Genomic DNA, 72,089 nt, shown 5'->3' on the forward strand with positions numbered 1-72,089 from the left:
AGAAGAACAAAGTTTGAAGACTTATACTACCCAACTTCAAGACTTACGGTAAAACTACAGTAATCAAGACAGCATGGTATTGTCGAGATGACAGATAAATAGATCAATGGAACAGAATAGAGAGCCCATAAATAGACCCACATAAGTACAGTGAACTGATCTTTGACAAAAGAGCAAAGGCAACACAATGGATCAAAGATAGTCTTTTCAACAAATGATGCTGGAACGACTGGACATTTACATGCAAAAAAATTAAACTGGACACAGACATTACAACCTTCACAAAAAATAACTGAAAATGGATCACAGACCTAAATGCAAAACACAAAACTATAAAACTTCTAGAAGAGAAAATAGGAAAAAATCTAGATGACCTTGGCAACAACTTTTTAGATACAACACCACAGGCATAATCCATGAAAGAAAGACTTGATAAGCTGGACTTCATTAAAATTAAAAACTTCTGCTCTGCAAAAGACACTATCAAGAGATTGAGAAGATAAGCCATAGACTAGGAGAAAATATTTGCAAAAGACAAATATGATAAAGGACTGTTATCCAAAATACACAAAGAACTCTTAAAACTCGACGTTAAGCAAGCAAACAACCCAATCAAAAAATGGATCAAAGACCTTAACAGACACCTCACCAAAGAAGATACACAGATGGAAAATAAAGATGCTCTGCATCATAGTCATCAGGGAAATGCAAATTAAAACAACAATGAGATACCACTACACACCTATTAGACTAGCCAGAATCCGGAACACTGACAACACTAAATGCTGGCGAGGGTGTGGAGCAACAGGGACTCTAATTTGCTGCTGGTGGGAATGCAAAATGGTACAGCCACTTGGACAGTTTGGTGGTTTCTTACAAAACTAAACACATCTTGCCATGTAATCCAGCAATTGCACTCCTTGGTATCTACCCAAAAGAGTTGATAACTTATGTCCACACAAAAACCTGCACATGTTCATAGCAGCTTTATTCATAATTGCCAAAACTTGGAAGCAACTAAGATGTCCTTCATGGGTGAATAGATGAACTATCTAGACAATTAAATATTATTCAGCACTAAAAAGAAATGAGCTATTAAGCCATGAAAAGACATGGAGAAATCTTAAATGCACATTACTATAAGTAAAATAAATCCATCTGAAAAGGGCACATGCCGGGAGCCGTGGCTGCATCATTTAATCGGCTGTTTGACAGGGTCCAGCCGATTAATGCCTAGGGGTGCAGGGTCGCCCCTTGGTGAAGAATAACCGGCCAGCCCGTCACATAGTCCTGAAACTTGTGCTGCTTCTAATTGCCCTTCATTCCTTTTCCTTTCTTAACCTCCAGTTTTCACTCCTTTGGGTGGCTGCTTGGGAGGCACTACCTCCCGGGAAAATTAGATATAGTAAGAGAATGTGACCACCTGCAGGTAATTTTCAAGATATTTTTCAGTTAATTATTGGAGGAGCACACAGTCCCATTTGAGACAAGCAGAAAGGAATCCTGCCCAGATAAGATGTCGAATTAGGTTTATGGCCTCTGTCTGGTTAACGTTTCCTTCTCCCTCCAGTTCTTTGTCTAAATATTTATGCATCGTCCTTCTAAGTTTGCTGGTCAATTGGATGATCAAGAAGTATCTATATATTATTCTTGACCTTCTGCTTTCTGTTAAAATGTTACAGAGGTTTTCTCCTAAAAGCAATAAATAATAAATAATTGATGAGTAGAAGGGCCGAGGGGTGCAGGGATGCCCCTCGGTGAAGAATGGCCGGCCGACACCCCTGATATTTTCTAAATTACATGCATGCTTTCTATCAAGGTTATGTCTATACTTATTTCTGTTTTTTATTCTTGAAGATATATAGTTTAGCTTAGCTTTTCAGACCTTTACTTTACTAACAAGATGATATTTTCTCCGGCAGTGTGATTAAGGGACTGTTAGCTCTACAATCTAAAAGACAAAGGAATGCTTTCACCCCCTAAAAGGCGCGAAAATGTAAAGATGTTTAACTGCCCGCTGAGAATGCAGATAGCCCTGGGGATAAGATACCCTGGAGTCGCCTTTTGTTCCCATTAACCATCTACACTAATGGCGTAAATGATTGAGGGAGGCAGGGATGGCTCCCCTAGGATGTAACCAGATGGAATGCTGTCCGGAGGCCTGGACCTTCTCTCTTTGATTTAACTTTACCACGAATTACAACAGATGTCTAGGTACCTATCTCTTTTAGCTTAGAGACAACAAACACTAGTTAGTTGCGGAGAAGACGATCGTTAACCTTATGCTATATAGAATGGAATGCTAATAAATATTCTTGTACTCGTTTTTTACTTCCTTATCTCTCTGAGAATATTTGTAGAACTATTTCTGTACTAATCCTGAAAAATATATAAACGACACTTGTGCACAGTAAAGTTGGACTTGCTAACACCAACCCAAGTCTCACGTCCTCCTTATTTTCCCCTCCCTCATTTTCACCGACGCCGTCTCTCCCGCGGGAACCTGGACTCTGCCGAGGCTGGATCCCGGCAGGCACGTACTGTACGATTCCCACTATACGACATTCTGGGAAAGGCAAAACTATGGAGACAGTAAAAAGATCATTAGTTGCCAGAGGGTGGCAGAGGGGGAAGTCATGAGTAGGTGGAGCACAGAGAATTTTTAGGACAGTAAAAATACTTTGTACAATACCATAATGATGGATACATGTCATTATACTTCTGTCCAAACCCATTGAATGTACAACACCAAGAGTGAACCATAATATGAGCCATGGACTTTGGGTGATGATGATGTATCCACGTAGGTCCATCAGTCGTAACAAGTGTGCCACTCTGGTGGAGATGTTGACAATGGGGGAGGCTATGTATGTGTAGGGAAAGGGGTTATATGGGAAATTGCTGTACCTTGTTAGCAATTTTGCTGTGAACCTTAAACTTCTTTAAAAGAAAAAGGTATTTTTTTAAAAAAACTAGTAAATTTTCATGCGTTTGAAAATTAAGAAATACCTGTTGGGGAAAAAAAATTTCTAAATTCCCCATTGGTCAAGAAGAATAATCACAGTCAAAAATGAACATATGTTGAAATTTGTGATAACGAAAATTTTATAAATCAGAATTTGTAGGATGAAAAGCTATCTTAGTTGAGGTTGCTATAGCAAATACTATAGCCTTGCTGGCTTAAAACAACTAACATTTATTTCTCACAGTTCTGGAAGCCGGGCAGTCCAAGATCAAAGTGCCAGCAGATGTGGTGTCTGGTGAGAACCCTCTTACTAATTTGCCTTCTTACTGTATCCTCATGCGGCCGGGAGAGAGAGAAAGCAAGCTCTCTGGTCTCTTCTTGTAAGGTCACTAATCCCATCATGGGAACCCCATACTCATGACCTCATCTAAACCTAAACCTCCAAAAGGCTTCGTCTCCAAACACTATCACACTGGGGTTAGGGTTTCAACATATGAATTTGGGGCAGACAAAAACTTTTAGTCCATAAAAAGAGCTAAAGAACTGCTTAGAAGAAAATGTATGGTTTTAAACATAGCTATATAAAAATAATGATCGAAAATTCATGAAGTAAGCATCCAGCTCAAGAAATTAGAAAAAAATAAAATATAAACTCACGGAAAGTAAAAAATAAAGAATAAAAATTCGTGAAATAAAAAACAGACACAATAGAAAAGATAACAAAGCCAAAAGATTCATTGGTAGACTCCTTGGAAGACTAAAGAAGAAGAGAGAGAGAAGGCAAAAAACAACAAAAGGAAACAAAAAGGCGTCTAGGAAAAGAGAGACATCACTATAGAGATTTAAAAGGTATAAATTTAAAAATTTTGATCAAATAGAAAAATTCCTAGAAAAACACAATATGCAAAAATTGACACTAAAAGAAATTTTAAAATGTGAATGGTCTTATAATTATAAAATAAATCAAATTTATAATTTAAAAACCTTTGCACAAAGAAAACTCCAGGTATAAATGCTATCAATAGTAAATTCTACCAAATATTTAAAGATATATCAATCTTACACCAACTCTGCCAGAAAAGAATAAGACATAGAACACTTTCCAATTCATTTTACATATACGGTTAGCATATTACTGATAGTAAAACTTAAGGATATAATGAGAAAGGTAAATTATAAGCCATTCTCATTCATTAACATAGATGCAACAAATCCTAAACAGGATATTAATAAGCCAAAACCAGCAATAGAAATATATATATAAAATTTTTAAAAATCATGACCAAGTTGGTTTTATTCTGGAATGTAAAGATAGTTTAACATTAGAAAATCAGTTTTACCATATTAACAGAATAAAGGAGAAAATCAAATCATCTAAAATGTAGAAAAAGTACTTTCTTTTTCTCTACAAAAAGCCTAACATCGTTTATAATTTTTTTATTCTTTGCGAAATAGGAATAGAAATGAATTTCCTTAATCTGATAATGAATATCTACAGTAAACATCATACCTAATGATGAAGTGATGAGGTTGATCCCCTTGAGATTAAGAACAAGATGAGAATATCCAGTACCATCACTGCTTCTGCACACATTGTACTGGAAAGCCTAACCAGTGCAGTAAGGTAATAAACAGAAATAAAAACATAAAGATTGGTAAGGAAAAAATAAAACTATCAATATTCTGGATATGACTATTTACATAAAAGTCTGAAAAATTATTAGAATTTGTAGTTGCTAGAAATATATAACATACAAAAACTAGTCATATTTCCATACAAGTAAAAAGTTATAATATGGAATTTTTTAAAAGATATACTTTCAAATTGAATTAAAAATGTCAAATACCTAGGAATAAATCTGACAAAAATTGTGTAAGACCTTTACACAGAAAAGAATAAGACATTACTGAGAGGACTTTAAAAAGATATAAAAAAATGGAGGGATATGTAAACGTTCATAGATCAAAAGACTTATTTTTGTGAAGATGTCACTTCTCCCAAATTAATTTTTAGTCAATGGCCTCCAAATCCCAAAACTGTGTGCATGTGCACGCATATACATGTAAGTAATTTGGCAGGCTGATTCTAAATGTATGTGGATTAGCAAGGGGCCAGGAATAGCCAACACACCCTTGAAGGAAACAAACAAGGTGAGCAGACTTACTCTACCGGATATCATGACCTAATGTAAAGCTACAGTAATTAAGACAGTGTGGGATTGGGACCAGAATAGACAAATAGACTAGTGGAATAAAACAGAAAACCCAGAAAGATGCTTAATTTATGACTATAGAAGAGTGGAGAAAGGATGGTCTTTGCAATAAATGCTGTTGAAACAAGTAGGTATGTGTTGGGGAAATAACTTGACTCCTACCACACATCATACACAAAAATTCAATATCAGACAAAATTATAAAGTTTTTAGAAGGTAACATGAGAGAATAGCTGCATTTCACTGGGGTAGGGAAATATTTCAAAAGCAGAAAATAAAAAGCGTTAACCATTGATAAATTAGACAGCGGTAATGTAAGAACTTCTGTTCATCTAAAGATGTCCTCAAGAGAGTAAAAGGCAAGTCAGAGGAGTGACAATACTTGAAATACATATAACAAAGGGCCCATATAGAGAATGTACAAAGAACTCATACAAATGATACAAAAATGAAAACCCAGTAAAAACATGGGCAAGAGACTTGAACAAATACATTGTAAAATAAGAAACACAATTTTCCAGTAAACATGAAAAAATCCTTAACTTCATCAGTCATCAGGGAAATGGAAATTAAAACCACACTCTCCAGATTAGGTACAATTTAAAAGTCTAAAAATACCAAATGCTGAAGAGGATGTGGAGCAACAAAGGTTCACTGGACTTTGTAAAAGTTGCTGAGAATAACCAAAATAAAAAGGAAAGGGCGTAGGGGCTAGCCCCGTGACCAAGAGGTTAAGTTTGCATGCTCCGATGCAGGCGGCCCAGTGTTTCGTCGGTTCGAATCCTGGGTGCGGACACGGCACTGCTCATCAAACCATGCTGAGGCAGCGTCCCACATGCCACAACTAGAAGGACCCACAACTAAAATATACAACTATGTACCAGGGGGCTTTGGGGAGAAAAAGGAAAAAATTAAAATCTTTAAAAAAAAAAAAAGGAAAGGGCATAAAGGGATCAGTCAACTAACATTCATTGGAACCCACCTTATCAAGTTCTGTGCTAGGAGTGGCACAAACACAGATGAACAAGACAGTTCCTGCCCTCAAAAATCCAAGAGTCAAGAATCTTCCACCACCCAATACAAGTTGACACAGGTTTTGATTAAATGGTAACATATTCCCGTGTGTATATCAACCTAACCACGTTTACAAACTCTCTGAGAGTAGAGACAATGTGCTCTGTTTCTTGGTGGTCTTCAACGATTCTATGCAGATGGCTGAGCTCACTATGGATGAACATCTTTTGAGGGTTCCAGAAAAAGCTATAAGGAAGTAAACACAAAAAAATCAAAAGTACTAAAGGTTTTCAGTGTCACGTTGGTGTGGGAGAGTGTGGAAGAAGGACAGGGCCATTCAACAGCATATGAGATATTATGCTGTGACTTTTACAAATGTGAATTCAAACCTTACAACTCTAGAGGCAACTTGAAAGCTTTAACAGAGAGCTAAGGCTTCAACATCATGAATATGAATAACAAAATTTTTTTTCAAACTTTATTTTGAGCTCAGGTTCACAGAGGAACATACGGTAACATGACAATTACCAGTCCTATTCATACACCTGATTTCCAAGTCAGACAGCCTTGGATCAGCCTCAATCTGTGCCTGTTTAAACATTCTCAACAACAATGCAATTGGTCACGAGGATGAAGTCACAGGCAAAATTCACAAATCAAGTTGCTAAACCCAGAGAACCATAAATGCTCAAATGGTATTCTACATTAACTTAGTTACTCACTACTTGCAAGAGTATTAGCTCTGATTTATATAACACTGAGAATTTATAAATGTTGGAATATGTGGACACAGGCTTAAAACAGATTCAGGATTTAAAACATCTTATTACATACTTGCTTACATTTCTATCATACTGAGCATGTTTATATGGATATTATCTAAGAGAACATGATGGTGTGAACAGAAACAGCAAAACAGTTTTCATTTCAGAATTATACGTAACAAATATTTCTAAGGCTCCAAGAACCAACAATTTGGGTATATTGTATGAAGAAATAGGAAATCCAGAACTATACTTCAAGGTCTCTTGGGACAGCTCAATTTCAAATCTTCAGCCCCGTGTCAGATTATATATTTCAACTTTTGGTTTGTAAAATAAAGACAATGCAGATGAAGGGGCAAATTTTCCTCTAGCAAGGACGGATGAAGCAGCTCTGAAGAGACAGCATTCTTCCCCAGAAGCTATAATTCCTTGCTTCCAGCAAGCTCTGTCTCCTGCCAGCTCACCTAGTCTAGGCTAACTAAATTCCACAAAACAACTACCCTGCTCTATCTAGTACCACTCCACACACAGGGCTGCAACTCAATATTCAGCAGCATCAGAACAAAAGTATGAAATTAATTTTAATGTAGAAAATAGGAATGAGAAAGTCATCTACCTCTAGACCAGCCAGAAAACTGGACAAAGCAACCTATTAACGTCTAAGCTGTTGTCCGTGAGATTTATGCTGCCCTGAGGGAGACACCCAGACTCAACCTGGGAACGTCACCTTTTCTTCAAGGCTGATATCCTGGTTTCCCTGCTTCCCACCAGCCTACCTTTGAAGATCTGTTCCCTACCTCACCACAAATATATTAAGAAAAATGAGGTAAAGACCTCATGGACAATGCGGTACACATAGAAATCTTTCACTAAATACTCAAAAAGGCAAACTAAAGTGTCGCAGAGTGAGAGTGAGAAATTTCAGATGGCAGTTAAAACCAAACCAAGAGTCAAATGCAAGTCTCCCGGCTCCTCTAATCAACAAGGGAACAACTTCATGTTGAAAACACCTGCTATCTTTAGAAAGAGTTGAATATTATAATTGAGGGCAGACGTTTTACATAGGTAAGACACATTAGAGAGAGAAACATTGTCCACAGAGCAATCAGGATGCCTGCCCTATAACTGGTCCATGAAAGCACTAGTCATTACAAGACCTCTTTCTCTATTGGCCACATTAACAGTTTTTCCTGAGAATGAGTTTTCTGATGGATAATAAGATTGGAACTGTTGCTGAAACACTTCTCACAAGCGGGATATTTGTAAGGTCTCTCCCCAGTAGGGTTTTCCGATGAATGATGAGAACTGAGCTCCAACTAAAGTTTTTCCCACATACTGACCACTTGTAAGGTCTTTCTCCAGTGTGGGTTCTTTGCTGCACGGAAGGAAGTGAACTGAGGCAGGAGTGTATTCCATGCTGGAAGCAATGATGTGGTTTCTCTCCTGTGTGGGTCCTCCAATGCATTGCAAGCTGGGAGCTGTGACTAAATCTCCTACCACACCCTGAGCACTGATGGGGCCTCTCGCCAGTACGCGTCCTCTGGTGTCGGAGCAAGTCAGAGCTGTAGCTGAAGCTCTCCCCACACTCCTGATACTCATCGGGTTCTCCCCAATGTGAAGACCCTGGTGGGCTCTCAGGTTAGAACTTTGGCTGAAGGTCTCCCCACATTCAAGATAAGCACTTGTAAGGCTTGTCTCCCATGTGTGTCCTCTGGTGGGTAGTGAGACTGGAGCTCCAGCTGAAACTCTTGCCACCTTCTCCACACTGGTACAACTTTTCACCAGTGTGTGTCCTCTGATGGCTGTTGAAGGCTGTGCTCTGTCTGAAGGAGCACTCACAGTCAGGGCATTTATAGGGCTTCTCTCCAGTGTGAGTCTGTTGGTGTCTAATAAAATCTGAGCTGCTACTGACACTTTTCCCACAGTCTGGGCAAAGACAGTATTTCTCTCCTGTGTGGATCAGCTATGCTTAACGAAGTGTGAGCTCTGAGTAAAACTCCTTCCACATCTAGAACACATATACTTTATACAGGACCCCTCGTGACTTGGAAATGACCTTAAACTGTCCTCTTTGGTGGGGAGGGGGGCAGATTTTCCCTGTTAATGCTCCAGGAATGCTATTTGACATTCAATTTCTAAGTCTTTTTTTGATAATACAGTACAGAAGCTAAAAATGCATCATCAAGCAGCACTTCTTCAAAAACATTCTCTTCTATATTGCTGTCTTCCTTCTCACTTCTGATGTGAAGATCTGAAACAATGAAGAGAAAATGCAGTTATCTTATTTTTCATTATCTGAGAAAGATCAGGATTAGGATTAAGGTGCCCTAATGGTTTTGAGTTTCTTTTTTTCTTTTGGCTGGGAAAGATTCGCCCTGAACTAACATCTGTTGCCAATCTTCCTCTCTTTTTTTTTTTTTCCTTCCCAAAGCCCCAGTATATAGTTGTATATTCTAGTTACAAGTCTTTCTAGTTCTTCTCTGTGAGCCACCACCACAGCATGGCTACTAACAGACTAGTGGTGTGGTTCCGCGCCCAGGAGCCAAACCCAGGCTGCCGAAGCAGAGCATGCTGAACTTTAATCACTAGGCCATCAGGGCTGGCTCTAGCCTTCTTTTTTTAATAGGATTTCTTACCTTAGGGTTCTGCTCACAGGATACCTTAAGATTTAGACATTTCTTTTAAAAAATAAAATAGTGGGTTTTTTTCTGATGATAAAAATAAAATATGCCTATTGTAAAAGATACAGACAATACCAATATAGATTCATTCTATATATGCTATTTGATAATCTACTTTTTCTCCCAACATATAATGGGAATCTTTCCATGTCTAAAATGTAGATCTACATCATTATTTCTATTTGCATCCTAGTATTCTATTACATGGATTAAAATAAAGTGGTTATCAGCATCTCCTTTGGAATCAGACTGTCATGAATTCAAATCCCAACTCTATCATCTGCTAACAGTAAGTCCTTGGGCAAATTATTTAATCTCTCAGCCTTAGTTCCTTTAGCTGTGAAAGGGAGATTATAACATCTACCATAAATGTGAGAATTACATGAAATAATGCCTAAAAAAATACTGAGAATGCCTAATGCATAATAATAGATGGCAGATATTATCTTTGGAATGATTATATTTTATTTTAAACAATCACCTATCAATAGGTACAGAGATTGTTTCTAATTTTCCTTAAACACAATGGCACAATATATTCCTTTTTATATAGAAAACTTTTCCCATTGTGTAATTTGGTTTTTAGGTTTAATCCATGAAATGAAATTCCTGGGTCAAAGGATACTGACAGCATAGTGTTTCTGACCTCCACAAAGGTTTCACAACATTAAAACTGAGGAAACTATAATGCATAGGCAGTACAAAGAGAAGGGATGAAGGATAGTGGTCATGAGATGGGGAAATCAGGAAAGGTATAGTCTATCATTGCACAGGGGAGGTAGAGGGAAGAAAGTTTAGTAGAAATGAATATTCACAGGCTCTGAAATCAGATAGCCTGGATTCAAACCCTTATCTGTATATATTAGCTGTATAACCTTGAACATATAACCTTTTTTTAAAAATCTAACAAATAGGAATAACATATATTTCTTAACTGTGAGGGACAAACTAATGTACATGAAGGGTTTTACATAGTTGCTAAGCCAAGTAAGTGCTCAATAAATGGTTATTATTATTGAAAATACCAGCTAAATTAGGGAAGTGAAAATGAGAAAAATTGGGGGAGTGAAAAAGTGAAAATGAGAGCACAGAAAAAGAAAGAACACTTCCCAATTAACGCTTCAAGAAAATTATAACCCTGATAATAAAACTGGATGTCGCAGAGTGACATCAGCATCATGGCAGACTGAGTTGTTCCCTTTGTCTCTCCCTTCTAAGTTACAACCAAATGGAACCCATTGACCACAAAAGGATTCCCTTCACAACACAACAGGATGCCTTGGAGGTCCATGCAGATGTACATCTGAAGGTGGGTAGACTGGACCCCTGGGAAGCAGTGGAACTATGGGACTTGCCCTATCCCCCTCCCCCAGTGGCAGTGATCCAGGGTGCAGATCCTCATGCAGCAGTCAGCATGACTGTGAGTTGAGGTGGGGGCAGCCCAGCCTATGTGCCAATGCCTGTAGAGTGGCAGCAGCCCCACCTGAGACAGTCAGTGGAGCAGCAGCAGTGGCCCAACCTGTACAACTACGAGTAGATGGGGCAGGAGCAGAAAAAACATCCCCTGCTCATCCACTGCTCAAGCGGTGGCAGGTGGTATCTGTGACCAGAAGCATCAGGGACCACAGCTGAACTGGTGACCCAGCCCCCAGTGGCAGCAACATTGACGCCAGCTCCACCAGTAGCAGAGGTTGCATACAAGTCCCTAGGTCCCTGTGCCCCCACCAGTGACAGTGACACCCATGAACCCAGTACCCTGGAAGCAGTACAACTAGCACCCCCAGACAACCTGAGAACAGCAGTGCAGGTGGTGCACAGGACAGCAGCATCCAAGCCCACAGAGAGCCAGTGGTGGAACACAAGACCCTGGTGACCCCAGTGGCATCACCAGAGACTGCAGCAACATCTAAGCAGCAAGGCACCAGCAATCCCAGAAGCATAAGAAGCACGAGGAGAGTGCTGACAATGCTTCTGGCAGAGGCAGTGGAGTGTGGAAAGTGCAGGCTCTCAAATACAATCAGAAGCAGCTCAAACCAAAGTAACCAAAGCTGTACCCAAGTAAGAAAAGGGGATTACTACCACAAATGTGCTGGCAGAGGATCAGCTAATCAAATACTGGGAAGAACTATAGTAACACAGCAGAACAGAAGGAAAATGACAACTCTCAGAAACCAAACATGAAATCACAGAAGATTACAATCTAACTGACATCATCACCACTACTACCACTACTGGAATGCAAGGATGGCTCAACTATAGGAAAAGAGAAAACCACAATCACTTTAATTGCTGTCAAAAAAAGCATTTTATAAAACTCAGCACTCATTTCTTTTAAAAATACTTAGCCATCTAGAAATATAAGTAAGCCTGATATGTACCCCCCAAACCACAACAAATATCATTCTTGAAGATTATCTACTATCACTGCTTTTACTCAGTATTTTTGCTGGATATCCTAGCCAATACAATAAGTCAAGAACAAGAAACAGGATGTGAAAATACTAGAAAATAAGAGGCAAAACCATCTCTTATATGCAGATAATCTGAAGAGTCAGAAAATCTGAGACAGGACAATCAACCGGGAAAACTCTTAGAATTAACAGAAAAAAATTCAGGACAAGCATTGAAACTGAATGTTTAGTGAGCTGGCCTGATACAAAAATAAAATAGAAAATCTGAGCCTCAGAATCCACATCAATAAAATAGAGACTATGACATTGTAATTATAAAATAAAACAATAAATGTAAATATAGTATTTAGCAAAATGCTTGTCATATAATATGCTCTTAATAAACCATTATGAGAATTCAGTCATTTATCTGAAAAGCTTGCTCTGGAATAACATTTATGTATAAGATGCAATAATTTTGTTTAGATTTGGTTGTCTAACAGAAGATATTATTTTTTTATCCCTTTGCTTCTCTAAATGAATGGAATATTCATGGCAATAAACAATCAGACATGTTACATAGTTCAGATGGTAAGCTCAAGGCATTTTGCTGCCATCTGGTGACAATTTATCTAAAAACTGCAGTTAAGTTTTGAAAGTTCTTCAAAATACAAACTGCAAATCTAACACCCTGAATTATAGCAGGTCTCATGGCACTTTTTGCCCAAACACTGACCTTACAATCTCAGACACTTCAGTTGCTAATTAAAGACAGAAATATGAGAGCCAAACTTACCAAGCAACTTTAGAAAATACTTAAAGGAAAACTATCTTTTGCTTCTGCTTACTCGTCACATTCCAAAACCTCAGCCAGAGGAAACATGGCTAAGAGTTCATCCAGCACAAGGAATAATTATTCTGCGATGGGAAGACAATGTGAAGAATAAGGGAGATCCCATTGAAGCGGGCTTTGTGATATAAGCACAAAAAGCATGGGCTCTGGAATTAAGACCGGGATTTGATTCCTACCATTATCATCACTTACCAACCATGTGACCCAAAGTAAGTTCCTGATGCTCAATTCATTTTCTTATCTGTAAAATGTGAATAGCACCTACTCAGCAAGGTTACTAGGGGAAAATGTAAAGTTCAGTCTGTTCTGCTCCAGAGCACCTTTCTGTAACACAAACTGTCTCTGATGTGACTAGCATACAGGGGAATGATGCCTTTATTATGCAAAAGTTGCAATAGTTCATACATAATTTTTCCAAAATGTTAATGCTTTGCATCACCAACTAACAGCATCTGAATTTAAGTCACTAATGTGACTGGATGTGGCAAACCAAGGTGTAAATGTATACGATCCATGTTGTACATGACATCCATTTGCCCCACATCCTTCCTCTTGGTCACAGCTGTGTCATGGAAATAACTGATGTGAAGTTTTCCCCAATATTTGTGCATTTTGCCCTTATCTTCATAACTCAGAACCTATGTGGTTTCTCTATATCCCTTTCATCAAGTTACCTCTGCCCTGGTAGGCTGAAGTCCTAAGTTCATTGAGAAATTTCTTTATTCGTTAGGAGGTCGGCACGTCTTTTTAACTATGATAGTTTTTTCATTAGGATCATTTTTGCATTTGTTATTGCCATTGTTACAAAGCTGCAATGGTTTTGAGAGGTCTGCCCCAACCATATTTTTCCACATAAAGTGTTATTCTCAGTGTCCGATTTTGTACAATGTGAGATTTTTCAGTATGTGGCATCACAGCAGACGCACCTATACTTAGCTAACCCCCAAAATAGGGGCTTTCTTCCCTCTCCAGAAACAGAAACAAAACGATACGATAATAATAACAGCTCATTTTTTAGTATTTACCATGTACCAGACACCCTCCTAAGTGCCCTCTATATATTGTTGTTTCATTAAATCTAAGACATCAATTTTCAGATGCATCGTTATCTTACGTACTACTAAGAAAGAAAAAACGCTGCCATTTAAACTATAACAAATGCTTTCTGATCACATTGAATTTTTATTGAATAGGCATTGAAAGAGCTTTCTTAAATTTTTAATATATATTACTCCTGTGCCTATATTAAAAGGAAATAAATTTGTGAAGTGAATATGTAAAGGTGGTCCTAAAACTCCTTCATATTCAGGGTCTGACTCTTCTGAGCTACATTTTGACTCAGAGCTGTCAATTTTCATATTTACATACAATTTACAATTTATTGCCCTCTGTACCATTACGAGCATTAGGAAACAGCATTTCTTAAAAGGTGCCTGAAGAAATAAAGCCATCTGGGGCTGGGCTTTGACTTCAGTTTTACAATTCTGTATACATAGCTTACTGAGGCTCCCTCTTCAGGAATGTTGCTAAGTACATTCTATTTACTATCTTCTCCATCCCTCCCACAACCATTTCATTCCTGGGAGTTAAACTAGTGCTCTACTATCATCTCCTAGATTTTCTTCTAACCCACTGATGCCCATTCTGTAAGTTTTGATACCTAAGATGTTGATGTTCACAAATGCACAATTAATGAATTGATCACCACTGCCGCCTGGACAACAAGGATTGTAAGCTGTCATCAACTCCAAGAAATATTCCATTTTCAAAGATATTTAAAACATGAAAAAATGTGCATTGAAAAATCAATAAAATAGGTAACATATTTAATCCTTACAACAACACTATGACATAGGTACCATTATGATCTTAACTTTTAGAAATGAACTACAGCACAGAGAAGTTAAGTAACTTGCCCAGGATCACAGAGTTAATCAGTGGTAGAGGTGGGGTTCAAATCCAGCAGCCTGACCCCAGAGCCTATACTGAGTGTACTAACCAGGGCAGCCCTCTGCTCAGGGCTCTATTCTTATTTCATCAAAGCTTTGTTCTAAAATACCCAAAGAAGCATACATTTACGTTATTCTCCTAGGGCAAGCTACATGGTGCAGCTCATAATCAGAAAACCTCAAGGCCTGCTGCCAGGGTTTAAGGAATTTGAATATTTGTACAAAAGACCACTGGAAAAGCTGCCCTAATTTACCACATTTTAAAAATCAGAAATGTTAGCTCATCCTCCTGGCTGTTTGTTCTTCAAACCCTTACCGGGGTACATTTTTCTTGAGGTCATCACCTCTCTTGAGACCCAGCATTCCCCTCCATCTTCCGGCCTGGAGAGAAGTGCAGCTCTGGAAAATGGGATTCCTGCATATGGGGAAAGATGAAGGATATGACTGACGGTATACAACTTTCCCAGAGCTCTGGTTCTAGACCCAAGGACCAAGGATAAGCTGAGACAAATGAGCATGCCAAGCAATTCAAATTTCCACTGATTAGTCTTGGATGAAACACTTCACCTTAGACAATTTGGACTTTTTTCTGCTGTAAACCTTCAAGTAATGTCTATCTTCCCCCAGAAAACTGTCAGCTCTATGAGAGCAGGAGCCATGTTGCTTTTCTCACCATTATATCCCCAGCACCAAGAACAGGATGTGGCACCTAGCTATGTAAAAACTAAAGAAAAACTGAAATTATCTTTAAAGACGTTTTCTCAGGAACATTTGCTTTCTAAATCAAGACCATAAGGAAAGGGAAATTCTCAGATACCCAAAGACTGCTAAGATTCCTTAGAGTTAAAGAAAAAGGACATTCTGCTAGAGCTTAAAAAGAACAGAAAGAATAGCCTAGATCCCTTCAAACTCTAGCCAGCTGAATACACCAAACCTTGTCAAGTTTACTTACCCCTCCAAGCAGCCCCAGAAATCTTCTGAAATCACACTGTTTTCAATTACATGTTTTTGTACTGTAACATACACAGCCACTGTCACTCAACAAACTTCCCTGACTGCCTATTATTGAAACTTCAGAAGCCAGAGATAAAATCAGCTTCTGGAGCTGACGGGGCCAGGGAGCCGGAGACACCCCTCACACAGAGCAGGCACTTCACACCCATTCATCAAGAGTCAGCCCAAGGACTCGAACACAGGCCTGGGATCCAATCTTCTTTGCCCCTGACCAAGTTTCCCTAAATAAGAATAAATAAAGTGCTAGGGAAAAAAATCATTTTGTATGTCATTCAAGCAGAAAAGTTTTTGCATATGGTACAAGGACAGCACAGCAGTCCAAAGATACAAAAAACCATCTATCTCAATTCATCACACTTTAACTATAGAAGTAGCCTAGGATCCCCAAATCACAAAATTAGTTATGTAATTATTGTTAGAGTTTGTATTTCAAGGTTTATCAGCTGAGTTAGTCTCAAGCCTTCACTCCTTGACTGGAATTACCCTGACCGACCCTCATCTGTGTGTCTTGCTTGGCATCTCCTCCTCATGGGAACTCTGGGACTCCAAGAGCCTGGCTCTTCCCCTTGTTCCCACAGGGGAGCAGCCTTAGATGTGGGGTTCTAAAGGCCTGTTGCTGTGATAGTCAATGGGGGGTAAGAAGATAAAACAAGATTGTCTGAAAAATCAAACCTCTCTCTCACTTACTCTTTCACTTTCTCTCTCTCTCTCACTATTCAGTGCTTCTCAAAGTTTTCCACTGAAATACCCCTAAAATGTACATGTTCATGTACTCCTATGAAGGGTCTGGGGAAAGAGATGAAAGCAGCCTGCTATAAACAATAAAATGCTCATAAAATCTTTTCTCTTAGAATTTTGCACAAAGTTTGAAATCTACCTTAACATGTTTTTCTTATATATAAATATATTCTGGCCAGGAAGAGGCACCATCACATGCTGCTGCGTTTCCCTACGGTTTCAACTGCCCCAAATCTGAGAAGTATGTTCCTATACTGTCTATAAGGAATGCCAGCTACAGTTCCTTCAGTACAGTAACTGGTCTATTTATCGAACAGCAGGTGTTCAAAAACTGTGTGTCGGATGGATGGATATCATTTGGAAAGGTAAACTTCAGATTGGTGAAAAAACCAAGTTGTTCTTGATCCAACCTAGGGAAGCCCAAGGGTCTTAGCAGGTTGAAATAAAAACAAAACAAAACAAAGCAAAAACAAACAAACCAAACTCATTTAAAACCACATTTTGGGAGCAATCCCAAATGCTTGCCTGTCCAGATAAAAGCAGCAAAATATATTCGTTAGTACCTCTCAAACATGCTCACAGCAATACAAAACCCGGGCCATCCAGGTGGGTGGATTCTGAGTCTAGTAAGAAGGACCAAAAAGGAAGAAGGCTCTAAGTCATTATTAACCCTGCACTGATCCTGCTTCTGTCCCATATTTTTATTCTTCTCCTTTGCTGAGTTTGAGGCAAAGAGAAAATAAGGGTTTCCTCTGGCCCATGATCTCAGGGACCAGTGGATCAGGATGAGTTCCCAAAGTCCACAGGGAACTTTTTCAAAATACACATACTTCTCTCAAATTAAAACCTCTGGAGCAGAGCTTGGAAAACCTCCAGGCATTTGATGGAAATCCTGGTTAAGAAGAATTAACACAGTGGGCAAACTTTACCCAGAAAACAGTAAAGGCAGCCAAGGGTAAGAGGCTTGGCAACGGGAAATTTCATCAATTCCCACTCATCTGAAATCCTCCTCCACACCCCCTTCATGTACAAAGCATTTCCTAATGAGGATGGAACAACTGGATTTCATCTTCCCCCTCCAAAATCTTTATCTCTTCTGCGAAATCCACCTACCAAACAAGAAAAACAAAAACAAGTAAATCAAACTAATTTTTAAATGCCCAACATAAGTTGGCACAGTATTTGGCTATCCCTATTTGCATTTCCATGAATAGAGAAGTGTGCCATCCTGCCTTAGCTCCTAGAAGATATGGTTTCAAAACAATATACAAAATGCGGTTGTTCAAATTTTAGACATTATGACAGGAAGATGAATGGAAAATTAATGATCCCATCCTTTTCCAGAGCTGAAGTCCTACCTTGAGCTTCCCAGAGAGGCTGTGAAGTTGGTGTGAAGTAAAACATAGACCAAGAGCTCTCCTCTTACCTTGTTCTACATCAAAATATCCATAAGGAATAGAAAGATCGAATACCATTTGTGGCCTAAGAGTTTCACTTCAAGTTTCAGAAACTCTAACTCGGAGCTCAAGCAAAATTTCTCCTCTGCTTTTTGATCAAAAAGTGAGGGGAGGGGCCAGCCTTGTGGCATAGTGGTTAAGTTTGCCCACTCTGCTTTGGTGGCCTGGGGTTCGCAGGTTCGGATCCCAGGCACAGACCTACAAACTACTCATCAAGCCGTGTTGTGGCAGTGTCCCACATACAAAATAGAGGAAGACTGGCAACAGATGTTGGCTCAGGGCCAATCTTCCTCACCCAAAAAATTTTTTTTAAGTGGGGCAAAATTTTGGCACCATGTAAAAGCAGAGAGAATAATCCTGGCACAGGTCAAATTCTGTGAAAGGGACAGAATTGCTTATTCATCTTTATAGCCACAGAACCAAATTCAGTGACCTAAATCTTAATAAATGCCTGAAGGATGGATGGATGGATGGACGGATGGATTGATACATGGACATATGATACATGGACAGATGGATGGATAGATGGATGGATGGATGGATGGATGGATGGACACATGGACGGATGGATGGTTGAATAAATGGCCTCTGCTGGAATTAGATGTGTACGGAATAGGAAACCCCAAAGCCTCTGAAGAAATTCAAAAAGAGGTATGAACCTAAGTTCCTCTTGAGTTCCAGTTGTTTTACCTGAGCACAGAATAAGATCTGCCTCTCAGTTATGCCCTGGTATGATCTAAATCTGGCTCTAAAAAAACAAAGGAAGACAGGAAAGAAGTGGGGAGAGGGACCACAGCCACACAAATGATAAGCAATCTATTCCTTGACCATGCTGGTGCTCAGGAGTGATACATGATAAAACCCTAAGAGAACTCTTTCAGTAGCTATTCAATAAAAGTTCAATGTAATAAGAAAGCACTGTATTATAGTTTAATTGGCATATTTTTTTCTTAGCAGTACATAAAATAATGTGCACATAAACCTGACAGTTTGTTCTTAATTGCAGTCCAATTTCATTAGGATCACCCAAAAGATCACACACAGACTCACCAACTTTGCGGCCCAGCCCAGCCCATCCACTCTTACTCTCTGGTATGGCCTTCTGATGTCAGGACTGAGCTGAAGCTCCAGGACAGAGAATTCTACCACCTGAGGCCATGGACCAAGATGAACCCTGGATAAAACCAGTCAGTGGCTCAGCACCAGCCAAGCAAAGCCTTTTCAGAAGAAGAGGACTGGTTCTCAAGTTATTTCACTATTACGAGGCCTGACACAATCAGGATGACTCAGTTAGAAAAACAAATTCTGGAGAAAGTCTCCTGTGACCTGTACATTAACCAAGACATTTCAGATCAGGGTTCTAGGAGAATAGAAGAGAACTCACTATCCACAGAGGAGAGATTAAAGAAAGCAAAGCTTATTGTTTGCACAATAAACACAAAAAGACATAGAAACTTTCCTTTTGAAAACAGGCTATTTGCAATAAATTAAAGGTGAGATCTGTGTGAATGCAAAGGCAAACAATATTTATTTATTTATTTATTTATTTATTTATTTATTTATTTATTTATTTATTTAAAGATTGGCACCTCAGCTAACATCTGCTGCCAATCTTCTTTTTTCTTTCTTTCTTTTCTTTCTCTCCAAAGCTCCCCAGTACACAGTTGTACATTCTAGTTGCAGGTCCTTCTAGTTGTGCCATGTGGGACGCCACCTCAGCATGGCTTGATGAGCGGTGCCACGTCTGTGCCCAGGATCTGAACCGGCAAAACCCCGGGCCCCCAAAGCGGAGAATGTGAACTTAACCACTCGGCCACGGGGCCGGGCCCAACATTTACTTTTTTAAAGGACTTCAGAGCAGAGGATCAGAGACTTAGATCAAATTATAGAAAATAAATAGGAAAAAGCGAAAAAGAATTAAACTAATAGAAGTAGAAAAGGTGGTGCAAGGAAAAGAGTCTTAAAACAAATTTTCAGACGGAATTAACATCCACTCTGAAATTCTCTCAACTAAATAGAGGCAACAAGGCTACTACCTTCAATTAAATCTTTTAAAGGAATCTTTAGATCTCTGACTGAGATCTCTGCACTTGCCTTCATAGCACCAGAAGGTTATAATTAAAACCATACTCGTATTTCTTTGCATTTATTCTGACACAATTTAGCTGATGGATGACAGGCAGGAAGGAATCTAGCAAATTCACCAATCAAGGTACTATCTATAATCCTCTTATAAAAGGAAACTATTTGTTAATTTAAGTAAGTGCCTCAGCCCATTTTTAAAAACCCCACTCTAATTTAAACAATATTCTAGCATTAGCCTATTCTTGTTGTGAAAAGCAAGTATGATATAAATCATCCATTCTTGGGCACAAATGACTTTAATAAAGGCAGGCAGTTCAGTGAAAGTGACGGGTCCTGATAAAAGGTGTGTAAAAATAATTTGACTATTAGATAGTTTTCTCTCTCCTATCTTAGTAAGGCCTGCAGATGAAAAGTAAATTATAAGTATAGGATACTAAAACTCTTCTGTCAGAGACAGGGTTCAGAATGTTCCCTCTTGTATCATTAAGTCTCTCAAGGACCGATATGCCCAGCCTCATGGAACACAACTTATAGGAAATCTTACAGTTCTTAATTAGAGAGGGAAATGAGTCCTTACCCAGAGAAACTATGTTCCCGTAATTCTCAGGCAGCACATCCCTACAAAGCTCCCTCTGAGCAAGATCCAGATACTTCCACTCTTCCTAGAAAAGAGAAACATACCATTAAATATCAGTGATTTGTACAATGACTCAAAGACTTAGGGTTGCAAAAGGCAAATCAAGTAATAACATCATCAAAATAATAACCATAACAATACCATCTTACATTTATATAGAGTTTAGAGCTTTAGAAAATAAAGTCATACACATCAACTCCTCTACTCTTTACAAAAAAATTCTATGAAGTAAGCAGGGTAGTCACACATAAGCCTAACTGATGAGGAAACTGAGATTAAGTGAAGAAGGTCACTCAGCCCTGTCACGGCAAAGCCGGGATTCCAACCTATGTCTTTCTGACTCTCTGTGTAATGTGCTCTCCAACGTGAGCAGAACTCAGCAGAGATGCAACGTAACGAAGCATCTGCTATCCATGCACATGGTCGGTGTTTCAGGAATAGGGGAAATAAAGATAGTGGAAATGGCAGTAAGAACAATTTAAAAACCCAGGGGGCTCCATCAGCCTGGGTAGGAACCACCTGGGAAAAGCAGAAAAGAAGGGAAGGCCCAAGTCACAAATAGAAAAGATGTTAGAGGGGCAAGAGGATTCTAGCTCACCTGTGTCCTGACCATAACAAATATGGCTGCCCTCCATATTTTCCTCTTGTAGGGAGGTTGAGACCTGAGGACCTGGCTGAGCCATGAGAGGAGAGAGAGACTGTCAGACTTCAGCCCTGTGCCAGCATTGTACTCCCACAATGGAGGCTGGGATCTGCTGTGCCTGAGGCACCAGACCTTATGAGTTCTCCCTTCTATAGACTGCAGGAACCCAAGCCTAGACCTTCCACATCAAATAATGCTCCTCCTCAGGCTCCTTTGCCAGCTGCTCCTGATTCAACAGGCTCTTTAGATATTGGATTTCCTGGGGACCAGTGTTAGGTTCTCTTCTCATCTCTCTCTACACTCTCTGTCTAGGCAATCTCATCACTCCTGTAGCTTTAATTATAATAACTTCCCAATCTATATCACCAGCCAGACCTTTCTTCTCAGCTTCAAAGACAAAATCCAACTGCTTGACATCCCATTCAAGTGCCTCATAGGCCTTTAAAACTCAAAATATCAAAAACTGACAGCTTTCTATCAAAGCTACCTCTCCCTCTAGTCTTTTGTCTCTTGGTAAATGGTACTCAAGTTGGCTATCTGGGAAGCATCCTTAATACCCTCCCCTAAATCTCGTTAATCACCAAGTCCTAGTGAGTCTACTGCAACTACCCTCGTTGGGGTCACGGTCACCTCTCTCCTGGGCTACTGTGATAACTTCCTAACTGGTCTCCCTGTATCCTTTCTTGCTCCACAACAGCCTACTTTCCACACAACAAATTGATCTTCTTAAAACACAAAACTGAATGTCACTTCTTTGCTTAAAACGTTCACTATCTTGTAGTTATTCTTAGGATAAAGTATAATTTAACCCGAGACTAAATTACTAAATCTGCAGCTTCATCTCAAACCATTTTCCCCCTCCCTCTATCTACTTCAACCATAAAGCATTCTTTCAGTTCCTTGCAGATACTATGCTTCGTCCCACCTTAAGGCTGTTTCCACTGACTAGAATATTCATTCTCCACTTCCATCTCTCCCCTCCCCATACGCCTAGCTAATGCTTACTTATCTTTCAAGCCTCAACTTCAACCTCACTTAGAAAAGCCTTTTCCTGACATGGTAAACCAGTTGGTGTTAGCAAGTCAGTTGGTCAGTAACAGAACTGACATTTTGATCTTTATCTGCCTGACTACTATGTGTCTTGATTCTAAACTTAGGTGGGAAAAAGAGAGGTGTTGCTTATTGAGCTCTCTCAAAACCCAAGAGTCTAAGCTCCCATAGCATTCTGTACTTGTCTTTCATAATCCAAACTATACTCACTTACTTGTGAAACTGTTTAATGTCTGTCTCCCCTTCTGTACCATAAATTTCACATGGGTATGCATCACGTCTCTTGATTATCTTTATATCCCCAATGCCTAACACATGGTAGGCACTCAAAAACTTGGATGAATGAATATCAATGCTGACATTTTACCTTCACAGAAAAACATATATTACTGATATCAGTTTTACTGATCCCAGGCTTCACCCTCAACTCTAACTGCAACCTATGGAGAACACTCTCTCCTACTACTAATGGCCCTCTCTTCTTACCGCTCTCCTGAGAACATCTCCACCACTCTCACCACTTGTTTGCCACTTTCTGGACAATGTTCCTGTAGATGGCTATGAATTACCCCTGGCAGCACAGTAAGTGGCTGTTCTCTGGTGTGCATCTCAGCCCTTAGCCACGGACAGCAGAGCTCCTGGAGTTGACTGAGAGCTACCTGGGGTCCTTGCCTCTCCTGGTAGTGGAACTGTTTACCAGACTGGTAAGAAATCTCAGGGCTGAGGCCATGCCCTTGCAGGACAGATTCCCATTTCCAATTTGAGCCCTCTTCTAATGTTACTATTGGTCGCTTCTCCTGTTCCTGGTGGACCGGGCCCTGAGAGTTCAGGACCATGGTCACTCTGAACTCTGCACTCATCAGTATCCAGAAATAGAGCAATGTGGAATCCAAAGAATTCCCTCTCTTCACCTTCAGGCTCTAGAGGATAGCTTCCCTTCAAAGGACCTGGCAAGAGAGAGAAACAGGGCAGAATTAAAGTGGGAGAAAGCTTTCAGAGCCAGCCAGTCTCAAAGGCCTACAACTCACCTAATTAACCATCAATCAATGAGTCAAATCCCCTTCAATGTTGAGAGGCTTACAGAAATATATAAGGCTTTCTAGAAAGTGAAATTTAACAGGAAGCCAGCAGAAACAAGACCAGTTACACACTGTCCCAAGAAGCAGGTATTCAGACAAGCTTCAACATCAGAGAGGATCTGAGGAATAGCAAAGTCAGAATGAGAAAGGGGCAAGGAACAAAACATGAAGACTAAGAGCTCTATTTGAAAGTCTCCAATAAATTATAGTAGGTTTGTTACTTTAAAATTATATTTGGGGACATAAAAAAAGCATATTATGAAGGTTTTAGCTATGAAAAAGTTGTTATGAATTCAGATGTTCTTGATATTGTAGGTTAAATTAGAGTAAGTTGAACAAGCAACTGCTACCAATAATATTAGTTGGAGGGTAGGGATGGGAGAATAGGAAGGCAACTTATGCCCCTCTCTTAACCCCCTACCCACTCCTCCTCAAAAGAAGAGGGATAGCTTATCTTATTGGCAAAATTGATTATAAAAGTGGGTTTAGGGGTGAAAAAAAGGAGTCTTACTTCAAATGCCAACCTCCAGTGAACAGGCTGGGAATACTGAGAAATAGAGTAAGAGAGATGGAGATCAAAATGCCAGGTTTTCTAATGATAAAAGTTAGGTTGGAGGACAGGGTTCAGACCTGGGGGCAGTGAGCTGGTTAACACTTCACCCGAATTAAGCAGACTGACCCCCGCCGCAGCAGAGGCTGCTGACTGTTCCCTAATATCTGTTCTCTCTTTCACTTTAATACACTTCACAATTTTTGGTTGAGGAAATGGCTTCTTGGAATAAAGACTACCTTTCCTAGTTTTCCTTGTAGCTACATATACAGGCCAATGAGATACAAGCAGAAGTTCTGCAAGGCAGCTTCAAGGAAAACTTCCCTAACATTTTCCCTTTGTGCCTTCTTTATCCGTCTTTCATCCCTTCCTCCATCCTGCTGCCTAGAACACAGATTGTGACGGCTAGAATCCGTTAGTTTTACGTTTGTATAGCACCCTGGACTCTAGGTATAACTGAGCAATAAGCAGGAAACAACAGGGTCCTCAAGGACTTTGGGGGGTCAAAGTCATCATATTAGCCTTGTACTGCCTGCCACTGGATATTACGTAAGAAGAAAATTCTAGCCTACTTAAATACATGTTATTTTGGATTTCTGCTACTTGCAGCAAAGTTCATCTTAACTGTTACACCCAAGCAGTCAAAGATACCCTGGGGTTCTTCAGGCCTCCACTTGGTGGCCTACCCCAATAAAACTGATGACATGGAAGAGTAGACTGAACCCAAAGAGAAAAGAGGAAGAGGCTGAACCAAGCAGCTCAGCTCCTTTACCAAACTCACCAGTTAAATCACTTTTCCTTTCCTTGAAGGAGAAATGAATGAGGAAGCAGAGACAGGTCAGGAGGCCTTCTCTTTAAAAGTTCCTCCACATAGAAACAATTAGGAGTGGGATTCCCCCCACGTCTGCTCCACCCTGATGCCTGGATGTCAACTTCAGCTCCTCCCTTTCCCTCAGATCCTACATCTCGACAATCACCAAGTCTTGCTGATGCTTCCTCCTTAATATCCCTTCATTCAGCCACTTCCTTCCATCCCCATTGCCCCTATCATAATTCATGTCAGTAGAAGAGTGGTATAGATTACTAATCAAGAGCAAGGGCTTTGAAATTAGGCAAACCAGGTTGGAAATCCACCTCCTGAATTATAATCTGTGTGGCCTTTAGCAAATTGCTTACCTGATTTAAACTTTTCCTAATATATAAAACGAAGATAACACTAATCTCATAAGGTTATTGACAGCATTAAACAAGACAATGTTCATGAAGTATTAAGATAATATCTGACAATAAATGATATCCACACATCTTTATTTGATCTCTCTTGGACTACTCAAACAGCCTTCTAATTGGCCTCCTATATCCACAGTTACTCACCTACTTAATATTCCACACTATTACCAATGTGACTTTTCTAGAATCTGACTGTGATTCCCCACTTAAAAATCCTTCTATGGACCCCACTGCCCTCAGGATAAAGTCTAAACTTCTTAGTAGTATATAAGACCCTTTTACCTTCTCAGCTTCATTTCTCATCACTCACTCCCTTGACTACTCTGTACAAGGCTAGACATGAGCAGGCTCAGATCATGAAGGCACTAAGATTTTATCCTATCTGTATTTGGGGGTCATTGACAAAAGTCCTCAGGGGAATACGATCACAACTGCATAAACACAGCCTCAAAGGAAAAACCCTAAGTGTCAAGGAGCTCATCTACTAATAATGATTTTTTTGTTAGTTATTCCTATGTATTTTGATATTATTATAAACAATATCTCTTTTATATAAGCTTTCCAATTGGCTTGGCACAATAGAAAGAAAAAAATTTCTTAAGAACCTGGAACCCAAGACTCAACCAACTTACCACACAATACATACACACACACACACACACACACACACACACACATACAATGGGTAGCACTTCTCTGATTATAATATGGACAATATAATTTTCTTCACCCTCCTTTATCAAGTTTTTCCTCAATATTGATTTTTTGAATGTATAACTTTCTAGATTTTTTCTAAAGGTAAACACTAGCAGAATTTATTTTAAAATATTAAAATTTTAATTCTAATCTAATTTTAATTCTAACCTAATAGTTACAAGAATAGTGTTAATAGCTAATGCCCGCATGGTGCCAGGGACTAAGCACTTGATGCAGATCAATTCTCACAACAACTCTATGAGGTAGGTGCTATTGTTATCTTCATTTTACAAAGAAACTAAGGCAAAGAGGGATTAGATTGTTGCCCCAAAGACCCACAGCTAGGAACCCTGAGTTTGAAAAACTTTCAAAAGAAAAACTCACTTTCCTGCTCTGGAAAGGGATTGGTTACATCTTTTTTAGCTTTAAAGATTCAGAGGCTGGGGGCTGGCCCCGTGGCCGAGTGGTTAAGTTCTCATGCTCCACTGCAGGCGGCTCGAGTCCTGGGCGTGGACATGGCACTGCTCATCAAGCCACGCTGAGGCAGCGTCCCACATGCCACAACTAGAAGGACCCACAACGAAGAATATACAACTATGTACCAGGGGGCTTTGGGGAGAAAAAGGAAAAAAATTTTTAAAATCTTAAAAAAAAAAATTCAGAGGCTAAATTTCCTAGTCTTGATGTGGAAATAAGATGTTGCTATGAATTTCTGGGAGATGCCGATTTATGACCATTTGAGCTGCTTAGTGTTTTCACGACTGGTTTGAAACAGCCAATGCTTGCTCTAAGCACATCCTTCCCAGAGCTAGTTAGGGAATTTGGGTCAAATCTTCATTTCCTACTTTCTGTATCTGGAAATATCCTCTGATACATCTATGAGAAGGCAATCTTTTACAGAAGGGTCTGAAATGGATAGATAACACAATAAATAAAAATTCACTCCAGCATCCTAAATAACAAACATGAATTCACATATCCTAATCCTGACCCAGGCAATAAAGTTCTTTACCAACATCATACATAACTTTTCTCTAGGTGGGGATATTGACTTCACCACATTTAGAAATGAGCTCTCTTACTTTCTAAAGATACTATTATCAACTGAGACTTTTTGATGGAAATAGATGTTTGCCTTTTTATAATTAAGTTTTACATGAACAATTTCCAATAAAATCAGCAAATCAGTAAATAAACATATGGAAAAATACTAACAGTGGCTATCAAAGAAAAGCAAATAACAGTAACTTTTTTTTTTTCTAATAGTGACAGGCTAAATTGGCCCTTTCTTTCCGAGAGCAATTTGACACCACCTGTCAAGTAAAATGTTTAAATACTTTGACCTCTCCTGGGAATTTATCCCATCATAGTAATCCAAAATAATGGAAAAGTTATTTGCACTAATAAGATGTTTGATGCCCAGTGTATAATATGAAAAGTTAAAGGCCATCCGGATGAACAACTACAAAGAAAGTCTAATCAATGGAATATTAAGCAGTAACTAAAATTTTATTTTAAAAGACAATGCAATAACATGGAAAATAGTTATGCAACATTAAATAAAAATGTAAGATGAAAAAATTATACTGAGCTATGACCGCAATCCACTCACTTACACAACAAACATATCGCCTGATCAATAGCTAACCTTCAAAATATAGCAGCCATTTCAATCTTGCAAAATCCACTAGCTCTTAAAATTGAAAACCATCCAGGGATCCATGGATGAGCTTTAGGGAATCTGTGAAATATCTGGAGTTTATGTTTTTCCGAGGAAAAGGTCCTGGATTTTCCTCATACTCTCAAAGGGTTCTGTGTCTCTTAAACACTTGAGAACCTCTGCTCTCAAGAATTAGGGTCGTTGGGTTTGGGGAGGAAGAAGTTAAAGCCAAAGGGACGAGATACAGAGGCTGGATTCGTCCTACAGTTATCAAACTAATATTGCTAATGCTTTGCTTTTGTCAAAGCAGAGCTCTGCTCAAAATCTTAAACGGCTCCTTGCTTACTATCACATTAAATCCAAACTCCCTTTGCCTAGCTTTCCAGGTCTGTCCTACTCTGTCTCAGCCCATCTACCCAGGAGCACAAATTTTCCAATTACCACTATAGTCTTTCTTCAAGCCACTTTCATCAAACCCCCGCACGTAGCAAACAAATCCTTAAGTCCTTCATCTTGCTATTCCCTATTCCAAGGAATGTTCTCTGCCTCTTCACCTTCCAAGGTATAGCTTAAATTCCTCTCCTTCCAAATCATCTTCCCAAACCAGTGTCTCCCTTTCTGCAGTTTCCTGGGAGAGAGCACAAGTAATAGGAAATGCCCCTGATAGAGAACTGAGGGAGCAGCACGTTCTAGGCTCACTTCCTTCAATGACAGTCACGGTCGCCCTATAATTAAATGGAAGTAATCACCCCTGCTTCACAGCGTCATGGTGAGAACACGAAAAGCAAAGGACGTGGAAACTGCAGGGCACCTTCAAAGTATGGGGACTAGATATGAGGACATAAGCAACGCCCCTGGCACTAACATCTCTCTAAATCTGATGCAAAAGCCTGAAGTGATTGTGATTTCCAATTTGCTGCCGAAGAAACTGAGGATGATGTGAGTGAGATGAGCGGATGAGACTCTGAATCACACAAGAGGAGTTAACTAGGGTCTATAAAAACCCACCCTTCTCCCGTCTAGCAAGAGAGGACACTGCACGGCCTACTCCCTCGCCCGCCCTCGGCATCACCCCACCCGCCACAGCGACCAACACCAGGCTGGCCCGCGGAGGAGCGGGTCACTTAGACACTGTCCGAGGGTCAGGGACCGAGGCCGGGCCAATCGGCGCCGACCCTACCGGTCCGCTCCGCAGCGCTGCGGAGAAGAGACGCCCGCCCCACGCTCGGGCCGAGGAAAGAGGCGCGCCCCGCGGAGGAGGCGGGGCCACCCTGGAAGGGCAGGGCAGGGCCGCCGGGTCGCATCGCCAGGCCGTTCCCGCCAACGTGGAAAGCATCCTCGGTGCTCAGCCTGGCGATTCCCGGCTCTACTCCTGGACTCAGGACCACAAAATCCAGCCGCCAGACGGCCTCTCTCTCTCCTCTGCCGGGATTGGCCAGCGAGCTCCCGCCCCTGGAGAGTCCGCTGTGTCCATTGGCGGCTGTGCGGGTCGGTGAGGGAGAAGAGCTGCTTGGCAAACCGGGAGATGTAGTCCTTTCCACGGTCCCCGACGAAAGACTGGCACCCTTACGGACTCCAAGTCCCAGGACACCCAGCGCAGACTCCCCGAAATAAAGGTTAGGCGACGCAGGCTGCGGAGATGAAGCCCGGGATGCTGAGAGGTGTACCTAAGGGTGGGGAGAATCTCCCCGGAGCTCACGTGGGTTCCGCCTCAAGGCCCGCGGGCACTAGAGCCGGGCTGTTGGAGCACACGTCTTGCCAAGGGCTGAGCAGTCAGCCTGACGGAGCAACTGGACTTAGATCCCGCCAGCCCCAATCATAGGCATTCCAGTAATTTTCTTTATTATAATCACCTCGTGTTTCTGTTGCATTTTATTGAATACCAAGAGCCTTCACGTGTTCCTTTCCGCGGAGTTCCTCGAAAGTTTTAAGCCTTTCAGAAAATGATTTTAGTGACTTTTCGCAATTCTCTCAAGGATGATACGTAGCTAGTATCATTCTAGACGCGTAGTAAAGACATTAATTCATTGCATACAGTAGGACGCCTTGTAGCATTAGGGCGCAAATCTCTAGCGGAGATTTTCCCAGCTATGCTGTAAGGTTCTTATACCCATTTTGACCATGGGCAACTGAAGCAAGGAGAAGCGAACTGCTGTGAGGATGCACGGTCATCAATGCTAAAACCAAAGCAAGAGTCTACATCTGTTTCATTCTCTAGCCTCCTCAGACTCCCCTTAAACTTCTTCATCTACCATGGAAGTCTGGTCTGACTGGAGACCCAATTACGTTTTGTTCTACCCTAGCAATACCAAGCTCTCGCTTGTCAGAGCGTTTTCACGCGCAAAGAGCTTTCACTGACATGACCGTTATTTTATTGGCTGAGAAAATAATCCCAGATGGGTTTGCTGACTTACCCGAAGTCACCCAGCTAAGCCAATGATAAAACACAAAAAGAAGCTGCTCCTGAGTCCAACCAGCACAGCACACTTCCCAGGACATTGGTTACCTCTCTGGACTGGAGTCCTGCCCTCCCTACACTTCTAGGTTGTTGAAAGCAGAGACAGGCTGCTTCAGCCTCCACCAGGTCCTCCAATTTAGACAGTAGCAGAATCAGAAGAGAGGGCATCAATAATAAAGTGGAAGTTTAATAATTTAAAAGTGCAGTCCTCTCAGGAGCTCCTTTCTGGTAAAGCAGTACAGCAAATATCTGTTGCCTAAGTGAACAGCAATTCTTGATGATGATTACAGGACTGGAAAGTAGCAATTGAACCTCTGCCAATGGATCACTCTGGGGAAAGAGTGATAGGAGAGAATCTGAAAGCCTGTGTTTGCATGTTTTCTGGAAAACCAATCTGGCTTTAGAAATAATGGGCAACACAATAAGGATGTTGTCAATGTATCATGTATGAAAGGAAAGATCAAGGATCAGAAACAAAATCTAAGATTTATTGACCACCCACTATGTGCCAGACTTGTTAAGTGTTTGAAAGATGAGCAAGATACAGTTCCTGCCTTCCAAGGGCTCACAGTCCAGTAGGATTGACGGGCAGGTAACTCATCAGTTATACCCAGAGTGTATTAGGCTGAACCTTATGAAATTGCTGATCTTTGTTTTTACACACAAAACAGCAATTTTATATGGTTCAACCTAATAAATGCCAACCAACCATTATATGTCCGTATTCTATTTATTAATATGCCCTTTTCCATTCAATAGGTAAGTTTTTTGCCTCTGATGTTTGGCTTTTTTTTTTCATTGCTAATTAATGGAGTATCAATGCTTAGCCTTTAAACTATAGTTCTTTCTAACTGATGATGAAAGAACTCAGCTAAGCAAAAAGAAGTGATCCTTCCTTCTTCACAGTTGTAGATAAACAGAAACTATTCTGCATCCTACAATTGTTATTGCAGATATTATTTCTAACAAGGTAGCCCTTTAAAATATCAGGGCTTCTGAGATTGTTGGTATATCCTATGAAAATAATCTTTAATCCCAAAAAGGCTTTCAATGATTGGATGTCTTCCTTAATAATTGTTGGCATCTCTGTTTTCTGGAAGGTATAAATACTTGTGACTTTTCTTTTTAAAGCCAGAAGAGGATCATTGGCATTTCTTCTTCTTATACATACATAGAGGTAAAAAGTTAAAATGATGCTACAAGATTTCTGATTTAAACAGAATTTGAGTGTCTGCATCTCATTTAAATTTAACACAATTTTAACATTCCTGAGATAGGAGTGAACATAGAATACCTCAGGAACACAGAAGAACAATCACCTTGGCTAGATTTTGAGATAGTTTATGTTCTTTCAAGAGTCAAGAATGCTTGCACTGAATGTGCAGTAAAGCAGGAGACAACTAGTGGAAAGGCATTCCAGGCACAGGGAACAGTATGTGCAAAGGCACAGAGTAAAGAGAGAGCATCATGTCTTCAGAGAACAACAAATAGTCAGTATGACTGGAGCAAAAGCTTCTGTGACAATGTAGTGGAAGATAATTTTGGAGAGGGAGGCAGAAACAAGATTGTGAATTATGAGGTTTTCTACCCTGGGAACACAAGTTCTTTCTGGCCCTGTGAGAAGAGCAGAAATTTTTCTCTCTATGCCCTTCAGGCGGTTCTTTCCCTTGCTTTGGGGAGAGGTTGCAACACACATGTGCTGATCAGTACCCTCAGCTGTAAACTCGAGAGACCCACCACAGATTGTCTGTGCACTTCTCTTCTCCCTGGCCCCCTGCCCTGCAAATTCTAGCCGCCTTGGTCTCCCTGGACTCCCCACTCTGTCTCCTTAACTCAAGGCAATGCCAGCCTCCACCTGGCTTCCACCTCCTTGTGTTGAGGCCTGTAAATCCCCTTTAGTCAGTAAACTTGGACAAGTGTAGGGCTCACCTTATTTGTTTCCCCTCTCTCAGAGGTCAGTGTCTTGCATTGCCTATGTCCAATGGCTGAAACCCATTGTTTCCTATATTTTTCTAGTTTTTTTGTTGTTTCAGGTGGGAAGATAAATGTAGTTCCTGGTACTCCACCTTGACCTGAAGCAGAACACTTGAGCTTTTATCCACGTATTTATGGCCTCACGGTCTCAAGATGGCAACCACTTGACACCTGGCTAGCAATGAAAACCCCATCACTGGTGATAGGTAGACTATTGATAGCTCCTGGCATGCTATAGACAGATGATCGCCGGTACTTCCACTTGTAGTGAACTAGATGGTGTAAAGGTTGAAGAGGATGCACAAGGCGGGGGGGGGGGGGCGATATTTTAGGTATTTGAGAGGTTCGAGGAAAATAACAAGTATAAGGGTTATGGAATTGATTGGCTGTTTCTAAATGCCATTGAGTTGTTAAAGAGAAAAATGACAGGATTAAATCTATTAATTGAATACTTAATGCAAAGTGTGAAAGTCAGAGAGCCTCCTTAGGAACATTTAAAGAAACCTTCATCTCCTACAGTCAGAGAAGAGACAAAACTACCTTTTTAATTGTAAGAGAAGCAGAACTTCAGAGTAGGCTGAATTCACAGACTAAGCAAGTCTCCTATACCCTGATAGAAAAGAAATGGAAGCTGAGAATTGGAATGGGGCTATTTGGGTAGATGCATTTGAGAACCTTAAATCTCTGGACTCCCCTGAAACCTCTGGTCCTGCAGGAGTGTACCACTCCTCTTTACTGGGAGATAGAGGACCCCCTTGCTTGAAAACTGTGTAGAGAACTCAAATGAGGCAGGTGCCTTCCAATACAATGCCTGCCCTCCTAGAGATCTGCTCTCGTCTCCTCTCCTGGTCACCAGACCCCAAACTAGGTTCAAATATCAGCATAATATGACTGGGGAAGTGCTGGGCCTGCTAAGGGAAGGGACACTGGCATCACTGAAAAACTCAGTGCGCTATCCTCTGTAGTCTTGGATTGACAGGAGGAGAAGCTTTTTTAGAACAAGACTCTATGGTAGCAATAGAGATGGTTGGATCTCAGAATAGCAGAGGCTTGGTAGCAGCACTTAGCTGTTAGAAGCAAGGTGAGGTATAATAAATGTAATGGGCAGCAAGATCAGAATAGCAGCTGGGAGGACCTGACCCACAGGGAATTATTGAGATGCTCATAGAACACGGTATTTTTAAGGGCAGCCAATAAGCGAACTGCTTAATTTATGTAATCAAAAGAGACAAAGAATATATAAGCAAAAGGCTGAGAGCAGTTGCTCACTGGAAAGTCACAATCCTTTGTCCAATTTCTAGTTATGAGCCAGTTCTCAGATCCAAACCCATCAACTGAAGGAGAGGTCAGGTTCTTATAAGGAAAGACACTGAAACACTATGCAAAGTGAATGCAGTAGTGATTTTCACAGTCTCCCACCCTGAAAGAGATTGCTTATTCAGGTAACTATGTACTCAGGAAGGGAAATCCACTGATCTTTCAAGAGCTTGTTAGGATACAGGGTCTGAGTTGATGTTGATACCTATGGACCCAAACCTCCATCATGCCCCCACAGTTCAAATAAAGGTATATAGAGTTTAGGTAATGAGTCTTAGGCCAGATCCATCTCATGGTGGGAACATTGAGTTCATTGGCCCACTTTGTGCTCATTTCCCTGGTTCTTGAATGTGTAGTTGGGAATGTCGTATTTAGCAGTTGGCAGAACTGTAGAGTAAGAAGTAGAGAAGACCAAGCAGAAGCCACGGAAACTACTCTCTTCCCCACCAAGAGATTAAACTGAAAACACTTTGTATCCTGGGGGGAATGGCAGAGATTACTGCTACCCTCAGGAATTAAAGGTGCTACAAGCCCACATCCTATCCGCATGTAATTAATTAGTCTGACCTCTGAAAAAACTGCATGTGTCACAAAATTACAGCATAGCATCACAAACTTAACCATCTCTTCTGAAGCAAATTATCACAGCCTCTGCTACATGGTATGTGCCTATCGATTTGGTGAATGCATTCTGTTCCACGTCCAGCACATTGGAGGGTTCACAGCAGTTTTAATTTGCCTGAGACGGATATTATACATTCACAAGCTTCATATTTACTTTCACAAAATTCACGTTTCCCCAGGGCTATTTTGATTCTTCTGCTCTCTATTATAATAGAGTTCAAAGGATCCTGGACTGTTTGACCATCCCACAGAAAATTGTTTTGACAACATCGTGTTGATCATACCTAATAAGCAAGAAAGTGACAAGAACGCTGGATGCCTTGGCAAGACACATGTGCTTCAGAGGGTAGAGGATAAACCCTACAAAGTTCAACGCCTGTTAGTGAAAAATCTTTCCCAGTTACTGTTTAACATCATACTGGATGTTCTTGTCAATATAGTAAGAAAAATAATGTGCAGAAATTGGAATGGAGAAGATGTGCTAATACTGTTGATAGATGACGTGAACATACACATAAAATCCAAAGTAATTAAGAGATTAAAACAAATACGTGAGTTGAGCAATGTTTCCAGATATGTACAAGATTGGCTGACCAAAATATATCTGTGGTATTTCTTCCAAAAGTGCATAATCTGAATCTAATCGTGAGGAAACATCAGACAAACCAAAATTAAGGGGCATTCTAAAAACTTACTGGCCTGTTGTGGTAGGCAGTAAAATGCCCACTTCCTACTCCCCAGAACCTATGACAATGTTAGGTTACACAGCGAAGGGAATTAAGGTTGGAGATGAAATTAAGGTCGCTAATCAGCTGACTTTGAAATAGGGAGATTATCCTGGATTATCCAGGTGGGCCTAATGTGATCATGAGGGTCTTTATAAGTGGAAGAAAAGGGCAGAAGAGAGAGAATAAGATAGATGACTGCATAAGAAGGTCTCAGCCAACGTTGCTGGCTTTGAAAATGGAAGAATGGGGCCTTGGGCCAAGGAATGCAGGCAGCTTCTAGAAGCTAGAAAAGGCAATGGATTATTCTCTAGATGGAATATGGCCCTGCTGAGACTTTGATTTTAATCCTATGAGACTTGCTTTTGACTTCTCATCTCCAGAAATGTAAGATAATAAATTTGTATTGTCTTACGCTGTTACGTTTGTGATAATTTGTTACAGTGGCAATAGGAAACTCACATACCTGTATCATTAAAAATGTCAAGGTCATGAAGGAAAAGAAGGCTGAGGAACTCTTCCTGATTGCAGGAGACTAAAGAGACATGACAGCTGGAATGAATGCCTGATCAAAGACTTTCTTTTGTTATAAAGGACTCTATTGGAACAATTGGCAAAATCTGAATAAGGTCTGTAGATTAGAAAATAATATTGTGCGCGTGTTAATTTCCTGGTTTTGGTCATTACACTGAAGTTATTAAGAGAATGCTCTTGTTTGGGGTATACATACATTGAAATATTTAGGAGTAAAGGGTCATCATGTCTGTAACTTACTCTTGAAAATTCAGAAAAATTATGTATATACATAGAGAAATACCAAAGTGGTAGCAATTGGTTCTCTGTAGTATTGTTGCAACTTTCCTGTAAGTCTGAAATTATATCAAAATTTAAAATAAAAACTTTTTTAGTTCCAGTTGCAACAAACAAACAAAACCCAGAGGACTAACATTCGCAGACAACTTGACTTTAGATATATTTCTAATGACTGAGAAATACCCTTTTTTGGTAGGAGACTTCCAAAGTTTCATTACCTACATAAACCTTTTATACTAAATATTGACACCGGCACTCTAAGATCAGTTAAACTTTTAGAGGTCAAATTGTCCATATAGACATTTCCAGATATCAGTAGTAATGCCGCACTTTCATTTCTGATTTTAGTAATTTGACTTTTTTTTTTTTTTGTCTTAGTCTGTCTAGCTAAAAATTGGTCAATTTTGTTGATCTTTTCAAAGAACCAACTTTTGGTTTCATTGATTTTTCTCTTTTTTTCCATTCTCTAGTTCATTTATCTCTGCTCTCATCTTCATTATTTCCTTGCTTCTGCTAGCTTTAGATTTAGTTTGTTCTTTTATCTCTAGTTCCTCAAGTTGTAAAATTAGGTTGTTGACTTGAGATCTCTCTTGTTTTCTAATGTAAGCATTTATAGCTATAAATTTCCCCTTTAGCACTGCTTTCACTGCATCCTGTAGGTTTTGATGAGTTGCGTTTTTGTTTTCATTCATCTCTAAGTATTTTCTAATTTCCCTTGTGATTTCTCTCTTTTTTTTTTTTTTGATGAGGAAGATTGTCCCTGAGCTAACATCTGTGCCAATCTTCCTCTGTTTTGTATGTGGGACACCAACACAGCGTGGCTTGATGAGGAGCTTGCAGGTCCGCACCCAGGATCCGAACCCGTGAATCCTAGGCCACCGAAGTGGAGTATGAACTTAAACACCATGCCACTGGGCCAGGCCCGCCTTGTGATTTCTTTTGATCCATTGGTTTTTTAAGAGCGTGTTGTTTAATTTCCACAAATCTGTGAATTTTCCAGTTTTACTTATGTTATTGATTTCTGACTTCATCCTATGTGGTCAGACAAGATACTTTGTATGATATCAATCTTTTTAAATCCACTGAGACTTAATTTGTGGCCTAACATATGATCTGTCCTGGAAAATGCCCCTTGTGCACTTGAGAAGAGTGTATATGCCGTTGTTGGGTGGAACGTTCTGATTTTGGCTGTTAGAGCTAGTTGGTTTATTATGTTAACTCTTCTATTTTCTTACTTATCTTCTGTCTGGTTGTTCTATATTTGACTCTCAGGTCTTGCCAGGCCATATCCATCCTATCTGGCTATATACATTTTATACCAATTCTTATCTACTTGTGAACAGAATCATAAGGTAGCAAGATAATTTCTAAGAATTCAGTCTATTACTAGTTTTTGACTAATTGTGTATGTCTTCTGTTTCGAGAACTCTTCACCCTTAATACTAGAGCCTCCCGGACATGTTATTATCCTCCGTTTCATTTTAATTATGTATGTTGTCAGATTCATTGCTCACCACTGTCTCCTAGACTATTCAGCCTCTCTACCTTGAGAATCTCTATTCCAATTCAATTTTCAATTTGTTAAAATATTTTCCTCAGGTGGATTCCATGTGTGGTAGTTTCTTTGCGTCCTCATATGTCTGAAAATGTTTTTCTTTTGTGCTGTCAAATGACTTAGGTCCTTGCTGGATTTAGGATTATTGAATCACCCAGCCCTTTTTCCTCAGTAGTCTGCAGATGTTGCTCAACTCTCTTTTATCGTTCATCGTTGTAAATGAAATTTCCAATGTTAGTCAGGTTATTGTTTTCCTTGTAGATAACCTGTTCTATTTATAAGAGAAGTTTCTAAGATTCTTCACTTTATCCTTGAGGTTAGGGGACATTAATGGAAGTGTGTCTTTTTGCCTTTTTTTAAAAAATCATGCCTAGGACTATTTGATCTCCTTCAATCTGGAGGCTCACCTCTCTTTTCCTCCAGGAGGCTGTCATCTGTAATCCCTCTTTTTCCTTTTCCTTTTGTTGTTTATACTCATATGTGTTTGTAAGCCAAAAGACTGGAATTTGCCTGGGTTTTTTCAACAGTAAAATGAGCCCACATTTAACTAGACAAAGCTGCATGTTTCTATTTGTGCTTTAATTGTACTTCTCCATCTGTTTTCCTTTTTCACCCTCTGTAATTCCTATTATTAGCATGTTCAGCCTCCTGGATCTATCACTTGAGTCAACCGTTTTTTTCACTCATGATTTCTATTTCTTTGTATTTTTACTCTGGACTATAAGATTTTTTTATTTAAATAAGAATGTTGATTCAGTTCTCAACTCTGACCATACTTTTTAATTAATTTACCAAGTCTTTAAATTCGGAAATCATGACTTGCAGTTTTGGAAAGTCTTTTTGAGGTTTAGCTACATTACCTTTGTTGTTCTTCTTGCACTCTTGTTACAGTTCTTTTTTTATCATTCATTGTCTCCACCACAAGAGGACCCCCTGTTGTGAACATTCAGCTTTGCCTCTCTCTTCAGATACTGTCCCCTTAAGTGACTGCAATTTGTGTGTGAGCCAGGGACTCCCATGCAGGGGCAATCCACCAGAAGGTGAAAATCATACGGGTTTTTGTTCTGGAGGGCCATTGGCAAATGGGTTGGGAAAAAATGACCACTCCTTTGGTTTCTGGCCTTTTCGGGTATAAGTTGAGACTTGGAGGCATCACCCACCCTCCAAGATTTCCAGCAAAATCAGCCCCTCCAGGGACCACACATGGCAAGGGGGCTGGTGCATTCTCTCTTTGAAGGAGTCACCAGCATTGGCAAGCTGGAGTCAAGAAATCTTTGGTGTCCACACCAGGATTTAAGGGAGCAATGCCTTTTCCTCTGCCATTCATCACTTTTTCTTTCCCATTTTCACAAATAACTCCTATAACTTATTGCCACCCCTAGAGGACTCAAGAAAATCTGTGGCCTTAGACACACATCCCAGGCTCCACTACTGTGCTCACTTTGGTTGTTGTAAAGCTCCAGAGTAGAGGACTTTGGGAACATGCGTTGAAGAGGTAATCTCCCCAACTCTTCCAATTTATGTTTTCTTTCTTTCCCCATCAGACATTAAAACATGTAAGTCCCCCCAAAATAAAATAATCTGGTTTTAAGACCCACATTTCATACCATATGTCAAAATCATATCAACATGGATTCAAATCAAATGTAAGTAATAAAATAACAATAGCCATTCACCAAAAGAATATAGTAGTTATCTTACTTCTGGACTGTGATGGACTTTCCAAGTATAAAAGAACAGAACAAACGACAAGCTTGATCGATTTCACTTGTTAAAAATTTAACATCATGACCAAAAAGTTTCAAAAACAAAATTAGACCACACAGCATACACTGAGAAAATATTTGTAATATATGTCAGAGAATGAATAGATACCATTATCACATAAATAATTCACATAAATCAATAAAAATAACTCTAAAGCCCAGTTTTTAGATGAGTGTTCCTTAATTCACCAAACAGGAAATACAAATGGTCAATAAAACATGGAAACATGTTCAACTTCACTATTAAAGAAGCATAGACTTAAGCAACAATAGAATATCATTATTTTTCATCCATTAGACTGGCTCTTTTCTTCTTCAGAATAATAGCAATATTGGCAAAGGTGGAGCAAGAAGGTTGCTCTCATGCTGTTGGCAAGAACATATATTGATACATTTTTGGAAAGCAATTTGGCTTTATGTATAAATTACCTTTACAGTATGCATACCCTTTGTAGTTGGTGTTGCTTTCACTTGCCTAGCAACCATTGTCCCTTAATCTGGCAACAGTATCTTAATTTCCTTTGAGGAAATATAGACTTGGTGGGACTTTCAATCAAGGTGCACTGTGGTTTTTTGCCCAAGAGAGGGCACATAACTATGCTAAGTCAATCAGATTTTCTTTCCTGGGAATTTGCATCTTGAGATTACTACTACTGCTGTTAACATCTATTGAATGCTCACTCTGTTCCAGGCACTATTTTGAGCATTTTATATTCTTTTACACAACTCTATGAATGAGGTACAATTATCCTTATTTTGAAAATTGGAGTATTATAATAAACTGACACCAAAATCAATAATCATTAGGGATACCTTAAAGATACTGTATTTGTTATCTACTGCTGTAAAACAAATGACACCAAAACTTAATGGCTTAAAATGACAAACATTTATTATCTCACAGTTTCTGTGGGCCATGAATTCTGGAGCATTTTAGCTGGCTCAGAGTCTCTCAGGATTGCAGGCAAGATGTCAGCCAAAGCTGCAGTTATCTGAAAGCTTGACTAGGACTGGAGGACTCCTTCCAAGATGGTACACTCACTTGGCTGTTGGCAGGAAGACTCAGTTCCTCACCACCTAGGCCTCTCCAAAGGGCTGCTTGACTGTCCTCATGACAGCAGCAGAAGGCTTCCTCCAGATCAAGTGACAGAAGGGAAAACAAGGTTTAAGGTTAAAAGAAGCTGAGAGGGTAGGCACTGCTAGGAGATGAGGCACAGCAGTAGGCAACAGGACTCTCCATCGAATAAGCATTAGGGCCTGAGTGGGGCACGTGAGCAAATCTAGGGGGGCACACAAACTGGGTTTGGTACAGTATACCCCTTGCATCACTTGTATCTGTTCACACCCTCTTATGATATCTGGATCTCATATGAACACAAGAAGCCCTCACTTCTAACCTAAGAGAGGAAGTGCAAGTCCAAACTTTCAAGATAATGGCCAGGTGCAATATCCTATGATGACTTAAATAGGGTTAGCAAACCCAGAGTCAGTCCCCACAGCTGAAGCTACAGCTGATCCTGAGGGCTGTAATTGATATTCATCATCATTCTCTTCCACTATTCATGTTGGATTTCCTTCACTTTCAACTAGCAATTCAGCTGGTCTAGGTTGCTTGCCTAGAGAGGTAACCCAGAGCTGCATCCCCAGTGGGTCTTAGCCCTCAGTTGCTGTGCCTTTTTCAGGCCATGGTTGCTGCAATTGCCCATTCATGGTTGTCACTGGGCATTGGAGCACCAGAAGATGCCCATGAATCTCCTGGGTTCCAGACAGATCGCTCCCTACCCTTACTGTGTAGTAGCAACCCTGAGTCCTAACGCTAATCAGGTAAGTTACCACTGCCTATTCAGTAACTCCTTTCTTTACTGCTGATCCACTGGTGTGAGGAGCCTAAAACTGCTAAGTTGGAATCATATCTTCAAATAAAATGAAAATTTTACTGTGTCCCCTGGAAAGTGTTTTTCCCTCACACTCAGAAACCAGAACATCTTGTAAAGCTTATATTTGCGGGAATTGTAAGCACAAATTTCATAAGTAGGTCACCAGAATTGATAATAAGACAGCCAATCCTACTTCTACCCCTTTGTTCATTTACCTGCATATTCTACTTATTAGGAACACAGCAACATATATCAGCCATTGGTTCAGCCCATATACCACATGTGAAGGACAGCACTGCAACCCTATGAGGTACTATCCCAAAGCTGGTGCCTTAACTGAGCTTTCGTTATATCAGGCAGACTACTTCTAGGTAAAGGGTTATATTAACCAGTGAATCATATGGTGGTGAGTTCATTGTTTAATTTCCTTTATATTTCCCATAAAATAGATCCCCTGTCATGAAGCAATAAGTGAGAGATGCCATGACAATAGGCCAGGCATTCTGTAAGACTTCAGATAATGCCACTGGTGAAGTGACGTAGTCGGAGAATGCAAATCTATCAAATTATCAATTCTAACAAGAAGAAATTGCTGCCTCCTTCAAGGCAGAAGGTATCCAATGTGGTCAGTCTGCCAGCAGGTCACTAGCAGGTCTCTCTGAAGAATGGTGCCATATCAAGGGTTCTGTGTCATTCTCTGATGCTAAAAGATTGAGCATTAAGTCATCCTAGGTGAGAAGGAGCCAATTTCGTTGAGCCTATGCAGAACTTTCATCCATGCCACTATGGCAATTATCTTTGGACTCACTGGGTAAGTTCTAGGATGGCCAAGGAGAGAGGCTAGGGTTGTGTTTGTTTGTTAGTCTCTTAAGTAGATGCTCTCTGGTAGACATTAACGTAAGACACAGAGATCAAGCTTTGTGCCCACTCCCATAAGTCCATTAACGTAATTCTTCTCCAAACTTCCCAGTCTTGTTCCTTTTTGGTCATTGACTAACTGGCCAAGCCATTCATCATGGCCCAGGAATCAGTGTGTATTGGTATCTTGGGCCATCTCTCCCTCTGCAGGCAATCATTGCCAAGTGTAGTGCTTGCAGCTCTACCCATTGGGAACATTTCCCTTCACTCCTATCTTTTAGAACCAGCCCTGATAGGGTCTATAATCAGGAGCAGACATTTTCTAGCATGTGCCACCAAATCATACTGAACCAGCTGTGAACCAAGCCCAAATCTTTCCACCCTCCATCACTTGGTCATAGGGACCCCTTCATGATGCTATAGAGTGAATTGCATTGGTAGGTGACATGGAAGTCGGGGACACCTGTTCTTATAATTTATTCATGACTCCCAAATGACTACTTTCATCACACAATGCATTGCTGCTGTGCCCACCCAGCCCTATGACTCAGTGGATCTATAATGATCTGATAACACCAGCTCATGATAGGCAACTATAGGGTCACATAGTCTCTTGGTGTCACATGGTTAGACATTCAGTCTCTACCAAGGCTTGGTAGCAGGCCAGGAAATATTTTTCAAATAGAGAGTATTTCTCTGCCACAGAAGTCGTGGCCCTGCTTCAAAACCTAGAAATCTGCACAGGAGTGTCTGTGAAGCTTACCAGACATTCCACCCAGCGGCCTCATTCACCACAGATACTTTGGGCACCATCATATTTGCTGGTCAAATGGCTGAAGGGGTAGGGCAGCTGGTACCACAGCCTGGATCTGCTACTGAGCCCTCCTTTCTCAGGGTCTTAGTCAAAAATAGAAGCCTTCCGAGTCATCTGATAAAAGGGTCAAAGCAATATTCCCAAGTGTGGTAAATGCTACGACCAAAATACAACCAAGTCTTGTGCCTCTTTCCTAGTGGTAAGAGGTGCGAGGAGCAACAACATGTCTTTACCTTAGAAGGAATGTCTCCCCTAGGGTAGGAGTTGACAAAAAATTGTCCACAGGCCAAATATAGTCCACCTCCTATTTTTGTAAATGAAGTTTTTTGGGAACACAGCCACATCCATTCATTTACGTATTGTCTATGGCTGGTTTCACGCTATAATGGCAAGATTGAGTAGTTGTAACAGATACCTTATGCCCTGCAGAGTCTAAAATACTTACTAACCAGCTCTTTAAAGAAAAAATTTGCCAACACCTGCTTTAGGATAAGAGGTGCTCTAAAAAACTTCACCAATGTGGCAGACCCCTGAACCTTCATGGAGTTTTTCTCCCATCCAGAAGACATCTAGAGTGCTTGACATTTCCTGCTCAAGGAGCTAATGAATATAATGTTATGAAGACAGTGGATAGCATGATATTCTGAAAAATATCAAGGTAAGTATGATCCCTGCAGACTCTATATTAAGACAGAGAACAGCAGAAGGAACAAACTTGACCCTGAGGCAAAGCAGTGAAAGCGTACTGATATCCTTGCCATGAATACATGGCTGTTTTCAACTGCTACCACTCCCTTCTAAGACCAGGAACTACATTTCCCAGAACCCCCTTTCCTAAAGGTTCCAGGCTAGAGTTCGCCAAATAAGAGGAATTCATGCAAGATGTTGAAGATATAAGTGAAGTAGAAGCCATTATGCTCTAGAGGTGGCTGCAACCAGACGCATGAAGAGATGTGTCACAAAAGCTTCCCACAAGTTCCTGAGCACTGCCCCCTTTACCATTACAGACTGGGATAGTGGAAGTTTCTCAGAGACTTTCAGAGGTTTCCAGGCTCATTTTTGAAAACTAGGGACCTCATAGCTTTAGGAAGGGATATTCTGTGTCAGCTTCTCTGGACTCAGGTGGTAGCTACTCTGATTTTCAGCAACAGTTCCTTGATCTCCACTCCCTCAGTTCAGCTCTTCCGGCAGTTCTATACACCCCTAGCTCTGTACTGAAACCTTCATTCCCAGAACACGTAGAATGGCTTCTGTCTTCCTAACCAAACTCTGGAAGTCTTTTGTACTGAAAATGATTCTGGAATTTGTTTTCTGATCTGTTTCTATCTAAAAATAGTAATGATGTCATTGATATTGGAAAAGGGGGTGCTGTTACGCATGCAATGGCATGGCATGCAACGGCAACACAATTACTTAAAGTATCACCTGTAATTGGCTAGAGCCAGTAGCCTATAGAGGGTAAGGCTTTGGAAGATGTAGCTACAATAATAGAACGTTATGCTGGGAATAAAGAATACAAGGACTGTGGGATGGGCTGGCTTCTGTTGAGTGCACTGGAGAACTTGGTAAAAGATTATGACAAGCTCCGAGCTTTAAATTATCAGCTGAATACATGGGCAGGAAGCCAGAAAACGTGGCTGTCCAGAAGAAATCCCTTTTTCCTGCAGTGCAAAGTCTGGATTTCTGAAAACCAAACCCATAGTCTGTTCCTGTGGTTAACCTAATTACATACAAATTAAATTCACAGCCTTGGTCATTATGTAATTAAAGTTATAGAGTTCACAGAGAAAGACTTGGACCCTGAGAATTGTAACAGGTTCATTTGGATGGAGTCCAACTTTCTTCAGTCTCCAAATTATACCAGTCCTCCTTTGCCAGGAAAAGCAGCCCTTCCTCCCACCTGAGGCTGTTAGCTGCCCCTTTCCTGAAGATTCTAAAATTACCTTACCTGAGGTAGTCACCTTGCAGAGGCATACTGATTGCTCTCAAACCCACACATGATCCCTCATTGCTTCCAGATACATAACAATAGTCAATTCCTAATAGATCTAAAGAGAAGGACTACGAAGTGTGACTCAAGAAGTAGTAAGAAAAACACCAAAACAATTGCAGGGTTTTGGCAATTCATATCAGCAAAAACCTGGGCAATATTTATGGAAATGGATTCCAAGGGTGTTACACTAGGGGGAGAGAAATATAATTTTGGATTGCACTGAATTTATTGACATAGGTATATTAGCTCAAGCAACTGAGAATAGCAGTAGCAGCCTATTTGGTTGGTTGACTGAAACTTGCACTGAACAGTGGCGTATGTTCAGTTAAGGAGAGATGCCAGAACTTGATTGGTATACTGTAGAACAAAATATCCAAAGGCTTAGAGAGCTAGGAATGCCTGTTAGTAAGGATCTTCAAAGGCAGAGCACTCTCACCTCAGAGTCAGCAACACACCTGCGCTTTCCTCACTCGGGGCTCTATCAATTCTCCAGCCCTCCATCAAAATCTAGTCTGCTAGGACCTTGATCATCTCACCATTTTGTAGAAGATCATGCTGACCCGCTTTATGGATAATATCATTTTTATTGGACCTGGTGAGCCATATTCGATATTCTAAACACCCTGGTAAGACACACATGTGCCATAGGGTATGGAATACCCTAAAAAATTAAGGAACCTACCACCTTAGGGAAATTTTTTGCTCCCAGTAGTCTCTAGCACATCAAAATATCCCCTCCAAGCGGAAGGGTAGCTGTTGCATCTGGCATCGCCAGTCACAAAGAAAGAAGCACAAAACCTTTGGATTTTGAAGGCAACATATATCTCACTGGGCAGCTGACTATGGCCTATTTACTGAGTTACCCAAAAGGCTGCCACCAGGGGGTAGTGTGGGGTCTTGGAAAATTCCCTGGCTTCAAACAAGTTTGGGCTGACCTTGAGCCTGTTTTCTCATAGGTAAAATGATAATAAATAGCTTCTTCATAAAGTTATGATTAAAATGGGCTAACAGGTAAGAGAGCCCCTCCTCCCATGTTGCCTGCACCGTTCTGCAATCTGATGCCAGTCCAATGACAAAATTTTTGTCAGCCCAGAGTAAAAATTGACTCATAAAGATTGGCAACAATTCTATTTTTTTCTGTTGAGTTGTATCATAGATACAGAAGTGCCTATGAAACACTAGTGTAGAGCTTAAAGGAAAATAATGCCACACCTTTCTAACGAACGCTCAAGTCAGAAATAGAAGGTGCCCAGTTACTCTGCAAAGTGACATGCAGATGAGAGGTAAACGGGGCCTGAAATCTGGGAAGCCCCTAGCCAGTGCCTTCTGCAGCACAGCTTCATATCCAGTGGACTGTTGGGTGAATTGCGCACTGACTCTTTCTCTGAACCCACGAAATTCTTAGAGGAGAAGTTGGGGTCATTCTGAGCTCATCCCCCCCACTGCTCTTCTCAGACAGGCAGATTGCTAGCTCTCCTCCCTGTTGGGACATGTCCCATTAGAACACCAGAGGGCAGCCACTCCCCACAGATGGTGGTGCTTGTGAGGACAACAGCTAAACCTAGCAGGAAACGGGCCACAGTCTCCTGTCCCCCTCCTCTCCTCCCCCTCAGGCCTGCACCACACATCAGAATGGTGCAGTGCAAAGACCCATGGCTGTGGTAACAGGGAGACCTGGGCTTACATCCCAACTCTACCACTTACTACCTATGACCTTGAACAAATGACCTCACCTCTCCAAGCCATGGGTTCTCATCTGGAAAAACAGGGTACAAAGCCAGTACTTAGCTTATGAGTGTTGCTGGAATGATACGTGAGCTAATGTGGGTAAATGACAAAACATTGTCTGAATATTAGTTGCTCTTAGGCATCGTAACAGTTAATCTAATTTGATTCTCACCACAGTCCTGGCAGGCAGAGTAGATAAACATGATTCTCACTTTTCAGATGAAGAAACTGAGGCTCAAAGGAGTTTAATGACCTGCAGAATCATGATGGTAATAGCAGTTTCATCTTCTATGCCTCTCCCTCAACCATTTTACAATGATGGCAGCTGACCTTAAAAGCCTCCTTTTTTAACCTTTTTGACATTCTGGGATTCTGAGGCCCAGAGAGGGTGAATATCTTACTCAAGGCTACACATGAGCCAGTCCAGTAGGCTCCCAGTCTGGTGCTCCAACCGCAGCCCCTAGACACCCTGATAAGACACTGCTTCATTTTTATGCTCTTGATTGCTTGCCTTAGGATTCCATCAGTAAGTCTTATCCCCCTAACTAGACTGTGAGATAAAGAAAAAAAAAAATCTCAAGGAATATATATCATTATAGAAAGCATTCATGACATGTTGCTAGATGAAACAAGGGGTCTACAAAATAGTGGGCCCATGATTCCAGTATGTATTTATGTATATTGGCAGCGGGAAAGTGGAAGGTCATAACACACAAGGGTAAAAATGCTTATCTCTGGGTGGTGGCATGACAAGTGATTTTTGTATTTTTCCCTTGCATTTCTGTGTGTGTGTTTCTAGATTTATGAATAAGCATGTTTTACTTCTGTGATCAGAACAAATGTGTGTGTTTGTGATACTATTTCAATTGTCCATTTGAGAAATTACTAGGCTAAGAGTCAGCAATCTTGGGCTGTCCTCCACATTAATTTATTGTGACTTTGCACAAGCCTCAGTTTCTCCACCTGAAAAGTAAGGAGGATAACCTCTGTCCCCGTTCACCCAGAGGCTCAGAGCCTTCCTGGTCTGGCTGCCCCAAGCTGCCCCCTGGTCTCTGCAGGCAAGCTTCCAGGCAGTTGTTACCCCCGCCTCTGTCTCCCCTCTCCGGATTCTATTAATTAATCCCTCACGTACTGTGGCTGGGGTTTTGCCCCCCTTCTCCAGACTGGATTTCTACAGGGGTCACTGGCAACCTCCCCGTTGCCAAAACCAGAGGCCTCCACAGTCTTTCTCTCCAGCTCTCTCCTTCTCTCTCCAAATACCTCTCTGGTTCCCCAACAGGAGGCTCTCGGTTGTGCACTCCTTCTTGAAGCACACTCTTCCTGCGCCCTCTCAGACGGCAGCTCACCTCAGTTTACTCAGCCCTCTGGCTGCTGCTTTGCCCATGGTTCTGCTTCTCAGAAGGGGTTCCCTAGGTCCTGAGAGCCCTTTATCTTTAAGTCTCTCTGGATCACCTTGCCCACACAAGCCTATCAAATGGATCCACTCCCATCTCTAGCCCAGACCTGGCTCCTGAGCTCCAGGCCCCACAGCAAATCCAGACAGCACCCCCTCCACCAACTCAGCACATGGGGAGCTGAGCCCCTTCTCTCCTCCTTCCCATCCCACGTCTCGCTAATCCTCCTCCACTGTCTGCTCTGAAGATGTCTTCCCGAGTGCTCGTCACCCAGAGCCAAAACCACGAGTGCTCTACCTGGACTCTGCCCTCCTCTCCTCCTCTGCCACATGGCGTTGTCCCCAGGTCCTGGTCAACTCATCTCTCAGGTACTTCTCTAACCTACCCTCCTCTCCAAACCCTAATGCAGGCCCCACCTCCTCTCCCACAGCTAGGGAAGCCGTTCTCAACATCGTCTCACTCTCCACAGCCACTCAGTGCGAATGTTCTGCCCACCTTCCTGCAACATCCCAGATCTTCTGAGCACTCTGCCCAGTTCCCTTATTCATTCAGGGGATATCGTCGCGGACCTGCACACCTCTAATCAGCATGACATCCGTGGACTCCCCACTGGTCCCCGCCTTCACTTTTTCCCTCCAGCCTACGCTAAAATATAGGCTACGTCATCAGTGTCATCATAACTACTATCGAGTCCTTACTATGTGTCAGGCATTGAGGGCTTTACTGTATTCTCCTTTATTCATTTATTCCTCACAACAACCATAGGAGGGAAATTATCATCTCCATTTCAGAGATGAGAAAAGTAAGGTGGAGAGAGTTTAAGTAACCCCCTCTTGGTTGCATAGTTAATTATACGGTTACTGAAGTCTTGGAACTAGGATTTGAATACAGATAGTCTGATCTGACTGCAGAACATCTGCCCCTCACCACTCTGCTACACTGCTCATTTGCCTCTTTTGCCAGAAGCACCTACAGGATAAAGTCCACCCTCTTCCACCGCGCCTCTGAGAACCCTCCTGTATAGCTCTGACACACCTCTTCGGTCCTATGGCCCACTGTGCCCAATGGATACCCTCCATCCTGACTGCCCTCCTCACCTGCCCACTTCCACACCTTAAGCCATGTCTTGCCACCTGGTGCCTGTTGGCTTAACCCCATCTCCATATGTTGAAACCCTCCCACCCTTCAAGGCCATCTCAAATGCCTCTTCCTCCATATGGAGCCAGCCATGCTGAAAAGCAGCCATGATGGGGGGGAAAGGCCAGCAACAGGGAAACGGGAGATCTGAAAACGTGGTCCTTGACCTTCTGGAAGGTAATTGGGGGATCTGGACCCCTCACTCTAGGCCTCAGTTTTCCCATTCATAGGATGGAGGGGGTGGGACTAGACCATCTTTAGGAGCCTTCTTGCTCCAACAGTCTGGGGCCCCGTGCTTTCGTGATCCCTGAAATGGAGATGAAATTGCCATCTTTGAATCTCTTTAACATTCACAGAATGGAGAGAATGTTGGGACTGGGAAAGACTTCAAAGAAAATACAATCCCACCCCTTCACTTTTCCCCCAGGGATGCTGAGGCCCAGGGACGGGCAGATGCCTGGCTAGCCATCTGGGGAGTGGTGGGAGGGAAGCTGTGCTCTCTGCTTAATGGAGGACCCATCTCGGCAGGTCCCCAGCCCCGCAGAGAAAGGGGGTGGGAGGAGCCTGGAAGGGCCAGAGCTGCAGACCCTGGCTCTGGGCCGGCTTGGCCTGCCTAGCTCCAGGAGAGCTCAGTAGTTTTCCATAACCAGCAGGTCCACAGCCCAGGACATGTGCTCCCCTCTCCCCTTGCCCCTCACATTCCTCTGCATACTCAGGCAGCAAAGTGGCATTCAGGGCCCTGTTGTGGGGGAGGGAGGCAGAGACCCAAACACGCACACAGACTCATAGACACCGTACCTACAGGTCCAGCCACCAACTACAAACCCAGAGAGATAACACAGGTCCAGATGAGGCAAAAGTGCCCAGACACAAATGACACACACATACAATTTACCCAGCCTGCCAGACTCAGACCCATTCTCAGAAGCACACGCAAGTAAGCCTGTCACACAGAGATATTCATCCTGTGCACAGATGCGCACGGCACATTCCCACCCCGAGGCTCATGTGCACACTCAGCAGACACCCTGCCATGCCCCTGCCATCTTCCCTCCTCCCTGTGAGCCCCCACACTGTCTGTCTAGGGCAGACATTGGTCAAGGAAAGAAAGAAAAAGCCTGAGCTGCCCCAGTCCGGGACAGGAGCTAGACAAAACCTGGGGGCCAGCCAGGCTCCCTCTGCTCTGAGAAGGCACCACTTTTTAATTCCAAAGAATTCACTGGACAATCCCCACCCTGTTCCCAGAGGCCAGGGTGAGCCGGGTTCTGGAGTACCACCCCCTCCATGACCCTTTCTCCATCCTCCGGGCTTCCAGCTTTGTCCACAGCTGTTAGGGGCAGAGCAGAGGGGGATCTGGCAGCCATTACCCTGGTTCATTTCCCTTCCAATCCCCTCTCCGCCGCACCTGACACCTCCACTCTCACAGGTGTCTCCCTCTCTCTATCTCCCTGCTTCAGCCCCACTCTGTCCTCCCAGAGATTAACTCCAGACCTGCACCGGGTCCACCACCCTCAGGAACCCAGAAACAACTCCTTGACCAGATGGACCCAGTGACTTACCCCTGCTCAGTGCCTCCCGCTGGGTGTCCCATGACTACCTGGTGGCCAGTGGGTCCCGCAGGGTGACTGCATGCACATCCGGCCCCAAGTTGGGGTCTGCAAATGTGGGCTCCAGTCCCAGCCTCACTCCCTACCTGTCTTAGGATGTGGGGCAGGTGGCTTCAACTCTTCCAGCCTCAGTTCTGTAGTTTATACATTTATAGAATAGGAATAATAATGCCACTCAGCTCTCAACAATTTATATAGGTTATCAAGGGGCCTAATTTAGAACCTGGTTTTAACCAAGAAATGGGATGTACGAGTTTGGTCTGGTGATTCAACCTCTCAGCCTCAGTTTCCCCATCTGGGAAATGCGATAAGCCTTGCTACCTTGGGGTGATGAAATACCCCATCCGGAGCAGATGGCCTCTGCAAGGGCTCCCCTCCTCCGTGCCCACCTCGCCCCCGGCCGCACTCCCCGTTCCCACGCCGCTTGGCCCCAGCCGGCGCGGGCTGTCAGCCGGAAGGGATTTGCAGCCCGAGAGCCGGGATCAGCGGCGTCGGCACAGAGGCCGCCTTGTCCCGTTGGGGACCCTGGCTGCAGCCGTCCGCGCAGTCACGTTGCCCGGCGGCCGCGGTGCCAGAGGCCACCCCGCCCCCGCCGACCTGGGCCAGCTTCGGGGGCCGGCGCCGGAGTTCCTGGCCCCGCGCCCGGTGCCCCGCCGGCTGTTTGGGGGCGCGGCGCGGGAGCTCTGGGGCCTCCAGGGCGCACAGTTTCCGCCCCAGCTCCGGGGACGGCTGGAGCAGGCCGCTCACACTGCCTGCCGGCTCCCACCCGCGCCAGCTGCAGATGAAGCCCATCCCTCAAACTGGACCCCCGCCCCTCCCCGCAAAGGGCGCAGGGCGGCCTGCTGCCCCCTTCCCTGAGCCCGGGCATCCTGACGGATGACCACAGATTTTCCCAGAAAAAACCTTGGAACTTGAGAGACCTCTCAGGATAATCTCAACTGAGGGATGGATGGGAGAGGTGGGGGGCTGCTGGTCCCCCATGGGGCCAGCTCTGAGCGTTCCAGGTCTGGGTCTGAGTCGGAAGCCAGTCCAGGTGTTATCTGGTCCAGGCGTTGGGATTTTCTTTCAGTGTTCAGAGTTGGGTGTTGGGACCCTCTCTGGGTGTTGTCCTCTGGATGTTGGGATCTTCACTGAGTTTCTGGATCGAGTTGTAGGGATCCACTCAGGCTGTTCTAGGTTTGCAATGGAAGCCTCTCCAGATGTATCTGGTACAAGTATTGGGATTTTTTCTGAGTGTCCAGAGTCCAGGTGTGCTCTTCTCTAGGTCAGATGCTGGGGCTTCCTCTGGTGTGGCTGTTGGAAGCCCATCCAGTGTATGTGATCCAGCGTTGGGGATCTTTTCTAGGTGTCAGGGTCTGGGTTTAGGACCTGCCCGGGTGTATCAGGTCCAAGTGTTGACAGCCACTCTGGATTTGTTCGGGGCCTCTCAACAGGGACATAATGTCCAGTGCCAGACCCTCCCATTGGCCTGAAGGCAGACATCACTGCTAAGTCCCAGCCCCAGCTCACCAAGACTCCTATGGGACCAGTAAAAGCAGGGCCCGTGGCAGCGCAGCTGGACACCCCTTTTCCGGATCCATGAGCTGGAGGCAGACCCTAGACTCCAGCTGGGAATCAGTCACAACCTCGCTCCGTCCAGAGGCACGGCCCTTCCCTTCTGTAGCTTCAGTTTCCCCACCAAGAAAATGGAAGAATTGGATTTGACATTCTCCAAGGCCCCCTAAAGCACCTCTCACCACTACACACACACACACACAGAGTACCCATTCCTACCTCCCCACTTTTGCCCACTCTGATATTCCCACCTAAAATACCCCTGTCTCTCCTTTCCCTCTCCAGCCTCTCCTAGTCTCTCAAGCCCCTCTCCTTTCCAGAAAACCTTCCTGCCCCATTCCCACCCCTTTCCAGGCCCAGGGTATGAGCCCTTCCTGCCCTCAGAAGAGAACACAGGCAGCCATAGATCCAGGCTGACTCTCTGGTTCGTTCCATCAGGCTGGGAGCTCTCTGAGGGCAGGGCCTTGTCTACTCCTGGCCCCACTCTGAAGCCTTGTTCTAGACGGGCATGGGCTCAGGGTCTCATGCTCGCCTCAGCCACCATCCCAGCCTGGCTGTTGACCCTTTAAGAAAAAGAAGAATCTCTTTAGTCTCTAATATGCCGGATGGTGGGGTGGGCGCTAAGAGGATTTAGGAGCCTGTCTCCTGCCCACACCAATCCTCCTTTCCAGGCCATTGCACCCATGTGACAGCCTGTCTGGGGCACCAGGGAGCCCTCAGGATCACATGGGCCCAGGAAGGTAGCTGGAGACTGACTGCCCAATTCTGCCTTTTCTGGGTAGTTGCATATCCAGCAGACAGAAATCAGAAACCCCCGAGGGCAAGAGTGATCTAGAACAATTGCTCTGTTCTCTGGACCAACATGCATAGTCGAGCCTGTGAGCAAGAATGTCCACTTACGCACATGCTCGCTCACGCACACACGTCTCTCGCAGAGAGGGAACGGAGCCAGATTCTGAGTGAGGTGCTTTGCAAACAATATTTCTTAGACCTCACAGCAGCCTTGTGGGAATCATCAGCCCCATCTGCAGATGAGGGAACTGAGGCTCCGAGAGGGGCAGCGGCTACACTGAGACCACACAGCTGTTAAGTATGGAATCAGAATTCAAAGCCATGCTCTTTGCATGGAACCACCCTGCTGCACGCTCAGCCACACAAACACACATGTGCAAGTGCACACACAGCTTTCACACATTGTGCTCAACCCTGAAACCAGTCATTGAATATCAAAGCTAGAAAGGAACTGAAGAGATCATCTTGTCTGTGCCATTCCATTCTACTACAGAAAGAGAGAGGGGAAGGGATTTATGTAAGTTTTCAGGATATTTAGGAGGTGGGAGAACCAGGACTAAAATTCACATCTCTGTTGTCACTCAGAGTCATATGTGTATGCATCCACATACCACATAGCTCACCCATAGACTCTTACACGAGCCTGTGACTACGTGTACACACGTATACTTGCACCCATAGATGCTCATACATACCTCACACATATTCCTACTCATTTTGTATGCCTGCACACATGCCATTGCACACATCTTCTCATCACACACAGACCCACACACGTGATCATATATAGCTGCACACGGTACACATTCATGTATGCTCATTCACACACAATCCTTACACTCATATATCTACTCACACACACACGCACAGCCATGTTCCCTCACTCCAACACTCACGTGTACCCACTTTGCTGATGCAGAAGAGATAAGTTGACCTTTATCAGGGACCCTGCACAGCTAAGGCTGGACCCTGGGGTGGGAGCTACACACTGAGCCGTTAAGAGGAGGTGGCATTGCATGGGTGCACCCTGGCATTGCCATCGGCGGCCCCGGGACACATGCTCTGCCAGCGCTTCCCCACAGGCCCGGGCAACTTGCTTAGACCAAACCCAGGAGGTAGCCCCAGAAAGTGCCGAGTCATGGGCCAGGAGTGGCCAGGCCAGGCTGGTGGCAGGGCTAGTACTGGCTTGTGAACCAGTATTTGTCTTCTGCCTGGAGCCACATCGGGGACTCTCCTCCCTCCAAGGGCCAGACCCTGAGTCATGAGGCCTCTTCCTTCACCAGCTGAAGAGGAGGATCGAGGCACCAGGATTTGAGGGCAAATCACCCAGAGCTGCTAATGAGATTTACCAAAGTTGGTGAGCCAGCTAATTCAGGCTTCTGAATAACACTTTGAGATGGGCCCATTAAGCCACTTAAGTCTTTCTCAGTGACTAAAATGCTCTGTATGTATCAGATGCAAACGAATCTCAAAACCTAACCCATGAACAGTGACAGCCATCAAAATCCTCCAAGAGATGCTCTAAGCTGGACAGACCACACACGTGAACAAATAATTACGATGCAGGCGTTGGGAGCTGTAACACAGAGATAAACAGAGCATGGTGAGAGCACGGGACAGAGAGCTGCCAAGTTGGACCAGAGGTGGGTCACTTGACCTGGGTCTTGAGTGGTGAGTAGGAGTTCATCAAGAAGCTTTCCAGAGGGAAATTGTGTTTCAGGGAACAGGAACAGCTTAAGTGTGGGCTGAAGTGGAGGAATGGATGGTGAGCTGGTAATACAGGAAATGAGACCAATTGGAGTCAGTCATTCAACAAACATTTATCAGGGACCTACTCTGTGCTAGATTATGAGCTCAAGCTCAAGGGTCCCAAATTCAAGTGCTTTCAGGTACTAGGCAGGTGATATAGATGAGGGAAATGGGAGGATATAAGCAATAGGGAGTGGTGGGGCTTGTGTCTAACTGGAGACTCCATGCCCTGCCTAAAGCATTTGTATTCAAGAATATTTATCAATCCTGTGGCAGCCAAAAAACCTCATTTGTAGGCTAGGTTCAGGAAGTAGACCCTGCACTTGCAATCCTTGATTCTAGACTCTAGAACCGAGACCCCAGAATTTCGAAGAAGCCTTGCATGTGGCTCGCTTAAAGAGTTTAAGCCTGACCCTGTAGATGGGCCTAAGACCCATGGCAAGTTCTTGCCATGAAAGGACATTTATCACAGGAGCCTCCTAGGGGAAAGCTCTCACACTGTCATCACTGGACATAACAGGGCTGTGTGTGTGGTCCAAGATCCTTAAGACAAGGACAACATTCTGCCTTGCCCCATCACAGCTGTTTCCTGGCAGGGGCCACTCTGTCCTCAGATGAAACTTTACCCTCACCCCCTTCTCCTACCTTTGACCAAAAATCCTCCTTTTGCTACGCACATCTTGCATAGAAAAACTGACTAGATTCTGTCCCCCACATTTCTCTCTCTGACGCAAGGCTCCCCACAAAACACTACTTACCCTGACACACACACACAGACACGCACACTCTTCACTTAGACTAGTTGATCTAAGAATGATTCTCTTAGTGTTCCACCTCATGGAAATGTCAGAACAGTCTTAGAGATGAAAATGCCTGATCTGGTGTCCTGGTTCCCCTGAAGCTCCTTGGGACACCAGAGGCTAGATTGGTGTCCAGGCAGGAGTGGGGAGCCCCTGGGGTTCACATGCAGCTCTCCCATTGCACGGGGAAGGAGGGAAACATGGCCAGGCACCCAGCACAGCCTCCCCACCCCCCAACGCATATGCAGACCCCAGACGCTTGGCTGTGGGGCCTGGGAGCTGCCCTGGGCACAAACTGGCACCCCTTCCCCGCCCCCTGCAGCCACAGCCTCCCTCTTGGACCCTCATTAAATTATCCCGCCTCACTGGCCCCAGGCTCAGGTTCCTTTGATGTGTGCCCATCCAGCTTCTGAGGCCAAGACCAGGCCCCTCACACCAGGCTAGGCTGATGGACTCTGACAGCTTCCCCAGGGCCCCATGGTGGCAGGACACCAAGGCCCATACCCACACCCACAGGACACACGCTCAGACCCATGCACAGCCAGAGATTCCCACACTTACTTGCAACACTTTCATACAACACTTTCATACACACACACACACATGCACACACTTACCTAGTCCTAGCAGGACCTGCATGGTGGCACATGTACCCTGGCACGCACTCACATGCCCTCAAGCACACCCATGCACACATATTCATACACACTTGTGTACAACACTTGCAGCACACATCCCCTCACACACTCTTGCAGTCTTGCAAATTCACACCATGGCACTTGGGCTCTCATATGGGGCCTCCTGTGCCTTCTTCCTTGCCCCTCAGCTGGCATGTGAGTTCTTCTGCAATTGCACCCGACCTCCATATCTTCCTCCTCTTTTGAAAGTCATAGCATTGTGAACCCAGGCAGCCTGAATTCGGTTCTTGGGTACTCCATTTGTAAGCTGTGTGACTGTGGGCGAGTTGTTAACCTCCCCGGGCCTCCATTTCCTTTCCTGTAGAGTAGGAATGATAACAGTATCTTCCTAGGGTGGTTGTGTGGCTTAAAAGAGGCTCTGTACTTCGTGACTTAGAACAGTGCCAGGCACATAATAAGAAGTCAACAAACATCGGCTATTGTCTCTTGCCTCTTCCCTTTCATATCCTTTGCCTCAGCCATAACAAAATCTTTAAGTTTCCTGAATGTGCCAAGCTGCTACCTCCTTCCCACCCTTTGCACATGGTGCTCCTTGTATTTGAAATGTCTCTTCCCCACTTCTTCTTCCCCTTTCCATGTGGTGAGTGCCTGCTTATCCTTCAAAACCCTACTCAGGGGGCTCTGCCCGTGGAAAGCCTTCTCTGCCCCCACCAGCAGAACTGATCACTGACTCTTTTGTGTCCCACCCCTAACCTGAATTGTTTCTTTTCCTAGACTGTGAGCTCCTCAAGAACATGCGACCTTGTAAGATTCATCTCTTCAATCCTCTACCCAGCGCTGGACATGGAGCACAATGAGCATCAGTCTATGTGAGGGAGTGAAGTGAGCTAATCACGATGAGGCATATACAAGAAGCACTTGTGCAACTCATCATTAAATGTTATGGAAACTATGTAGCCTAAAGTACTAATATAAGCAATAATAACATACCAGTAATGATAGCTGACTTTACTGAATAGGAACTTGGGGCAGGCTCAGAATTAAGGGCTTTCTATTTAATGCTTTCAGTAATGCTGCGAGGCTGTGGTGGTGATGTGCCTATCGCTTGGGGGAATGAATGAGTGAAGCGTGCTGGATGCTTACAATGGAATACCATGCCACAGCAAGAAGGAGCAGGTCAGTCTATGTCCAGTAACATGATGTTGAGTAAGAAAAGTCGGGACCAGAAAGATTGCCAGCACAACACCATTTTGTAAATTAAACCCCTCCAAATGCATATTGTATAAAGACAAACACATTTTAAGGGCATATTTAAAAAAAAAAAAAAACATATTGGAGTGGGTTCCTGGAGTGAGCAAGGGAGTAAGGAATGAGAATGGGAATGTGGGAGAAGGGGGAGCAGGAAATTAGCAGCGAGGAGGATGAGGAACTCAGCTCTATGCACCAAAGTCCAAACAAACAGGGGGAAGAAAATCAAATCTGGGGGGTGGTGTATCATTTTCATCTCTTTTACATTTGAGAAAATCAACCAGCTATACAGTGATCATTTTATTTAGATGTTGATTTTATGGTATCTAAACAGCATCATTGTTGATGGTTTTCCTTATGCAAAGAATAGTTTAATTTTCATTTGATGCTTTCTCTCTCCCTTTCACTCTCTCTCTCAGAATCATTCACTGAAACCCTGATCTGAGCCTGACCTGGATTCTCGTAAGACAAGGGCAGACCCCATGACTTCCATGTCCTGTAGAGGAATGAATGAATGAATGAGTGAATGAATGAATGAGGACGGGAAGGAAGAGAAAGAAAGAGGGAGATAGGGATGAAGGAATGGAAAAAGATTCCACAGAAGCCTCAGTATGGGAGGACTCTTCCAGAACATTCTTTTCCTTTCTCCACCCCTCTCCTGGGCATTAGTCCTGGGCTGGGGCAGGGGGCAGGGGGCACAAGACTAGAAACTAGACTGCTGATCTCAAATCCTCCCATCACGAGGGGTTGCTCCCGTGTCAGGAGGCAGCAGGAGCTGGCACAAGATCCTGGAGCTGCAGGAGAGCAGCTCTCCGGGGATCCAAAGCCATACACCAGGGACACCAGCCCCGTGCTCCAGGGGGGACACTGGGACTGACCCTCGTACTAATAACAAGGGCAGTAACAACTAATCTGCTACCTTGTTCCAGTGCTTTCACCCATTTAATCCCCTTCAGTGTTCATGTGAAGCATGCATGTTAAGGATTATCCCCATTTTACTGATGAGAAAACTGAGACTCAGAAAGCTGAAGAGTCTCTTAAAGTTATTCAACTCTCAGTAGTAATAATAATAGGAAACACTTTGAGTGCCCCCTCCATGCCAACACTTCCAGCACCTGGTATGCCTTAACTCATCTGATCTCACAACAGCCTATGGGCAGCACGGTCATTGACCCCCCGCCTCACGAATGATGCGCCAAGATGCAGAGAGGGTAAGTGACTGTCCCAGAGTCACACAGTTCACGGGTAGCGAACCTGGAAATTGAGGTTAGCCGGTCTGGCCCCAGAGCTTACTCTCCTCGCTCCCAGGCTGTGCTGCCTTTCTTCGGAGTAGCAGAGGGATTTGAAGACAGGGTAACCCAGCCATGTGGAGTGGGTTTGAGGAGGTAGAGCAGCTAGATTCTTTGACAGTTGGGGAGGCTGACTCTTTGTCAGTCAAATGGCGTCCCGTTGGAAATGAGGTCAAGGACACACAAGGTCAGTCACTGTCCCTGCCGGAGCCCCACAATCTGCCCACAGCCTCCCCAAGGGCCCCTAAGCCTGGGGAGACGGGAGAGGCCGCCTCCCTCCCCCGTTCCCAGCCAGAGCTGAGTGAGCTAATCCCTGGGAGAAGACATATTAGTCCAGGAGAATCAGTCCCAGCCTGCTCTGCTGAGTCAGCAGGAAGTACAGCCCTGGCTCTGCCAGCTACGTGAGCCCCTGCACGGCCACCACGGCTGCCTCCCTGCCTGCCTCGGGAGGCCCCCACCATGGGCATGCCCTCACGTGCCTGTTTCCTGCTGACCTGCCCCCTGCTCCAGCTCAGCAGTCCTGAGCCTCCCTCCCTGTCCACTTTCCTGTTTCTCACCGCCATGCCCACTGACCGCCCAAAGACAGCCATCTCCTCCTGCAAGGAACTAATCCTCACCAGGACTGCAGCAAGTGGGAAGCAGGGCCCTGGGGGAACGTGGTGAGCCTCTTCCCCATGTCCAGCACACTGTCAGCTCCAGAGAGGAGAGCTGTGAGCAGCTCATGGAATCCAGGGGTCACTGCCGGAACTGGCACCACTCTCAGTGGAGTAACGACCATCCTGGCCATCATCCTTATCTCCACTGCCACCCTCCCTATTCCCACCACTATTGCTGTGACGACCATCATCATCACCACTATCATCGGCCCAACAGCAAAGCTACTATCAAGTTCACCACTGACACGAGCACCCACACCACCACCACTTCCATCAGTTAGTTCCAACTAAGACAGACGGGTGTCAACACCGTCAAAAACAGTACCGTCACTAGCACTGACACCAATACCGATGTCATCACTGCCAACACAAAGCATCATTGAAATCATTTTGACCAATAACACCTTCACCATCTTTATACCACCCCTACCATCCCTGTCACCACTATCCAAGATAATTGTCATTCTGCCACCAAAAATACAACCATCATTTGCAACACCAGCACCACTATTGCTTTTACCACTCTCGTCAATACCAGCATCATTATGCTCACCACCATCACTATCTCTGTTACCACTACCATAATCAATACCACCGTTGCTCTCACCCTACCCACCACCACCGTTATTGCTTCCATCACTACCCTAACTAAGATTAACACCACTCAACTGGACACCAGCAACACCAATCACCATCAGCATAACTACCACCATAGCTGTAACCAATATCAGTGTCACCATAACTACACCCAACACCACTAAACATGGTACCACCTATACCTACACCACCGCCGCTATAACCACTATATAGTTGTCACCAATACCTCCACTACCATGAATACCCCATCACCCCCAACATTGTCAGCACCACCATACCTCTTTATTAGGATGAGAAATGTTTGCTGTTTACCTGAGCCTGTTGCTATGCCAGGCAGAATAGGGAAACAACAGTTGGAGAAATGCAAAATCAAAGTTCTTCCAACTTATTGTTCTGACTATACAATTATACACCCACTCACTTCCCATTAATGTCCTCCTCTGAACAGACTTGATTGTTTCACAAAATTGGTCCGTTTAGCGATTCACAGAGGAACAGCCATGCATGCCTGAAAAACACAGGAGTGGTTACGAGAGTCACCCCCTACTGCCTGTGACATCAAGAAGTCCAGCTCCCAACATCACATGCCCTTTTCCCTCCCTACCTCCCTCCAGACATTCTGAGCCCCTGTAGATTTGTCTGTCTCTACCAGGTAGACTTTCTTCCCTTCCCTTCCCAAACTTTTGCTCTACTCCTCCAGAGCAGAACACTATGTGGACAGAATGTTGGTCTGAGACTCAGAGCCCTGGGTCCTAGCCTTGGTTCCACCACTAACTCTCTGTGTGGCCTAAGCAAATTCACTTCCTTTTCTCTGCCTCAGTTTCCCCATCTGTAAAAGGATGACCTTCTGACTCTGGTGCTTTAAATATTTTTTGAGCTGAGACACTCCTAGGAGAGATCTGAGCTCTTTAAAGTCCCTTCAAAGGGGAAAATGGAGACTGTCAAGTCATCTACTGGTTCCCCCCAATAGACTCCCCTGGCCAGCATGTCCTGGGATCTCCAGAGAAAACTCCTCGAGCCCTGAGATGCTGCTGCCTGGGCAGGGTGGGGTCTGAAGGGTTAAGCCTGTCAGGGCTGTGCGTGAGCAAGTAGCTCAGATGAAAGGCTGGTCCGAGAGAACGCCATGTGGCTGTTGTGGTTGGCAGGCGGGGGCAATGGGACCAAGCTAGGTCCCGAAGGAAGCCCCCTCCTGTCTCACCAGAACAAAGTAGTGTTTTACGAAAACGCCATTGTTCTTGGGCAAGTCTTTCCCATCTCAACATAAACCAGGAAGCTGTGCTTCCTTTCCTTGGGCGAGACCCCAAGGGCCCCCCCACCGGTGGGGGGTGGGGGGAGAAGAACAGAGTTTTTCCTGCCTTGAATCATCTACCACAAAGCCCCTGCCCAGCTATATCCAAGGTTCCCCAAAGCTGAGAGTGGGGTATGTGTGTGTGTGTGTGTGTGTGTGTATGATGGGGTGGGGAGAAGAAATAGAAGGTCAGCCAGTCCAGCCTCTTGCCCCCCCAACAGAACACTGTAGCCTGAGCCAGACTAGGAAAGAGGTGTCATTGCCCATCCGTCTCCCCTCACCCCTGTGCCTCAGGCTTTCTTCTGTCCCACCAACATGGCAACCTCGTTCCTGCTGTGGCCTTTGCACATGCTGTTCCCTCCGCCTGGAACTCTCTTCTGCCCTTCACATGCTCGCTCCTTCTCATCACTTTGGTCTCTGTTCTAACCTCAGTGAAGCAGTAACTGCTGAATTCCTTGTTCAGTGTCTGTCTTTCCTGACATTCTGTCTGCTCCATGAGAGCAAAGGCTAACAACTGTGTCTGTCTTGCTCATTGCTGCAACCTGAGCACCTGGGACAGGCTGACCCCAGTGTGTGTGTGTGTTGGGCGGGGGGGGTACGGTGTATTTTCCCCCATAAAGAAAACAGTCACAGGCTCCTAGGCAAGAGAGCCATTTCCCTTCTCGAGCTGGAAGATCAGAGCATTTCAGACCTTGGAGAGCCTCCTGTCCATCCACTCTGTTTTCCTGAAGGGGAAACTGAGGCTTAGAGCCTAGAAGGTCCTGGCCAGAGGCCCATAGCTGGTCAATGGAATTGCTCAACTAGACTCCTGTTTCCTGACACCAAAGCTACAGGACAGGACCCATCACCTAGTTGCCAAGCGTGGGCATCGTCTGGCACTAAATCTCTCAACTCTTCAGATACAAGCAAGACCCGGGACATTTGGGCAGTGCCCAATCCACTTTCCCCACCTCCCTCAAAACTGACTCACTGAAGACCCTGAGAAAGAAATCCATCCGGTGGCCTTGGCCTGTTGAGGAGGTGGGAGGCTCCCTCCTCACCACCACCACCTGGGCTCTTTCCGTCTATCACTTCTGGTGAGAGGGGGCAAAGCAGCCTCTAGGACTTCCCCAATGGGCCAAGGAAGCAGAATGACAGCTTTCTATCCCTTTAAACTTAATTTCTACCTTTGTTTCTACAGCTTTTGCTTGAACCAGAAGATTCATTCATTAAAATATTTGTGAGTGAATAAATAGAGAAGAGATATTAATACTTCCTCATAGGAGTTGTTGGGAAAATTCAACGAGACGCCGTCCCTGGCACAAGCAGACACTTTAACGCTGAGTGCATTTGAAAAGTTCACAGTGCTGTGCAAGTACAAGATACTGTTACTTTCAAGACAAGGAGTCTTTCCAAATTGTTCCTTTTACAAATGTGTGTTTAGACACTCTGAGGAAAGAAGGCAAAGCCCCTTTTAAGAATTGTCCCCTGAGTTTGGCGGTAACCACTGGTAACCACGGGGAGGGTGAGGCTGGGCGTGGTTAGCTTTTCTCTATTCCTTACAAAATAATGTATACTCTCAGGTAGAACATTAAGCGAGCAAAGGAGGCAGAGATGACCAGTGAACAGAGTCGCCACTAACGCGGTTTCCCAAAATGGGAGAGACCATCAGGGAGGGGAGGGAGCCCGCCGCATTCCATTCCTTTGTGACTCGTGGTTTATCTCTTATACCGGGTGGGGGAGTTGGGGGGACGGACACGACAGGGACAGGACACTTGGTTGTACAGATGGATTTGGTGCCACCAGGCAAGTGCAAGATAGGGAGCAGATAAAATTCCACTCAAAGAAATTAAGATAAACAGCTAGTTAAGGGATGGAAACCCCTGGGGGTGGGAAAGAGGCAGAGGGGAAAGACATCTATTTCCAGCTGCAGTGAAACAAAGGACATGATTCTCAGAGAATTTCTCACCCTGGTAAGGGAGAGCAGTTGGATTCCATTTAGTAAATCCAACCCTGGAGCGAGAGGGCATTAATAACCCTTGAATTCCCATAGAGATGCCCTTAGCCTGGGCAGTGGCTTTGAGTTTGCAATTACAAACTCAAGTGTGTGAGTTTTCAAATCAAATTAAAATTAGTGGTGCATCCCTTTATGCTGTGCTGATGGAAAATTCCAGTTCGATTATTGTTAGCAGGGTCTTCCCTCTTCTAAGGGTGCCCAAGAGCCTGAAAGGCTCCCTTTGGATCCAGAAAACAAGGGAATGAGCCTTTGAGCTCCTTGCTACTCAGATGTGGCCTGAGGACAAGCAATGTCAGAGTCCCTGAGGAGCTTCTTGGAAATGCAGAATCTCAGGGCCCACCTCAGGCCTACTGAATCAGAATCTGCATTTTATCAAGATTCCCAGGTGATTCCCAGGCACTTTAGTGTTTGAGAAACACTGTAGACTAACCTTAAACACTCCTGGAGGCTGACAGGGTGGTGCCTTCAGTGGGTCCAAGGAGCTGGGTTCCTGGGGTCCTGCCTCCCTAAGGGAGTCACACAGCAGCCACTACCCTCTGGAATTCTGCCAGTTCCTTCCAGTACCTATCCACCCACCGCCCTCTTCCTTCTTCCCTTTCTTTCAGCACTACTCCCTCAATCAACTCAGGCTTTCAACCAACAAAAGCCTGAAAGACGAGTTGTCTACGACTTCTGGTTTCAGCCTGCCTTCACCAACACCCCCTGAGGCGACAGAGCACAAAGGCAGGGCTCTCTGCTCTCCACCAGGGATAGAGGACGGCGGGATGGGGAGGGGAGATAAGGGGAAAAGGAAACCTAGCAACAGAAAATAACATCTCAATCCATTATCCTGCCACACTTGTAATTCTTTAACTCTTGCTCCCAATTATATCTGGATTTAAGAGTGCAAAACAAAGGCTCATGCTGTAATTTTAATGGACTTGTTTTTATAGGAAAAAAGTGAGTCTCAGAATCCTAGAAATGATTTCTTCTAAGACTCACAGGATTTAATGAGCTCCTAGCTTAAGGATTAAACATTTTTTTTTAGCATCAGCGTAACGTGACTCACGCTCCCCTTCCAAGTGGAGAATCCCATTGTACAAAACAGAAAGGGAGCTGCTTTGGTTGTCAGGTTGGGGCACAGAACTCCTGCTGGATGGTTTCCTCACTCCATCCCTGTCGCAGTCCCTGCAGTGGCTCAAGCAGACTGTAAGGCTCAGTGGAGCATGGGGTGAAGAACCAGCCTCAGCCCACCCTCCACCCCACACTGAAAGCCTCTTCGTGGCTTCCCTTCACCCACCTCTGATCACTCCCTTCCTGAGAGAAGTCTCACAGGCAGCCGACCCATCGCCCAGCACCACCCAGGACTGGAAAACACTTCCTATATGATTGACGACCCCAATGTGATTCCCCTTCACTCATCCGCAAGTCTCAGTTCTGCCTAAGAGACCACAAGGAACAGGTCTAGGTCCTCTTTCACATGAGTTACAGAGCATATCTCTCCCTGGAGTGTCTTTTCCAGATGAAACAGGCACTTAAACCTATGATAAGTGGGTAAATGAATGAATAAATGAAGAAGCAAACATAGGAAGGAGTAGATTGGAGGTGGAAAAGGAAGGAAGAGAAAGAACAACTGAATGAAACACTCTCGTCATTCTCTTCTGCACACTCTCTAGCTTGAAAATGGTTCTCTTAAAAAGTGACATGTGTGAGAAAATTGTAGCTTTTGGAACTGAACACAATTCTCCAGAAAGACCTTAACCAAGTGTTTTTCCTACTGTGGGCGGTAACCCATGTAAGTAGTTAAAAGCAATTTAGTGGCTCTCAACCATCATTTTGCTTAATGAAAAAATAGAACAGAAAATACCATAGCTCATCAACCAGGACTTAGGTTAGGAATTGTTTGGAAACCTTTTTTCCAGTTATATATACACATGTATGTATATATATGTAGGAATGTGTGTACTGGGTCTTGGTCTAAAATGTATTTCTTGGTGTGGGTCACAAGTCAGACAATGAAAGCCAATGCTCTAACCCTATGAATTAGGCATCACTGTTATCCTCATTTTCAGATGAAGAAAATGAGAACACAGATCAATTATTAACTTACCTAAGGTCACTCAACTAGTAAATGGCAGAGCTGAGACGGGAATGGGATGGGGGTTGGAAGATGGGAGGCAGTCTCATTCCAGAGCATGAACTTTGAACCTTTCCCCTCCACGGCCTCTAGAATAGAAATGGCCATGCCACGCAGGCAAGTAGAAGGTAGTGCAGGACCAATCTCAGGACCAGGGGACATTCAGTAGGGTTTTACTCTCACACGTTAGACACACATTCCCTTCCTCCGCACGGGGCACAGAACAGACACCAGTGAGCATTAGTGGAAAGACCACACTGTGGCCCTTGGGTGGATGCTCTGGGTCATAAAGGAGGCAGAGTCCCACCCAACAGAATCAATTAATTCCTTCTACCCTGGGTAGAGGGGCTCAAGTAGCCATGTGAAGGCTAGGCTACCCTAAGATTTGGTCCGTATTTCCCCATTAACCCTCAAAGATACGTGTGAAAGACATTTCAAAAGCCTCATTAACAGCATAATTGACCTCAGTGCCAGCGGTGCCTGACAAGGAACTCGGTCCCTCCTTATCCATGTCACATATTCTAAGAGATTCTTGATGTCTCATTCCCCTGGACAAACTTTAAAACCTTTATAGATCCTAAGTGCTTTATTGGACAAGTACTATCACCCTCTCTCAAACGTATATTATCAATAACCATCGCCTCAGGATGTCTCATCTTCACCACTTAAGTGCCCCAAGACGACTCCTCCATTTCTGACCACAAGACAAATTTTGGCAGCACTCCTGAGTCTACTCTGCTATAAAAGGAAGCCTGTAATTTTGATATGTTAGGAGCTGGGGTGTGGTGGATTCCAGACCCTGCTTGATGAACTCTCTCCTTTCTTCCTCAATGCAGTTCTTGTAACAGCAAAGTCTTATTTTTAAATTCTGAGTCTGTGGTCCTGTTCCCACAGCGTGCTCTGATCACCCTTCCTACAGGGGAAATCTGGAGAATTAGGCATGCCTTGACCTAAACGAACCCATCTTGGCTCCCAATAATCCCTGCTTAGAAAAGGAACTTCTGGAATTTTGCCTAGGATTATCATAAGCTCAATGCACCATATTTTTCCCCTGCTCACACTGAGGCAGTGTTTTTTTTTGTTTCCTTCCTGGCACCTCTCCCCTCCCCAGAAGGGCCCCTGAATGACCCATCTCTGCCTGGAGGGGCCTCAAACAGCAAAGGCAGGTGGGGGCAGCCAGGTCTCAGCCAAGCCTGGCGTTCTGCTTCCTCTTAGGCAGGATTGTTCTACTTCTCTGGTTTGATGTGCTTTCTCCCTGATAGAGAAGCCAGGGTCCTTTGGATTATATTCCATTCTATAACGTTCAGTTCTGTTCTATAAACATTAAGCTTGCACCTTATTTTCTCTCTCTTGCTCTGAATGGGTTCAGAAAATCTCTCCCACCTTCTTTAGGTCTCAGTGTCTCAGGGAGGTGGGCCTCAGGCACACCTAGGAAGGGCCTATCCTTTCAGAGATCCAAGCCAGAAACCTCAGGCTGGCTCTGAGGACCCAGAGCAAGGGAGGAGTGGTGGGCAGGCCAGGGCCCTGGCCAAGGCATGGTCTGTAGGAGCGAAGGCCACCAGTCATTACCAGGGGAAGATGCAGATCTACGTCAAGGAAAGTGCATGAGCTTGGGAGTCACACAGGTCTGGATGGGGAATTCTGGACAATTTCTCCCTCTCAGAGTTGTTGGGAGGATTAAACGAGATCATGTTTGTTAACCCTCGGAGTCTGGCATATAGTAAAGATTTAACAAATTGCAGTTAATATGGTTATCATTACTACTATTGTTATCCAAAGAGCTCTGGTAATCCCAAACTCTCCCGGGAGCCTTCAGGGCCTGTCCATGACTTCCCTGCCCACAGGAGCTCCTCCAGCACACAGACACAAGCCAGGGCAGGCTGGATTCACTGCAGCCCCGCTTCCCAGTTACCTAATTATAAGTCAGCCTTCTTAGATCTCTATCTCCACAGATTTGGGCAGGGACCTCTCGCAGCCATACTCGTGTTAGAGGAGGAGCACTGGACCTGGAGGACACAGGCTGGGGTCCCGTCCCAACTCTACCTCCTGACTCTGCTGAGCCTTGATTTGCTCACTTGCCAAATGAGTATAAGAACAGAACCTGCTTCATTGGATTGTTGTGAAGGTTATTATGGGGAAGTGACTAGCTTGGGACCTGCTACAAAGTAGGGACTCAAGCAAGTTTGCTAAATTTCAACTCAGCTGAGTGCCTGGCCTCCTTCTAAGAAATAAAGGAGGCAGACATCCTGGAAAGGGAATGAGGGGCCAAGGAGAGGGTGGGTGTCTTGGAAATGGAGACTTTTTTCCTCAATAACTCACTGGCAGTTCCTGGCAGAGAATCTGCTCCTGTGAGATTCTGGCTGGGCACGTGGTGTGGAGGGAAAGGGGAAGAGAATAAGAGAGGAATCACAGAGATGGTAGAGATGAACCACTTCAGGAAGCACAGAGACCAATGTTCCATGACTGGTCAGTGGAGAAGCTGAGACTGGAACCCAGGATTGTCTGACTCTAAAGCCTGTACCCTTTCAACTTCCAGAGGCTCTCTAGGGGGAAGGCATGGCCTTCCAGTGGGCCCTGTGAATGACCCTCTCACTTTCCAGATGTATCAAATAGACATTGAAAGCCCAGGGTTACCTGGTGTGATCCCAGTTCCCAAAAGTTGCTCAGGTTGCTGTCAGACTGTGATGCAAAACTAAGAAATTCCAGCCAACTCAGTGGGGAGCTCCCGAGGAAAGATTGCGTGTCAGAAGCATCCACATTGGACAGAAATGGGCAGATCCTAGGACCCACGTGTTTCTCATTGGCTGGGAGCTGCCCAGAGAGTGCAGTCTCACCCTGAAGGCTCTGCGGCTGGAACCCTCACTGCACCCTCACAGCTGAATGGCGAGTTCTTCAATGCAGGGAGGTCGGGGTAGCGCACCTCCATGGCTCCCACCGTCCAGCTCTGCCCTGCATGGACGCAGTTCTCCAGGCTTCCAGCGAGCTCTCTTCCTGAAGACTTAGACGAGGGAGGTTGGTGGGACACACTACAGCTCCCATCACTGCAATTGATCTTGGAACTTCGGCTGGTGCTCATCATCTTGCTTCTCCACTATCCATTCTAAATTCCTCCCCACCGGCCAAGCTATCACCTTGGCAGGTCAGGTCATGTGACCCAAACCCCCATTCCTCATCCCAGAACCTGCACTGTGATTCTCCCTGTAGGGCTGCCACAAACTTCACACCACATCTTCTACACTGGCATCTCCAACACCACGATCTGCTGGATTGTATGGCCCAAGTGGCAGGGCTGCTTGCACTGCAGCCTGGACTTGACTTTCTGCCCTTTCCTGCTCTAGGCCCCACTCTGGAAGCCTTTCATGTCACCCCGTGTACGGACTGGAGCAATGTCCATAGGTACGCAATGGGTACCTACAGAACCGAAAAAGGTCTAACAGACACTGTGCTTCCTTCTTTATGGTGGTACAAGCAAAATGCAGCCATTTGTCTTTTGCTTTGAATGGGATGTCCCAGCATGCCTCTGACCCCTGGACCCCTAAAATCTTTCCTGGTGTGACAGGCTTGTGAATCTTTGTAAGGCTTATCTCCCACCCTCTGGAACACGTGTGTCTTATCAAGGCCTCCAGTGTGCTAGCCACCTCTTGCTCATCCTCCTGGTCAGTATGATGTCATCAATGTCATGGATCAATGTGATGTTCTGCAGGAAGTCCAGGCGGTCTACAACTCTTTGGGCTATATCATTGACAAGGAGCAAGAGAATTAACACAGCCCTGGGATAAAACTATGAATGTATGTGGTTGTCCATTCCATGTAAATGTGAACTGTATCTGATCTTCCTTCCTGATTGGGATAGAAAATAGCACATTTACCGAGTCAATAGTGGCATACCATGTACCTGAAGCCATATTAATCTGCTCTAGCAAAGACCCTAGACCAGCATGGCAGCTGCATTTGGGGCTACTATTTGGTAAAGCTTTCAGTTGTCTACAGTCACACTCTAGGATCCATCTGGTTTCCGCAAAGACCAGACTGATAGATTAAACGGAGATATGATAGGGACCACCACTGCAGCATCTTAAGATACTGAATAATAACATTAATATCTGCCATTCCCCCTAGGATACTATATTGTTTTTGATTTACTATCTTGGTGAGGAGTGGGAGTGTGGAGAATAGAGGGTGGAGAGGGAAGGAAGGAGAGGAGGAGAAATTCAGAGGCTCCCACTTGGCCTTCTCCACTATGGTAGTTCTTACTGCACAGATCAAGGACCCAGCGTAAGGATTACTCTATCTGCTGAGTATGTCAAATATATATTCAGAGATCATAGGAATGAGTACTGAGTGGTCTCACATCCTCAGTAGATCCACTGTAAGCTGCACTCTGGACAAGACTCCATTAATTATTACTTGGTCCTCATATGTAGGTCCACAATGATGCTTCAGGTTTCTGGGTATCAATGTCAACTCAGACCCTGGATCCAATAGTCCTAGAAATGTCTGGGTATTCTCATTTCCCCAGTAAACAGACTCTGAGTAAATGTCTATCAATTCCTTTGGGTAAGGGCTGGGAAGATCCTTATAGTGTATTCTTGCCAAGGAATATGGAGCACAGTCCTTTCTCCTAGAGACCCAGGTACAACTTTAGTTGACAGGTTCTCCCTTCTACTAACACAAGGATCTAAAAACTGGATCAGGTCCAAGAATTGGGCAAGGGATGGGGACATTTCGTTGGGCAACCACCCTAAACCTCCTGCTTAAATGTTCTTCTTTCTTTTCATGTTACCCTTACCGGTTTCACATCTATTTTGCCTGTAGAGATGCCTTATCCTAGTAACCATTTCCACAGCTCTCTGCAGGTCAAGCTCCCTTGGATGCCACCCCAACTTTGCTGGGTTCACAATAACTATGACCTGGCTTTTATAGGAGCCATCACCCTTATCCTACCAATAGGCCGAGCTCTGTGACTGTCTCTTCTACCATCATCTCCTCTTGCAGAGGAGAGAGCCACCATTGAACTTAATGACACTGGTGTCCTCTCACCAGCACTCTCCTGATGAACTTGGTGAATTGTCTTCTCTGGGACTTCCCATGGGCTATCATCCTCTGATGGGTCTTCTGGCCACTCATAATACGTCCAATCTAGCGTGTCCACGTCCCTGAGCCTTTTAATCCCTTTCTCCACCATTTGCCATGGCAATACAGGCATTTCTGTCATTTTCTCCAGGCTTCTAGGAGCTTCCTGAGCAGCAAATTTGCACTGTCTCCTGGGGTCCTTGCCAGAGAGTTAAATCCCATATCTCCAAGCAAAAAACCTCCCCTTATCCAGTGATCTGTTCTGCGTCCCTTGATCCAGCATCCTTAAAATACAATCTAATGCATAATTCTTGCAGTTCCTCTGGGGTATGGTCCCTTTCCTCCCATACAAGACCCTGGCTGGGTCATGGTGCAACTTAGCTCTAGCTATCAGCCTGGTGGCCAGGAGAAGAGATGGGGGCACACTAGAGAAAAGCCCTATTGCCTGGTGGGGGAGAAGCCTCTGCAGTGTCTTCCTCCACGTGCGGAGTGTTATCTCTTGTTAGCGAGGGGTGGGCCACTTCTGCATGCTCTGATAGTGCAGAGTCTGGGGACCCAAAATATACAGGTGTCCCATCCCATGTGTCCCCATCCTATATGTCAGGTCCCAGGTCTTTCCCAGCCAGAGCCCTGATCTTAGCATAGCCGACTTGCCTCAGCTGAGCATTCTATCATCTTTGAAGTTCCATGCTATTAAACACTGATTTTGATCATAAGCCTTTTCTGCTCTCCCTGTGCGGGAGATAAAGGCCCATTTGTAAGCTAGGCAAAAGCCCCTTCACACTAAGTTTTTATTTTTTTCAGAGATCCTCAGCTTTTCATTATCTCTCTGAAGGATCAGCATAACTTATGGAACTTCATACAGAGAGCTAATTCCATTGCCCTTGTATGCATTGTCCTCTGTGCTTTTCCAGCAGTTGAAGCATCGCGTGACTAGAGTGTTCCCGCCACTGGAACATTCTTCCAAGTCATTACCAATGAAAGTTCTAGCAACTGAGCTGCCTCCTTGTACCCAGGACTATGGTGCCCTACATAACCTTGAGGATGGGGTCTCCATAGACACCTGGGCAGCAAGTGATCCAATAAACATATCCATTTTACCTTCTGTACCAGTTTTGGTCCTTCAGGAAGCAGGCACTGTCAAGGAGTTATGAGGAGATAACACCTGTGAAAGACAAGGGGGAGGACCAGGATTAGGCTTTCTGATTGTGATGCAGATCTGATAACGTCTCTGTCCCACTGGTCGGGAGCTGCCTGGGGAAAGCATATCTACCCAAAGGTGCTGCAGCGAAAGGGGGTCCATAACGTGTTCTGGGGAGCTTGTTATGGGCTGAATTATGTCTCTCCCCACCCCCTAATCAAAAGATATGCTGAAGTCCTAAAACCCAGTACCTCTGAAAGTGACCTTATTTGGAAAGTGTTATAGCCAATGAAATTAGTTAGGATGAGGTCACGTTGGAGTAGAGTGGGCCCCTAACCCAATGTGACTAGTGCCCTTATAAGAAGAAGGCCATGTGAAGACAGAGTCATGCGAGGAGAATGCCACATGATGACGGAGCGTTAGAGTAATGCGTCTAGAAGGCAAGGAAGGCCTGAGGCTACCAGAAGCTGAGAGAGGGGCATGGAACAGATCTTCCCTAGTCCTTTCAGAAGGAGTGTGGCCCTGAGGACTCCTTGATTTCAGACTTCCAGCCTCCAAAACTATGAGAAAATACATTTCTGTTATTTGCGCCACCCGGTTTGTGGCACTTTGTTAGGCAGCCCTAGGGAACTAATACACAGCTGAATAGCAAGTTGGTTTTTGAAGGCAGAGCTGGGTTGTGCTCCTCCATGGTTGACACAAATCCCAAACTGGTGACAAAGCCCACATTCTTACCTTCCCCAGGAGGCCCATGAACTGAGGAGAGAGAGGGTCAAGGCCCTGCCCCTTTCCTATGAAAGTCCCCCCCCACCACCTCCCCTCTGCGCTGGTCCTCTGCTGTGTG

General features: G+C 44.0%; 1 protein-coding gene across 3 annotated transcripts; it reads right to left on the minus strand.

The window, feature by feature from the left end:
• Positions 1-6,646: 6,646 nt before the first annotated feature.
• On the minus strand, positions 6,647-29,086 carry LOC106847830 (zinc finger protein 82 homolog). 3 transcript variants are annotated; one of them, XM_070510130.1, is made up of 6 exons: positions 23,482-23,651; positions 23,365-23,400; positions 21,359-21,434; positions 20,701-20,785; positions 15,146-15,244; positions 6,665-9,207 (listed from the first exon to the last, which is right to left on the minus strand). In XM_070510130.1, exons 3-6 carry the CDS (start codon positions 21,371-21,373, stop codon positions 9,092-9,094), a joined length of 315 nt encoding a protein of 104 aa, XP_070366231.1. In that variant the 5' UTR covers positions 21,374-21,434; positions 23,365-23,400; positions 23,482-23,651; the 3' UTR covers positions 6,665-9,091. The 3 variants fall into 3 exon arrangements, with proteins under 3 accessions (XP_070366230.1, XP_070366231.1, XP_070366232.1); XM_070510129.1 differs by lacking the exons at positions 21,359-21,434; positions 23,365-23,400; positions 23,482-23,651 and adding an exon at positions 28,849-29,086 and having other exon boundaries at positions 6,647-9,207; XM_070510131.1 differs by lacking the exons at positions 23,365-23,400; positions 23,482-23,651 and having other exon boundaries at positions 21,359-21,491.
• Between the last annotated feature and the right edge of the window lie 43,003 nt (positions 29,087-72,089).

The sequence above is a fragment of the Equus asinus genome, chromosome 5 (genome assembly GCF_041296235.1).
Source record: "Equus asinus isolate D_3611 breed Donkey chromosome 5, EquAss-T2T_v2, whole genome shotgun sequence".
In the NCBI taxonomy this organism is placed as follows: Eukaryota; Metazoa; Chordata; class Mammalia; order Perissodactyla; family Equidae; genus Equus; species Equus asinus.

Coding starts and splice junctions, on each gene's coding strand:
- LOC106847830 (XM_070510129.1), bottom strand. CDS start 29,004: ATGCTTTCCACGTTGGCGGGAACGGCCTGGCGATGCGACCCGGCGGCC. Junction 15,245..20,700: donor CGGGAACATAGTTTCTCTGG/GTAAGGACTCAT, acceptor CCCCATATGCAG/GAATCCCATTTTCCAGAGCT. Junction 9,208..15,145: donor CTCAAGAAAAATGTACCCCG/GTAAGGGTTTGA, acceptor TCATTGTTTCAG/ATCTTCACATCAGAAGTGAG.